We start from the raw sequence: 72,089 nt of genomic DNA on the forward strand, positions 1-72,089 counted from the left end.
CCGGCGGCTACGGCACCGTATGGCCGACGGAGAGTCCATGGGCGATGAAAAACGTGGATTTCAGTAGCTGATAGGTTCAGGCAATGTGAATTTGTCTTTAGTTTTTGAAATTAGTTTCAAGCTCACTTTGCTAGTAAAGGAAAACAAAAGAATGAAAATTACTAATTAACTTAGTGTCTCTCGTAATTTAGTTTTACTGTCCGTTAAAAATGAGCTTATTGTTATCAACTTCTTATTAGTAAATGCTATATCAGTTTTGCAATTTTAATTTAACCATAAATTGTTAAAGAATATGTATTTTTTTAAAAATGGGTTACAAAAATAAGTTTCTAACATCATTGTTACATTTTAATTTTAACAAAATGCTACTAAAATGATTTTTTTTTGTGACTACTACTAAAATGATTTGATTTTCCATCTCTCTTTACAAATTAATTTAAAGCTTATTGTTTGTGAAATACGATGGAAAATAGGTAACGTGAGGTTTTTTTTCTCTTATGAATCAATATTTTCTAAACGAAAAAAAAAAGTCAGTAATAACTTAATAAAATAAACAATTAATTAGTCTTAAATTAAAATAATAAAATATATTTTATAAAAGTCATAAAATTAACGATAATTAATTTTTTTATTATTTTAATTTTTTCATCTTAAAATATTTAAATTTTTTTATGTATAAAAAATTCATTATTTCTAAAATTGATTATATCATGATTTGGAAGTGGCGTATTAATTTTCGCCTGTTTCTGAGAGACGTAAAAATCGTAGCGGACACCATGACAAAGATGGTGATAAGATCACACTCTCTATATGTCGATTTTGTAGTGCCTTACAAGGAGTTTGAGTTGAGTATTCAACGAGACCGTCATACATCTTGTTAATCTTTTAGGATTTTTTTTCTTTTCTTTTCTGTTTGGTTTTTTTTTTTGTCACCAAATGACAAAAAAAAAAACAATGAGCTTCCTATTAAGTAAGAGATGATTTATATCTACTAATATAATATTACAAGCGGATGAAATATTGAAAACTCATTTTTTTTACCATATATGATTTAAAATACTGTGAATCAAACGACAGTAAAGTCTTTTAAATATTCTTTGAATTTAGCTGCTCTTAGTTTTTTATTATATTTTTATTTGTAATAAGAAGAAAATACATGATATAATTAATGAGTATATTTTTAACAAATGCTTTTAAAATGAATATATTAAAATATAATAAATATAACCGTTAATTTAACATTTATCAATGGATAATTACCAAAAACAAAAAAAATTGAATAAATAATATAATTTCATAAAATATAGACTAATTTATACTATTAAAAGAAAATAAAATAAAAAATAAATATATAATTATAATTTTCTATATGTGGTACGATGTTTTTTTAAAACATAATAAGCCATAATATTCTCATACATAAAAATGTAAAATTTAATATTACTCTTTTTTGGGTTTATTTCTATACAAAGAATAATAATAATAGAAAAGAATAATATGTGATACAATTAGAGAATTTAAGTAAAATACTAATTGATAACTTAAAAAAATAATGAAACTAAAGATAACTTAATAAATCAAACATAAAATAAAAAAATACAATATTATTTTTTATGAGAATTATATAAAATTAATAATTTGGTAATAATTTTTGTTTATTTGAATAAAATCAAAAATGAGTTCTATATGCTTTTGAAAATATGAGAGTTTTGATTATTATAGAATCCATGGTTTTATATATATATATATATATATATTCCAAAAATAGAAAAATTTAAATCTATGATCTCTAATTGAGTATGGAAAAATTATGCCATTTGAGTGATAGTTCGTTAGCGTCGAAAGAGTCTTGATTATTATAGAATTTTACAATTTATTATTTTATACGTCATATATATTATTATTTTATATTTGACATTTCAGAATTATAGTAATATAAAATTATGAAAAAAACAAATGGCACTAAATTGAGAACCTCCATAACCATAATTAATCTTAATTTTCAAAGGGTAAAAAATACGTTAAATTATTACCTTTTTTTTAATTTTGGTGTTTTCATCCATATTGGCCTCTACAAATTATTATATGGTTTATGTCTAAAGTCCAAAATTCATTTATTTATCTTTTTTGGTTGGAAACCAAACAGGCTTTTAATTTGATTAGTTTTTGTCCACACACTTATAGGCCCACCTAGCATAAATGATGTTTGACCTGTAAAATTACATAATTGTCCATGCGGTAAACTTTTTGAAGTTACCGTACTTATCTAAAAGCCAGTTACATAATGCAACATTGATTCACTACATTCACAAAATTCTTCTTGCCACTTGTCCTCAAATTATTGGCTGATCAAATATTGGGCATTCTTAGCCACTACTATCCATGCTACCACAGAACTCACCATATATATATAGGTAAAGTTGAGATATGCTTCTTATTTTATTTGGAAATAATTTGGATAATTAGGAGAGTTTGTTTGCACATTTTTGAAATTCTTTCAAGTTTTGAAAACTCATGTAACTATACTTATGACCTCTAACACAATGCCGGAGCCATATGGCATTTCTAAACTTTATAGTCCATTCCAAGTCTCTAAAATAGCGTTTATTTTCAGAAACAGGACAGAGATATGGACAATATATCTTTAAAAAGTATTTAGAAGTAGAGACAAAGACATTAAATATATTGTCTTTGAGACTGTTTTTTATAATTTTATGTTCACTTTTTTACGAAAGACAATAATAGACACGAAATTTAAAAGAGGGACACGGATTTTTTTTGAGTTTTTTTTCTTTTTGTTCATAGATATTTTTTATTATTTTACTGTTATCCCTTCTTATTTTTTCTAATTTGCGTTGTTCTCAGAAAACCTACTTTCTTCTCCATGTTCTTTCTCTATTTTTATGTTCTTTTTTTTTCAAGTACTATTTTCTTTTTATAGAATTTTTTGTTGGGTTGGATAATTAATTCCTTCTTATTATTTTTACTTCAATATCATTTTAACATTGTATTATATTATTTGATTTGTAATAAAAATAATAACAAAAATAATTAGTTTTAGAATTTTAAAAGATAAATATTATCAAAGGTAAAATTAATCTTTTAAAATACTAAAAAAATTATAAGTTGTAATTGATTTTATATAATTTAAAAAAAATCAACTTTCTGAAAAGAAAAATCAATTTTTAGATAAAAAATTTGATTTTCTAAATAAAAATAGATTTTTATGTATAATAGCTAATTTTTTTTTATGTAAAAATGAATTCTTTTTTAAAATTAATTTTTTATTTAAAATTAATTTAACTTATTAACCTAAACAAAATTTTTTATTAATTGAATTCAGATTTATTTTTTTGTTAATATTAACCATATATATTCCTACATATTAATAATAAATTTAAAAATTATATAATTATATTTATAAATTTTATTTTAATATAAATATTATTATATAATTTTTTATTAAAATTTTTTGCTCCTTCAAATATTTTTTTTCAAGTTCTACTCTCATTTTCTATTAAATTAGTTTGTACTTGATGCAGAAAATTTGGAATCACATGGCTATTTTAGTCATTTTATATAATATTTTAGTCTTGTCCATGTGTATTCAAACATAATACTAAACATTACATTAGTGTCTTGTACATCGTATCCAAACATAATATACAAACAATAATTTTTAATGTTTTCGTCTTATTGTCTCTGTCTCAGTGTCATGTTCTGTTCTGTCTTTAAAAACAAACGCTACCCAACATATTTTTTGATAATCCTCTCAAGGTGTCCAAATGCCATTCACATTCCTCTTTGTTTGAACTATACATTGCATTGATAAGATACATCTTGTCCTCTATTGATTTAAATCGGATCAGAAAATTGAAAGCCATGTGATGTATACAATAAACGTAATGAGCTGTTAGAGGATACCAACTACTATTGAATACATTAAGGGCAACACTTATGACTTGAGATTTATTAGATATGATAAAAAGGCCCCGTTAGGGAGTCATGTGCTATCTCAAAATTATGAGAGAAAATGATCATGACTCGGTAGACTTAAACTCTATGAATGCAAACGCTATAGGTAGAATATTGACATATTGTTATTACCATCTTGAACGACAGCAATGAGTAGCACATCCTCGTATTTGCCATACAAATGTGGTTGAGATTTTCAACGGAGGACAAGACCTCTTTGAAAGTGCATTGTGGCATCGTGTAATGATAGTGATATATCAAATTCTGTCATGAAAAATGAAGAACCTAAATTTAATGGGCCTTGGAGTGACATAGTTAAAGGCACGGATGGGTCCAGAAATATTATCACCGGGGGGAGGGGAGGCAATAACATATATAATATTAAAAAATTATGCAAAAATTATATAATGTAAAATGTATTACAAAAATATACCAATAGGGAATATATTTTAAAATACAAAAAATATGTATATACTTTTTATTAATGAAGTGGACGATTCTTCGTATCATAAAATTCATCGATAATAGAATCTGTGTCAAATTTTTCAGCAATTTTCTTTTCAATGTAATTAAAAGACAATTAGCAAGAAATTTATATTTCATTTTGTTTTTAAGTTATTCTTCACAATATTCATAGCTGAAAAAGATCTCTCAGTTGTAGTAGTTGAAACAGAGAGAATTAATACCAAATGAATAAAAAAGGATGCTTACAAGAAGAAAATAAAATCCACTTTATGGGATTTGAAATTTTATTTAATTAAAAAATATTAATAATAATATCTTTTCAGATTTTTTTAATATTGTTACTTACTTTTTAGATATTAAAAATTATTAATATTTAAGTTAGATTAGACTTTTATTTATATTAAACTAAATACTAAATAAATTTTTAAAAAATTAAATTGTACTTAATAACTTATTACTATTAATCTTTTTTTTAAAAAGTTGGGGACTAAGGCCTCCACTCGCCCCCGTATGGCTGTCCCTGGTTAAAGGTGTCAAAATATGTAACTGGTTAAAGGATATTGCATGAAAAAGGGGTCAGAATGTGTGTGGGGGATGGGTGTAAAACAAGATTTTGAGAGGATACATGAGTGGGAGAATTATGCATCAAAAACAAATTTTCTAGACTTTATGCAATTTCATCAAACAAAACCGAAATAATAGCAAATTGTGGATTCTGAAACAGTTTATCTTGGTGTTGAAATTTACAATAGTAAAGACATCTTTTTGAGTGGAAATGTAAACACTATGAAAAATTGTATTACTTGTTACAAAATATTTTCTTAATTTCAGGTATTTAAGATGAAGCAATATGGTGTTTTTCGAAAGATGAAAACTTTTCAATCAAGTCCCTTATTAATGTGGCAATGGAGAAAAATCTGGGAGTAGCTGAATTGAAACACATCTTTAATCATGGTTTGGAGTACAATCCTTGGAAGATGAAGATTAGTAAATTTGAACACTATATATAAATCATAACGAGTCTGGCGGTATGTTAGGTGTGCAGGCTATTGAGAAAGAAATCACCTATTTATCTATTGCAATTATGTGGATTTGATGGGGACAAAAGCTATGCAAATGGGTGAACTAAATTAAAATAGATTGGCTGACCTTAAAGCCTTTTTTGATGGATAGTGCAATCAAAAGGTGGTTAAACTTGTAAGGAAGAAATATTTGAGAATAAAGAAGTCAATAGAGAAAAGGTTCAGGAAGAAATATTATGTCATTGGTTTGAATGGGATAATCTTAATAATGTTGGCTGTTATAGAAAGACAGAAAGTATAGGGAGAGGTTTGAAGAGAAGACTTTTCATGAAAAAAAAAGATAGAAAAATACAATGGTGACTTTGTGTGGACACTAAAAGATATCAGTAAATAGCAGCGGTTTTTTGATGGATTTGAACCACTGCAAAACGACATACCGGCGGTTTTAGAAATGTTACAGTTTAGGGTATAGAGATTTGATTTTGTGGCGATTCTAATGAACTGCTGGTATAACCGTAGCAAATCAGATAATTGATTTTGCGGCAGTTCTGGTCAGTGGATTTTAAAAAAAATTGCGGCAGTTTTGAATCCGCCGCAAATTTATGTATGTTTTTTTAAAAAAATTGTGACGGTTTTGAACCACCACAATTTCATACATGAGCTTAAAAAAAAATCTTATTAACTACTCAAATGGTTTATACCATCGGAGTATATTCAGGAAAAACAATTGACGGTAGTAGAATGATATCTTTTAAATATAAATTATTATCCTCTCATATTTTTTCTGTGAATTTTCAAATGCAGGTAATAGAGTGACAACAGAGATTGAAAGAGTGAAAATGGACATCTAATTTATACTTGAAGAAGCAAAAATAACAATGAAAGAGTTGATCATTGTTATCAGGAAGAACCAAATTTTGGTACTGTTCTTATGTGGATAGCCGACTCCAAGGTATAAACTCATTTTCCTGATGCTTGGACTCGCTTTTCCTTGGATAAGAGAGATAATACGTCGGTTTTCTCCAAAAACGGCGACGGTGGGCACCTGCAAAGGAACTCCAACGCTTAAGTTAGTAAGAATAAAAGATAAATATCAAATTATTCAGAATGAATACTGTACCTCTTCCATGTCAAGAGTAGATATATTTATAGAATTGTTGTGCTACAAGCGGTTACTTAGTGGGTCCAATATTGTAGAGCGGTTGAGAATGTGAGCCTAATTATGTGATAATTGCTCTTTAGTGATGTTTGACTTCTTAAGATAAGCACGTTAGGAAAGCAAAGCACGTACTCCACGTACTCCTAAGTAGCACGTGTTTATTTATTTAGTTCTAAGAAGATTCCAATTTATAGTTTTACCTGAGCCAGGTTATAGCCAACGGAACATAGCCCCTAAATTTGACATGTGAAAGTTTTCAATTAAACAGGTTGAGCTTCCTACCTATAAATTGGAATTGTGATTATAGCAGCCCCCAAACTCAACTTGTTGGATTGAAAAAGAAAGAAAAAAATTGGTAGTAAAAAAGTTAGATTGAAAGATTGTAAATAATCGAACAGATGAAATAGATAAACAAATAAATAAATAAAGATGGATAAAAAAGATTAGAAAGTGATATAGTTATATCTATCTATAAATCGGCTATGCAATGAGTGATAACCCCCAAACTTAGTCAGTTAGTCAATATTTATTCAAAACAATTGAATGGTAAGAGTTGTTCGATCAATATAATTGTGTGGGGATACTTTTCTGCTTGAGAACAATTTTTCATGGATGGCATATAATATTTGATTGACACGAACTGAAAAGTTCGAAAATATGTATTCGTTAACCGAATCGATTGTATGATCCGAGGATGTAATGATCAATTGTCTTGAAAATTTTTCCAACCCACAACAACTTATTGACGAATTTCTTGCCCAAAGCAATTAATTATTGAATATTGAATGAATAATAAAGATTTGTAACATAAATAAAATGGATTAAAAGTAAACATGCATAAATTATTGTAAAATAGAAAAATAAAAGGGATGAGCCAATCACCCATGTATCAAGTAATTGAGTTTGTTTTTTGATTGGTAAAGTCATTTTTTTTTGTTGGATTGATTAATAGCCAATTTTGTTTTTGGATTGATTAATTGATTTTGATACATGAAATGATAAAATACATACATAATACGTAACAATTCGAATATATAATGTAGTAAAGCAAATTAGATCATGCATATACATGATTTGACCGAAATAGAATTGTCAATCCTGACTTATAGGTTCATAAGTTATAAATTTCTGAGTTGCTAGAAAAGGAGATGAAGTTTGCTCATGAGCTATGATCGAGGTCTAAAAAAAAAATAACAAATAGAAAAGAAATGTGGGACAACATTACAGTCAGCCCTTTTTTTGTAGATTTAGATTAGATAAGTCATAATTCATGACGCTATGAATGATAATGACAATTTCATCTACTAGAAATGTGGCTAAGTTTAATGACAAAGTAATATATCAGTAGTAGTAAAATTTTGTTGAATCAATCATATAACATTTTTTGCTTAATTCATCAATAGGAATAAAAAAATAGTTATGTATTATGCTACTTTGCTAAAACTTAATGAGAAAGTGTCGTTATCATTGTAAGTTGCTTAAATTTTTTATTGTCGGCAACATAAGAGGAAAAAAAGAGGAATTCGGCATAATAATAAATATTATGATTAGAGCAAAGCAATATAAAATAAGGAATAAAGCGAATACTCATTCACGAGTAATACGTGAATTTAAAATGAACATAAAAAAGATTCACTATCACTAAAAGGATAGAATAAATGATAAGTTTGCAAAAAAATATTCAAAAATATTGTAAAAAATTGTTAAATTTGGTTAAAAAACTCGAATATAATTCCAGTTTTATGAACTTTGGTGGAGCAGAAATTAGTTTACCCCTTTCTTGTTTCCTTCGTTGGCCCTATCAAAAGATCGGCCATTTTCTTTACCTCCACTTAGAGAGTGATGTTCATTACCACAAGTTCATCATGAGTAGTGGGAGAACATCATCAGTCATGGACCTGCAAAATAATAACAAAAGGTTGTCGTGGGTTATTTAATTTCGGCCCCACGGTGGGCGCCAAATGTTCTTGTGTGGATAGTCGACTCCAAGGTATAACTCGTTTTTCTGATGCTCGGACTCGCTTTTCCTTGGACAAGAGAGATGATACGTCAGTTTTCTCCAAGAACGGCGGCGGTGGACAGCTGCAAAGGTACTCCAACGCTTAAGTTAGTAAGAGTAAAAGATAAATATCAAATTACTCAAAATGAATAGTGTACCTCTTCCATGTCAGAAGTAGATGTATTTATAGAATTATTGTGTTACAGGCGGTTACTTAGTGATCTAATATTGTGGAGCGATTGAGGATGTGAGCCTAATTATATGATAACTGCTCTTTAGTGATGTTTGACTTCTTAAGATAAACACGCTAAGAGAGCAAAGCACGTATTCCACGTACTCCTAAGTAGCACGTGTTTATTTATTTTAGTTCTAAGAAGATTTTAATTTATAGTTTTACCTGTGCCACGTTATAGCCAACGAAACAGGTACAATGAACAATAAACAAATATATCAGAAATAGAAATCTCAATTTTAAAAGAAACAAATTGGTAAATTTGATAAAGGATTATGGGATGCTAGAATTTCATCATGTAACTGAACAAATTTTAGATATATCATTGCAAAAGGTAATGAAAATAGAAAAAGTACTTGATGTAACAATTAATAGTTTGTGCGTGAATTTTGGGAGTGAAAGTAACGTCACTTATATTGGAATATACTAATGAGTTATAAAGAGATGAAATTGCCGTAGCTAAAAGTATTTGCTGCTTTCAAGTGAGAGTCATTGTCAACTTAGGTGTAAGAAGATTTCTTTGGCTATATATTGAGCATTAATGTTTGGTTTCAATGTCACAAAAAGATAAGGATAAAGGTGATTTTTGAAAGAAATTTTCAATGGGTTGAAGATTATGTATTAATTAGTGTTATATTTTGAAGATCATTGTAACACTTTATCTTTTTTGTATATTAGAGGTTTATGGGGATGTTTATGTAACTTCGGTGGCAATACCATAGGGATTATGCTCCAGTTTGGATAAACAGCTTAATTAAATTTTTTTAAAAATAGTTTAAATAATAAATGACTATATTAAAAATAACTTAAATAAGTTATTTTGTGTTTGGAGTTTTAATTCTAAAAGTGTTTATTTTATAGAAATGTGATAAAAAATAGTATTATGAGAGAAGTCATTTATTTTAACTTCTTTATATGCTCCTAAATAATTTTTTAGAAAGCTGCAATTTGATTTTTAAAATTGCACCAGACATTAATTCTACTACTTTTTATAAATTAAAAACTTAAAAAAATTGCTTTTGAAATTTCCCAAACAGGTCCTATGTAATCATCCATAAGTCACTCTTAAAACTTTTATCTCCATTTGGGTCGAGACTGTAACTTAACGATTAAAAAAAATACTAATTTGAGGTACAGGTGTAATTTTGTAGATTAATTTAAGTGTTAGCTCAAGCATTTTAGTAATTATTTTATTTCTAATAAGATGACAAATTAAGGATATTCAATGAGAAAATTTTATATTGAATACTTTTCGAGTATTTAAAAAAAATTATCTATGTATTAATAGTACAAAATTGATAGATTAAAGATTACAAAAATAATTTTAAATTTTTTATTAAATTGAAGAAAAATAAGAATTATAAAAATTGAATACAGGACTTCAAAATTAAATGAGTTACTTAAAACTAAACCATTGAATAGTATACAAGCACAATGTTACTTTGTGTAACAATCACTATATACAATATTAATGACTCATTAAAAAAAAAAAACATAAACCGTTGATAAATATAAAAATTAGCTCAATAATTATAGATACATTTCGGCATGTGCTTCAACATGACAATTATATGGTTATGATATTCAAGAAAAATAATTATTTGTTATTAGACTTCCATTCTATGATTTATTTACATGAAGTCTTCTTATATGCATGATATTGTTCAAAACACAAAATATCACAAGTCTATATTTTTGGATTAAATGATAACTAAGAGGTCATATCTTAATACTTGAAATTTAACTTATATTGTTTCCAACAAAATTTGTTCAAAGGAAAATATTTCACAATTAAACAGTTGACATATGTGCTTGCAAGTAGTAATAAATTTATATTCAATTTTGTTTCTATATATGTGTAATAATTTAAATTTAAAGTGTTAACAACATGTACTTCGCATTCATTCTATTTGATTTGTTGATACTACAAAAAAATGACTTTTAGCTATTATAATTTAGTGCTATATGGACTACAAAATTTTATCATTGTCGCCCATTTTATTAGAAAAAAAAATTCTATGCATATGTAATTGTCTTATAAATGTCTTGGAAGAATAACTTTAAACAATATTTTTTTAAGAAATTCTAAAAATTATTACACACAATTCCTTTTGAATACTCAAATAAGATGCAAATGCTCCATGCTACTTATAAGAAAGTATATTTCACTCTTGAATTCTTACAAAATGATAGAAAATTTATAAATATCATTAAAAAGTAAGTCCATAGACTTCAATATCATATGTCAAGAAGTTGTTTATTATTTTACTGACTTTTAACAATATCTCAATATCAAAACACATATAGAATAGTTGTTGGTATGAACTTCCAGCTAATATTTTATATCGATGACATTTTTATATATAATATATTGATATATGTTACCATAATTAGGGATGATAAAAATACCTGTAAAAGCAAGTAGCTAGAGGGATTATTTGCGACGGAGTTAAATGGGGACTTGCAAAATCCCATGGAAATGGAGACCCATCCTCATGAATAAATAGAGATAAAGATAGAGGTGGATATACCCGTCCCACAAGGGCCACAAAATCCATGCCAAAAAAAAAAGAAAATTACTACAATATTTTCAATTATATATAAAAATTACAAGCTGTCATGTTGGATATTTAACGTTTGTATTGAATTATGTTAAATTGTGTTTAAAATTTTTGATTGTGTTACTTTATGTGTTATATATTTTGTGTTATCTTATGTGTTATGTTAAATTTGTTTAAAAAAATTTAAAGAAAATACCCATAAATATCTACATCAATAGCACTATAGCAGCATGCCAGAGATATAATGTCTGGTGTAATTAATGTAATTTTTTTTTTTCTGGACTATTTCAGTAGATCATAAGCTTTGTATAAATTAATGAACATAGGCCTTCAAATTACTATGCTTACATTTTCAATTCATAGGTGAATTTCAAGGGAGGCAAAATAATAAAATGGTAGCAATTCATAGGTGAATTTCAAGGGAGGCAAAACAATAAAATGGTAGCAGAATTATGTTATATATACACGGCCATCTAAATACAAATAATGCTTTTATATCAAATTCATAAATTCATAAACAAATTTCATAAACAAATCCACAGTAATTTATAAATTTATAAATGCTTCCTACCTGCATAACAAGTACCAGTAAAACAAACTTCAAAATCCTTCCTGCCTACTCTCAAAATTCATAAACAAATTTTAAAAACAAACACCAGTAAAACAAATTTCATAAACAAATTCACAGTAATTTTTAACAGCATCAAAGAAGCTGTCCACAACCAAAATCACAGATTCACAGTTCCTTACTAAAAAAACAAAAAAAAATAAAAATCTTTACTTACTGGCTCAGAGCCGTCGAGAGGCAAGGGAGGAGAGAGTAGCGCCGCCGGGATCCGTCGGAACACAGAACCGCCGAGACAGCGTAGAGGCAACACGAGATAGCGTCGCCTGGACTTCAGTTTGGTGAGGACAGGCGAGTTGAAACAGCAACCGGCGACGTGACTGACCGATGATGAGAGGCAACTCAGAGAGAAGTGGAACTGGAGCGCGCCGCCACGAACCGCGACGGTGTGATGCTGCCTGCGCAGGAAGCTCAGGGAACACCTGAACACAGCGAGGCCGAGGAGTGAGGATAGACGAGGGAGCTGAGTTGTTGAAGGATGAAGACGGGGTCAGGGTCCGTCGGTCTGAGGTCTCACTGTCTCAGGGAGTCAGGGCAGGGAAGGGAGTAAGGGACGAAGGGTTAGGCCGTTAGGGGCTAGGGCCGGCTGTTTGTGGGAAGGAGGGGAAGGAAAACCTAATTTTTCTATTTATATATCACTTGCAAATTTACGAAATTACCCTTAAAAAAAATAATATGTCAGCCTGCTGGGCCCCACCTTGGCCCGCGGTTTTGGCGGGTTTTTAAAATTTGGCGGGTTCAAAATCTCGTCCCGACACGCCGATTTTTGGCGGTTTTGGCAGTTTGACCTGGCGGGTTCGGCCCGTTTTACCACCCCTATCTACATGTATCCGTCATTTTCACAAAAACAATTAAATAGGAACCTATAACAGAGATGAGATCAGAAGAAACATTTTCATAAACATGAATGGAAGGAAGGAGAGGGGTATCCGTCTTACAGATATCCATTGCCATCCTTAGCCATGATAATAAAGAAGGTTCAAGCAAATTTTATCGCATGTTAGATCATACTTACTCAAATCAGTTTTAACATAAAAGTTAGATGACTTGAAAGTTTTACTCATGAATTATGATGAAATACTTGCAAATTTAACTATCAATGTTGTTTAAAGAGAAGTCTTTAGAACGATAAAATCCTAATGTAAGTATTATAATGTAATCACAAACTATGTATTATTATTGATGAGTAATTATTCTTCTTAATTTAGTGACATAAAACCTAAAAGACAAAAAAAAGAAGAAAAGACAAAAGAATAAGAGGAAAAAATAACTCCCAAAAAAGGTCCATCTCCAACAAACGCAACTGAAAAGGTGCTAGAAAAATTCACTGACCAACTCTACAACTCTCAAGGATCCATGTTTAGCTAGCTAATATGGTGGCTTATTTGCCTCCTTTTGAATCAAGTAGAACCTAGCACACTAACTCTACTGCAGTTTCAGTTCAAATACCCTTTTGATTAAATTCAAATTCGCATAAAATCAGTTATTTTTTAGTTATTCACCAAACTTTATTAGAATTTTTTTCACATACAACTTAAGTAATTTGTTTATCCCTTGCCAAAATCAAATTACACATTATTAAAATTTGTTTCAATTACTTGAAGTTTTCTTAAAATTTCTACATAACCAATTTTGAAGATGGTGTCAGATAAAGCAAGTAAAATAATTATTCATTATTTTTAATATTTTTAATATTAAAATTATCAAATTAATCATTAGATTTAATTAATTTCATAAACTTTTATTATAATAACTACTATGTGTATTTTTATTTAAAATATTCAATTTTTTTCATACATTTTCATATATTATCGCAGGTAGGACACAAGTATATATAGTAGTTAGAATATTAATTGCACTGTTCACTCTCCAAACACATACAATTTGGGAACTTTTTTTTATATTATATTATTATGTGTGAAATTCTTTATAATAAACTAAATTATGTGTTAAATATTGCTATGATTTTTTATAAAACACCACTGACGTTTTGTATTTTTACAGTTAAAATAATATTTTTTAACAAAACGTTAATAATATTTTGTGTTTTAATAATTAAAATAATATTTTTTATTATAAAATGCCAATAACATTTTATTCTTTTATAATTATTTTTTTTATTATAAAACATCAATAACATTGTGTACTACTACAATTATATAAAATATTAAAATATCAAATATTTTTGTATTTCATATTAAAATTATTCATATATAAAAATTTTATTTGGTACAATACATAGCTGCCTACTTTTTATAAAAGTCCTCGTTAGAGATACCAAATCTTATAGTATATGTCATTTGTGGATCACATTGATAAATGTATGAATAATTGGAAAAATATAATTAATTTCAAACTCAACCACTCAAGTTCATGATAATATACATGTATTTTAATGAGTTGTTATATACATAAGGATTAATATAAAATTTAAATTCCTTTAAATAAATAAATGAACTTACCATTCGATTAATAATTATATACTTTGAAAATCCTAACGCATGTCACGTGTTGAATTAAATTATAGGGGTGTTTGTTAAAAAGTACTTTTAGAGTTGTTACATATATTATAAATAAAACATGCTAATACAAAACATAAAATAGATTTTAATTTTTCAAGTTTTTTATATATATATTAGAAAAAATAAAAACCTTTTTCTTTTATACTCTTAAAACAATTTTTTTTAAAGTACTCTTTAGTTAAATCCTTAAATTATTATTATTATTATTGAGTTTCACTAGTTTCCAATTAGTTTGTTTAGTAGAAGGAAGGTATTTATTTATTTTATTTTTCTTTCTCAATATTGGACAGGTTAATTAAACCAATAATTTGGCAAATTAATTGAACCAATAATAAATTTTATGGTTAACTATTTTAATTTTTTTTAAGAAAAAATTATATTTTATAAATAATGATATTCTTTTTATTATAATATTTGATTCAACTTTGACCAAACTTGAACAAACTTCTAAATCTTTGAATCACTAATTTTTACTGACTTAATAATTGATCAGATTTTCAAAAGTTTGGTTTATTTAAGGATGAACCAAGATATATGGAATAAGAGTTTGAACCTGTGCCTCCAACCACCCACATATCAGGATTCAATACTTCTCTGATCTTTAGCCATGGCATGCAATAGCAGTGAAAATATTGGCAAACCAATCAGATGTAAAGGTTAAATTTATGTTTGTGAAATATTTCTATGCAGACTACTTATTATGATCAATCTAAATACCTAATTTAACGTGTTCTTGTTTGTTATTTTTGGAACAGCTGCAATATGCAGAAAAGCAGGTGAACCTCTTGTTATAGAGGAAATTGAGGTTGACCCACCAAAAGATTGGGAGGTTCGGATCAAGATTCTACTCACTTCTCTGTGTCACACTGATGTAACCATCTGGAAAATAGACCACGTAAGCATATCTATTTTCATAAGATTTTCGTTAAATCACTAAATAATTTCCAATGAGTATCCCATACATATCTGTAATTTTCCTTACCAGGTCAGTGCAGCAAAATTTCCAAGAATTTTCGGTCATGAAGCCGTAGGGTAACGTCTGATAAATTGAAATCGCAAGTCGCTTTAAAATTTTGATACCCTTATTTTTTTTACTGTGAGTGTATCAAAATTAAATTTTAATTATATTATACCGCTTTTTGTAACGGATACTTAAAGAGTTGTGGAGAGCGTGGGGGAGCACGTGAAAGAAGTGAAAGAAGGAGACAGAGTAGTCCCTGTGTTCCTGGCGAACTGCGAGGAATGCAGGGACTGCAAAAGTTCTAAGAGCAACGAGTGCTCCAAATTCAGGAAGGAGTTTTTCAGTGTAATGCCGAGAGATGGAACGAGCAGATTCAGGGATATGAATGGAGAAACGGTGCACCATACCTTGTGTGTTTCGAGCTTCTCAGAGTACACAGTTGTGGATGTGGCTCATTTGGTCAACATTAGCCATTATCACCTTCCTCCTCACGAGGCTTGCTTGCTCAGTTGTGGTGTTTCAACAGGTTACCATTTAAAACTCAATTAGAGACATTAATTTTTCATTTGTTATTGAGTTTTTTTGTTATCCTAAGTATATAAAAAATTTACCAACAAATTATAGCTCAAATGACATAGTTCTTTTATACTTAGTTAGAGATTATGAATTCAAATTTCATCTTTGTCGGGTTAAAGTGTTTTCATATGTCTGATTTTTAATTTAGTACTTGACATTATGTTTAAATGGTGATGCTTAACTTACTAAATAAAATAAAAAATTAATATTTAATTTAAAAATATAAAAATAAATACATTTTAAATATTTAAAATTTATTATAAAAAATAATTTAAAAAATTAGATACTGAAATATAAATATTATAGAAAATTAATAATAATAATAATAAATAAATAAATAGATAAGGTAATGGGAGGTCACAGAGGTTTGGCGTTGAAGGGGATGACGATGGATCATCATGATGATCACTGATTTATCAAGAGAGAAAAAGAGACACACATAACATAAAAGAAGAAATTTCAATACTCTTTTACTATATTAGTTTATTCCATCTCCATGACTCCATGTCAATGCAATAATATCTGTTTCGGTAACAAAATCAGATTTTTTGTTTTTTTCTGAAAGCAAACTATTAAATAGAATAAATTAAACTTATCTCTTACTTTAGACTTTGAAAAATATATACGATACTTGTATCTTTTTAATATATTTTAAAGTATGATTTTTTTTTAAACAGTGTATATTTATTGATTTTTTTTTCTTCATATTCACTTTTAATATTGTCTGATTAATCTTATTTAATGGGATAAGATTTTATTTCTGTTGTTGTAAATTCATTGTCACATCTAAGAGTAAAAAATATATAAAAAATATAAAAATGAAATTTTGTTGCAGGGTTGGGAGCGGCATGGAAAGTGGCCGACGTGGAAGAAGGGTCGACAGTGGCTATTTTTGGGCTAGGAGCTGTAGGCCTTGCGGTAAGTTACCAGAAACAACGTTAGTTTAGTTGTTTAAACCAATTTGAGTTGCTCTATTTGTAGTTATCAGAATTGAATCATGATTCGATCATACGACTGAATTATTAAATTACTGATTCAATTGATAGATTATAAATTAAATTAATTGACTCAATCATAATTAAATATAAATATAAAAAACAAAAAAAAAGCCTTCATTTAAATTTAGTTTAATTAAATTATGTATAAATTATAATATGATCCATACTTTATATATATGTAATATATAAAGTGTTTATAATAACTATAAACATATATAAAGTATATAACAAATAAAAATGGATCAAATGCGTTTATATCATGTATATCATTATAAGCGCCATATACATTAAAGTATTATTTGGTTTGGTGGCAAAATGATATGGTAAGAGTCTTTTTAGAAGACTAATTATTTTATTGTCGGTACCCCTAAGGTGATCCACTAGTTGGGAGTCTATTGGTGGAGACGTAGGTCTAGTGTTTGGCTACATCTGGTTTGATATGAACCGTTTGGTTTTTAGCGAGTTTAACTATTGTTAATCGGATTAATTACAAAAACGATTCGGTCAAATCAAATCGGTTGGATCACTAATTTATCAGTTTTTCAGTCAAATAGGTCGATTTAGTCCGGTTTTAATAACTATAGTTCTAGTTATTAGTTTACTAATTTGTTTATTAGGATTTAAATCTTATTTTATACATGTAGTAACTTACTAATTAGAAACAAATTCTTAAATGAATAGAGAAATAGTGAAATACCATAAATAATAAAAAAATATTTACATATCTAAAAAAAACATCAATTTTCAAATTAATTATTTATATAAAATATATATTAAAATAAATTAAATAATATATATAATTATATTTAAATATATAATGACTGATTTGACAATTAATTTTTAGTATGTATATAATATGTTTGCAGAGAAAAATATCCTTTTAAGAGATTTTTTTTTGGTTTTTTTTTTCTGATGCATAGATGATAATAAAAGTACAAGACCAAAAATTAATTTTCATATAAACTATCAAAATTTTTTAATATGAGATCAATTTTAATGACTTAAACTTTTGGCATCCCTTTATATAGAGAGCCTTTCATAATATTTCTTCTTGCCAAGAATAATTATATATTAATATTTTTATACTACGTTATTTCTCCAAGTTAAAAAAATAAAAGAAGATAAGATTTATCATTTTCTATCTGTTAGTCTAATTTCTTTTGGTCTCTAAACTTTAACTCGCGGCTTTTGAATGGCAACAGGTTGCTGTAGGAGCAAAACAACGAGGAGCAACAAAGATCATAGGCGTGGATATTAATCATGAAAAATTTGAAATAGGTTTGGGATATATCTCATGTGTACTAGCTAGCTAGGCTGGTCTTTAATTTTGTTTAAACTTTAAATAATACACATTATTTTGATTAATCTCGGGGACCATACCGTTACTGTGTGTTGTTTATACAGGAAAAAGATTTGGAATTACTGATTTTGTGAATCCCTCCACTTGTGGAGACAAGTCAGTGAGCGAGGTACTATGATGTTAGATGAGTAAATATTTTTTTTAGTTTTTGCACTTTTTGAAAATTGACAAATCGTCTCTTAATCTTTAAAAAATGGAGGCCACTCCAATAAAAATGCTTAAAACATCATTTTTTAAAGATATTTTTTTATTAATTAAAATTTAATACATATAATTGATTAAATTATGTTATTTTTGTCAAAATTATATGAGACAAATTAATTTGACCAAAAAATTGATAAACCAAACCTTAAATCGATCTAAATTAATATTATTTTTTATAAAAAATAACTACAATAACCTTATTATAAAAAATGATTAAAATATTTTTATTATATATATTTTTTAATTTTAAAAATCCTAAATTCTAACCCTATAACAAAACAGAGAAAAAAAAATGGTTAAAATTTAGGGATCTCAATATTATATATATATATATATATATATATATATATATATATATAAAATAAGAATCTTTTAGTCATTTTTTATAATATGAATATTATAATTATTTTTTATAAAAAAATATTAATTTAGACTGATTCAAGGTGTAATTTATCGATTTTTTGCCAAATCAATTTATTTAATCTAATTTTAATAAAAATAACATAATTTAATGAATTATATGTATTAAATTTTAATTATTTAAAAATATCTTTAAAAAAAGATGTTTTAAGCGTCTTTATCAAAGTGACTCCCTTAAACAATAATAAATCGATCCCTGTCTATTTCTTTTGAACCCTATCTATTTCTTTCGTTAGACACATCGATTCTTATGTGGTCAATAGACAGAGATTTGATGTATCTAACGAAAGAAATAGAGAGGAGCTAATTTGTTTAACGAAAGGGTTGATGCGTCTAATGAAAAAAATAAAAAGGGATCCATTTATATTTTTTAAATGTTAGGAAGCGACTTATCAATTTTCAAAAAGAATAGAAATCGAAAAAAATATTCACTTATGTTACTATAAAAGAATCTTTAAGTGTATACTAATAATCACCATATATTTCGTAGCAATTTGAACTATGCATACAAAAATTGTTGAACTTTGTATGCTGTGTCTTACATTTTTTGTTAGGTGATTAACGAAATGACAGATGGAGGTGCTGATTACTGCTTCGAGTGCATAGGGTTGGCTTCACTGATGGCAGAGGCTTTTAACAGTAGTCGGAATGTATATACGTTTATCTGATCTTGGAGTATTCATTGAGAAGAGAAAGAGAGGGACTTTTAGAATTTTTTTTAATTATATTTGTGTATGATGTCAGGGTTGGGGGAAAACCGTGATATTAGGGGTGGAAATGCATGGTTCGCAAGTGACATTGAATCCTTATCTGTTGTCGAGAGGCAGAACAATCACAGGATCAATGTTTGGAGGTCTCAAACCCAAATCTGATATCCCCCTCCTTGCTAATAAGTACTTGGACAAAGTAAGTGCAGCGCAATAATATTTTTCGTACCGCTACATCATTAATAAATATTATTATTTTTTACAAGAATTTGTATATATAAAATATATAATTTATATTTATATTTATTAGAATTTATACATACAAATTAATATAATTTATATCTATATTTATTAAAATTATTACATATAAATCAGTAAAATTTATTTATCGAAGACAATTTGATATTTATATTAACTAATTACTGACTGAAATTATTAAAATTTGTTCGCTCTAAAATTTTCTTAATATATCAATACTAAAAGATCAGATGGGTATATTAGCAAAATGTTTTTTATGGTGGCATATTCTGTTATTATAGGAATTTAGCTTGGAGGGATTCATAACGCACGAGGTGCCCTTCAAGGACATTAACAAAGCTTTTGACTATCTCCACCAAGGAAAGAGCCTCCGCTGCATTATAAAGATGGATCCTTAACTACTACTTCTACTGCTACATTTCATTGTAATTCTATTTCATATCCGTAAAAAATTATTGTATTCTCTTAAAAGTATTTATCGGAATAACAATATGATGCATGATTGACATATTTGATAACAATATCCTATGCAATTGGTTTCTTGTGCAATGTTTTAGTGCGATTGGTTTAAGGAATTTTAATTTATTTTTGAAAATTATTTATTGAAATCTATTACTTTTATATTTGTTTGAATTTTTAAAAAATTTAATTACTGTATTTGTTCTTATAATTTTATTAAATTTATAATTAAATTTTTATATTTTTTTAATTAGGTCTTTACATTGCTTTTAATCTTATAATTAAGTTTTTTTATGTCAAAAATATTAATATTTATCATAATATTTCTCCTAAAAAATATGTAGTCAAAGATTTAGTTAGATTTTTAATTATGAATACATTTAATTTGCAGATAAATATTTAATTATCTCTAATATTTTTTACTAAGGATCACATTACAAAATTAAAACTTAAAAGTAGTGTAAGGACTAGTCACCAAAAAAAAGTAGTGTAAGGACTCGATTAAAAGAAAAAAAAAGTATATGAACCTAATTATAAACTTAGTAAAATTATAAAGATCAATAAAATAATTAAATTTTTTTAAAATTTAAATTTTAGGAATAATCTTTTTCTATATATAGTATTAATTTTTTCTATTAAAAAGTGAGTATTTGATATTTTCATGTTAAGCGAATAAAAGTTAGTATATACAATTATTATATATTCTAACTATTATATATTTTGTTAAAGAATTGATCACCCCTTCTTTTATTGATATTGGGATTATTTTATAACCAAAGATTGTATAATAAAATAAAAGGTAAAGTATATTTTTTGTCTCTGAAATTTAATAAAAGTTTTAAAAATATTTTTAAGTTTTATTTTGTTTTAATTTTGTTCCAAAAGTTTTTGATTTGCATCAAATATACCTTCAACGGCTAAATTTTAAAAAAATTTAAGACCAATCTAATAATAATGCATAAAAATTATACTTGATTTGCTTGTGTTGATGATTGTTCTTATGAAATTATTGTTGAATTAGTCTTAAATTTTTTGAAAAATTAGTCGTCGGGATATATTTGATGCAAATTGAAAATTTATGGGACAAAATTGAAACAAAATAAAACTTAGAGATAGTTTTAAAATTTTTGTCAAATTTTAAGAACAAAAAATATACTTTACCCTAAAATAAATGTATTTTAATTTATTTTTTGAGATGTGAAAAACAATTTCTAACTATTTATTGTACTAAAAAAAGAAATTTTATATAATATTTGAGTATAATATTCTTAGACATAATATTCATGATAATATAGTCTTTTAAAATATATTTTTTAACTTTGAAATAATACATTATTTCAAGCACGGTCTATTATTACTCTTTACTGCTTAAGGATTAAATCTGAGCTATTCACTAACTAAAAAGTACATTTTATGACTTTAGTAAATGATGTATTCATACAAAAGTTTTATTATAAAATACGGCATTGTATTTGAATACTAACAAATGTGACTAATTAAAACTTACTGCCTGTTGTGATAAAATCAAATGAGGTGGATGACCATCATTTAATATAAGTGGTTCACATTCTCAAAAGAGATGAGTTTAATGAGAATTGAAAATGTTATCTTTTGTGTGCCTATAAATACATGTACTGAGGTAAAAGAAATACACACACAAAAGCAATAAGACACCTGTCTCTCTCACTTTCTCTAATTATATTTCTTTATTTTAATTGTTACCTCTTTCTTGTTTATTTATTTAGTTATTTCATAGCATGTTATCAGTACGAAGTTCTAACGAAATTATTAAGAAGACTTCAGGTAACAAATTTTTATTATGTCGAATCTCTTTCATCTTAAATATAATGCTTTTGATGTATTTAGAAATAATTATTTTCCATGGATATTAGATGCTGAAATCTATCTTGATTCAATGGATCTTGAAGATACCATTGAGGCTGAAAATAATATATCCCAAAAGGATAAAGATAAAGACATATTTTTTCTTCGTCGTCATCTTGAAGTATGATTGAAAAATGAATATCCCACACATTAAAAGATCCTGCAGATCTGTAGAAAGACCTTGAAAAAGGTATAATCATGAAAAAATGGTGATACCTCCTCAAGCCCGATATGTTAGAGAAAACTTTATCGACCTTCCATGCATCGAATGTGCTCCTGCAGTAGCAATCAAGAAAAAGGATTTAAATTTTTTTCTGAGCTAATTTCTTACTTTCTTGTTGCTGAACGCAACAATGAGTTGCTTTTAAGAAATCATGAAGCGCACCCAGCTGGCGCCGCCCCATTTCCTGAAGCAAATGCTGCAAATTATAACCTCAGAAGAGGTAAATTGCAAGATTTTGATAACAAGAAAAATTATGGAAGGAAAAGAAATTATGTTCACAAGAAAAGATTTCACCAGAAGTGAGATAAAGAAAGAAACAATGGGCAAAGTATATCAATTGAGGATAAATGCTTTCGTTGTGGTGGAAAGGACCATTGGTCACGTACCTGTCGTACCCCAAGGCACCTAGTTGATTTTTATCAAGCATCATTGAAAAGGGATGACAAAGAAAAGGAAATAAATTTTGTTTCAAATAATGAAAATTCTACCACTCATTATGATATATCTAATTTCTTTAAGGATTTTGAAGGAAATATTGGCTATTTGATCAATGATGGAATAGTTTAATATGTGTTTGCTAAGTATTCATATGAATAATTTTACTGTGCATGTACTTCTACTCATTTTATTATTATTATCATTTATTTTTTTTGAAGAAAAATGGCAAGGACATATTCTGAAGATATTTGCCTTGCAGATAGTGCAAGTTCGCACACTATTCTTAAAAGTGATATATATTTTACCCATCTTGTGCCAAAAGAAGAGTATGTTAATACTATTATTGGCTCGGACAATGTGATAGAAGACTCCGGAAGAGCTATAATTTTGTTTCCTGGAGGAACAAAATTTGTAATAAATAATGCACTATTATCTACCAAGTCTCTGAGGAACTTGTTGAGTTTCAAAGATATTCGCCGAAATGGATATCATATTGAAACAATGAATGAGGGAGATCATGAGTATTTATGTATCAGAACTCATGATTTAAATAAAAAAGTTATATTAGAAAAGTTGCCCTCACTTTCATCTGGGTTATATTATACCAAGATTAGTGCAATTGAATCATATGCCACTGTAAACCAGAAGTTTACTAGCCCAAATGAATTCATAACTTGGCACGACCGATTGGGTCATCCGAGAACAACCATGATGAGGAGAATTATTAAAAACTCTCATGGACATTCACTAAAGAACCAGAAGATTCTTAAAACTAGTGAATTTTGTTGTGCTGCATGTTCTCAAGGAAAGTTAATTTTAAGGCCATCATCAGTAAAGATTGGATTTGAGTCCCCTGAATTCTTAGAAATGATTCAAGGTGATATATGTGGACCTATTCATCCACCGTGTAGAACTTTTAGATATTTTATGGTCCTAATAGACGCATTTTCGAGATGGTCACATGTGTGCTTATTATCTTCTCGCAACCTGGCGTTTGCGAGATTACTGGCGCAAATTATTCGATTAAAAGCACAATTTCCAGAAAATCCAATCAAAGCAATTCGTCTTGATAATGTTGGTGAATTTACTTCCTAAGCTTTTGATGCTTATTGTATGGCTAATGGAATAAGTGTTGAACATCTAGTAGCTTATGTTCACACACAAAATGGGTTAGCAGAATCACTTATTAAACACCTCCAATTGATTGCTAGACCCTTGATTATGAGAACAAATCTCCCAACCTCGGTTTGGGGGCATGCTATTTTATATGCCGCAGCACTTATTCGTTTGAGGCCAACGAGTTACCATCAATTCTCTCCTATGCAATTAGCTTTTGGCCAGCAGACAAATGTTTCCCATTTAAGAATATTTGGGTGTGCGATATATGTTCCCATTGCACCACCTAATCGCACCAAAATGGGACCCCAAAGAAAATTGGGGATATATGTTGGATATGATTCTCCCTCTATAGTGAGGTATCTTGAGATACAATCGGGAGATGTATTTAAAGCCCGTTTTGCGGATTGTCATTTTGATGAATCAAAATTTCCAACATTAGAGGGAGAGAATAAGCTTCCTGAAATGGAACTTAATTGGAATGCATCATCGTTGATGCATTTAGATCCTCGATCAGGGCAATGTGAACTAGAAGTTCAAAAGATTATACATTTGCAGAGAATAACAAATGAATTGCCTGATGCATTTTCTGATACAAAGAGGATAACTAAATCTTATATATCAGCGAAAAATGCCCCAATTCAAATTGATGTCCCAGTAGGACAAGTAGCCACTGAAGCAAATTCACGCCAGAAGCATGGCAAGGCGGAAAATGCTCCAATTCGAATTGATATCCCAGTAGGACAAATAGCCACTGAAGCAAATACACGCCAGAAGCGTGGCAGGCCTGTCGGTTCCAAAGACAAAAATCTTCGAAAGAGAAAAGAGGTAAAAACTATTCCTGTTAAAAAAGACATAGTAGAGACACCTGCAGTTGTCCAAAATTCTGATATAGTTATAACGCCAGAAGACGTTCAGGTACCTGAAAATTGTGAAAATGACGAGATCTCGATAAATTATGTCTTTACAGGAGAGAAATGGGACCGAAATAAGACAATTGTCAATGGAATATTTGCATATAATGTGGCATTAAATATCCTGCATGAAAGTAAGGATCTTAAGCCAAGATCAGTCGAAGAATGTCGACAAAGAAATGATTGGCCAAAATGGGAAGAAGCCATGAAGGCTGAATTAGACTCACTTGCAAAACGTGAAGTCTTTGGACCTGTAGTCCGTACACCAGAAGATATAAAATCTGTTGGATACCGGTGGGTATTTATGAGAAAACGAAATGAGAAAAATGAAGTTGTGCGCTATAAAGCCCGACTTGTGGCACAATTTTTTTCACAAATGCCCGGTATAGATTATGAAGAAACGTATTCCCCTGTAGTGGATGCGATAACATTGCGTTATTTGGTTAGTTTATCTGCATATCATAAACTGCATATGCATTTAATGGATGTGGTAATAGCCTATTTGTACGGCTCATTAGATCGTGATATCTATATGAAAGTCCCTGAAGGATTAAAGATATCTAAACCATCCAGTAAATATTCACAAGGGTTATACTCAGTTAAATTGTAAAGATCTTTATATGGTTTAAAGCAATCTGGACGAATGTGGTATAATCGTCCTACTGAGTATCTGGCCAAAAACGGATTCAAGAATGATGATATCTGTCTATGTGTTTTCATAAAGAAAATCGCATCTGGATTCATTATAATTGCTGTGTATGTTGATGATTTAAATATCATTGGGACTCCTGAAGAGATTCCAACAATTATAAAAACTCTAAAAGAAGAGTTTGAGATGAAAGATCTTGGAATGACTAAATTTTGTCTCGGCCTGCAGATCGAGCATACAAAAAATGGGATCTTTATTCATCAAACAACATACACAGATAAGATTCTGAAAAGATTTTATATGGATAAGTCACATCCATTAAGTACCCCAATGATCGTAAGATCTTTGGATGTGGAGAAAGGATCAATTCCGTCCTAAAGAAGAGAATGAAGATATCCTTGGTCCTGAAGTACCATATCTTAGTACTATTCGCGCACTAATGTATCTTGCTAATAACACACGACCTGATATATCATTTGCTGTGAATTTACTAGCAAGATATAGTTCCTCTCCAACCAGAAGACATTGGAGTGGAATCAAACAGATCTTTCGATATCTTCATGGAACTGTTGATATGGGATTGTTTTATCCCTATGGATCTAAGTCACAATTAGTTGGCTATGCAGATGCTGGATATTTGTCTGATCCACATAAAGGGAGATCTCAAACAGGATACCTATTCACAAATGGTGGTACAGCTATATCATGGAGGTCCACGAAACAGACGATTGCAGCAACATCCTCTAATCATGCTGAAATACTAGCGATACATGAAGCTAGTCGCGAGTGTTTTTGGCTGAGGAGTGTGATCCAATATATTCTATCATCATGTGGACTGATTGATCAGAAGATAGCTCCAACTGTCCTGTTTGAAGATAATACAGCATGCATTGCTCAACTTAAAGGCGGATATATCAAAGGTGATAGAACAAAGCATATTTCTCCCAAATTCTTCTTCACTCATGATCTTCAAAATCAAGGGACAATTGATGTCCAACAGATCCGCTCAAGTGACAATCTGGCAGATTTGTTCACAAAGTCACTCCCAAAATCCTCCTTTGAAAGATTGGTACATGAGATTGGGATGCGCCAATTTCATGACATTAAATGATGTCGGCAAGAGGGGGAGACTGTACTCTTTTTTCCTTAGTCATGTTTTTTTCCACTGGATTTTTCTTGACAAGGTTTTTAATGAGGCAGTCCCAATCACAAAGGATATTGTACTCTTTTTCCTTCACTAAAGTTTTTTTCCCATTGGGTTTTCTTTAGTAAGGTTTTAACGAGGCAATAATCCTAAATGGTCATCCAAGGGGAGTGTTGTAATAAGATCAAATGAGGTGGATGACCCTCATTTAATATGGGTGGCTCACATTCTCAAGAGAGATGAGTTTAATGAGAGTTGAAAATATTATCTCTTGTGTGCCTATAAATACATGTACTGAGACAAAAGGAATACACACACAAAAGCAATAAAACACCTGTCTCTCTCACTTTCTCTAATTATATTTCTTTATTTTAATTGTTACCTCTTCCTTGTTTATTTATTTAGTTATTTCATAACACATAACACGGCCATCAATAATTGCTTTTTGTGACGTTGGCCATCTATAATTTACTCCTAAAAGTTGTATATAAAACACACCTCTGTCATTTTATATTCAACACATTTCTATCATTTTATAATATACCATCAGTTATATTTGGGTGTCTTCATTAAAAAAAAACTATTTTATACTTCTAGAATTTGAACACAAAATATAACTCTTTTTGTATATCAAAAGTGGATTATTAGTTGAAAAAAATTCGAGTAAACAAAATTTATTATTTTTATTTATTAGTTAATTTTATAAATTTAATAACTTAATAATATACTTTTAGGATATATTTTTAAATATTAATAACTAACTATATTTATAATTTTAAAAATCGAATTAAACTGACCAATTTAATCAGGTTAATCAAGAACCGATCATTCGATTAGTCCGAATGACAATGAAAATGATAGTTATTAAATTCAGACCGAATTGGTCGGTTCGATAAAAAATTTAATAAACAGAATTCTTAACCGATCCAAAATAACGTTCAAACTGTACAAGTAAATAAATCGGTCAAAATCGACTTGAACTGCAAACTAAACCGGACCACCCGTACCAATTTCAAAAAATTGACGTCACTAGAGTTGCAACCACCGAATTAATACTCAAATTGGCTCCTGAAATTTGACCCCAACTCAATTTAGCCTTCAAGGTTTCAATTGACTCTAATTGTATCCTGAAATTTTGCCCCGCGTCTCAATTTGGCCCTTCCGTCGTTTTCCGTCACCGAAAAGCTGACTTGACAATTTTGGTAGACACCTGGCACCCTAGCAGTTAGATGACGTAGTAAAATATTTGAAGGCATCAATTTAACCCCTAAAAATTTTAAATAAAACCTAGAAGTTCCAATTTTTCCAAATCGAAGAATGTCTCCAAGAGGTGAGAAGAATGTTGAGAAGCAGCAGTCAAAGCTCAGGTAGCTCTATTCAAATTAGAACATTAAGAAGGAAAGTTAAAGACACGGTATAATTCCCATTTACTCAAACTTCTTCAAATATTTTTACCAAAAGAGCACATTCTTCCATTTAACAAATTGATATGCAAAGAGTTGAAGTCAACTAATGTTAATGAAGCACATACTAGGATAAACACAAGCTTCTTGCAGAAAATTTAAGGGAAAGATTCTTGAGAAATAAAATAGACTCTACTTTAATCATTAAGTCAATCCTTCCCTCGCAGATTCTAACTAGTAATCACACCTTTAAAGTTCATGTATAAAAGTAAGATTTTTTTATCAAAATTATATTCTTCTTATGATCATTACATAATGCAGTACTCCCTTTCTACTATATCAGCACTCTTGTAAACAATAGTACAAAAAAGAATAAAGAAACACATGAAAGCAAAATTACCATGTGTGTTCATTGATGCAGACAATGTTCAGCACAGGAAATACTTTATTTTTACAAGAAATTACCCAATCAACAATTAAATTAAAATGGGATATGAAGAGAAAAATTGTTATTTTAAAATAGAATATGAAGAATCAAAAACTGCTCAAACGGACAAAGAATTGAACGATTTAGTTGATCACAGCCACACACATGCAAAAAAAATTAAACCCTAACATACAAAAATTCTATCATCATCAACAACCATAATCAACCACATTCTCCCAAAGTTTCACTGATGAAGTAGAGTGAAAAAAAAAATAAAAAACAACCCACAACCAACATGTTGAGAAAAACAGAGCACGGTAGTTGAGAGTATCGATTTTGTTACTAACCTGTTTTTTAAAAGATGACTCCTAAGTAATTAATCTTCACAATGGGATAGAAACAAGTAAGAAAAGCTTCAAAGCTCCATTACTGCGACATCCATGGTGCTTCTCTGACGGGAAGAAAAACAAGGGGAAGAGGAAGAAGAGAAAGGGTCAACTGGGTTTCACCTTTGAAGTGGTTAATGTTTGGATTTTCATTTAATCCATTTCTAAGGTGAACAATGTCGTTTCTAAAGATTTCGGCGCCAACAGTAAAATAGCGTCGTTTTGAGACTGTCAGGTGTCATTTAAAATAGTTAGGTTAGCTCTTCGGTGACAAAAAAATGATGGAAGGGCCAAATTGAGGCGCAGGACAAAATTTCAGAGTACAATTAGAGTCAATTGAAACCTTGAGGACTAAATTGAATCGGAGGACAAATTTTAGGGGCCAATTTGAGTATTAACTCTGCAACCACCAGGCTAAGATGTTCTTTAGTTAGTATATTGATGACCATAAAGATTTCCTTTTTATAAATATATTATAACTTATTAGACATATCCTAATTAATAACTTTATCTTATTAACTCTTTTTAGTCATGCAAAATTTAAAATCTCTTTATCCTTTTGTCTTTTTATTCTAATGAGTAGTTTATATTTAATTTAATTGAATTTTTTATTTTATATTTACTCACTTAAATTAATTAATTTTTAATTTTATATAATTATTAAAAAAACATTAAATATTGTTACATATGTCTAAATTAAAATGATAAACAAAATTTTTTTATTAATCATATCATATTTTTATTATTGATAATTATATAATATTTATTAATATTAACTTTTTTTTCAACATATATTTTATTAATATAATTAATTAATAAATTATTAAAATATTAAAATAAGTTAATTTAATATAAAAAAATTCATTATAAAAATAAATTAAATTTTTATATAATTATTTAATTATTACTGGATCAATCGGTTCAACCTGTAACCCAACGGTTGAATTAGTGACATGATAATCCAGTAGTTTGATCGGATTAATTATCGGTTAGATTCTGACAATTATGATGAAAATCACTTGGCAAAAAAATCGGTCTAAGAATCGGATGAACCAATAGTTAACAGTCAGAATTGACCGGGTTTTTTTTTTAGGTTATTGGTTCGGTGGTATACCCTCAAAACGACGTCGTTTTGAATTAATAAAAAAAAAAAACGAAATGCCCAGTACCCATCCCACACCCCTCTTTCTCTCCGAAGAAGAGGTAAATACCAAATCGGTACCCGAAAGATTTTGACGCAAACAAAATGATACCTAATCTTTGTTATTGACAAAATGATCCGCAAAAGATTTTAAAATTTGACAGAAGTGACCAACCTTCAATTGAGTTACCTGGAGTTATTTAAGGATGACGTGTCAGTTAACAATTTTCATAATTACAAAATTTACCACTTTTAATTTTTATAATATTAAAAACACCCCAATTTCGATTTTTTAAAACCCTAATCCCCTTTCTTCTGACCCTCGTCTCTTCCTCTTCCTTAGCATCCTCCTCAAATTTTCTTCTTCTTCCCTAATAAACTCCTCTTCATTTTTGTTCATCACTGCCTCTACTTTTCTCCTCCATCTTCCTCCGACCAACCTTCGACTCTGGCTTACTACAATAGCACCACCCTTTTCCTTCCTCATTCTTCTCTCTCTTCTAACCAAAGATGCTTATGTGAGACTCAACCCTTTTTTCTCAAGACTCAACCTCTTTTTCATTTCTCTTTTTTTTTCTTGACCCAATGGTTGTGATGCTACTATAGTTGTTGAGCTCATGATGGGTGGTTATAGAAACGACAGCAGCAGTGGCTTCGCCACTTCCAAGGCTGAAGAGAACGCCGTCCAAGAAGTGGCATCTCTCTCAGACTCAGCCCCAACACTTAAACACTTCTTCATCTTCTTTTTCTTCTTCTTATTTTTTGTCAGTCAAGACAGTTTCACATATGTTTAGTAAGAGATTGTTAGCAAAAATAGTAGCGGCAAAACTAACAAAATTCCATCAATTCTTCACTCAGAATGTTCGCATTTTTATTATCATTATCATAAAAAAAATTGATGCCTTGATAGCGTGATTCAACTCACTTTCAATCTCTTGATCCGCCCCAAAAGAAATAAGATTTTCATTGTAAACTTGCTTTCACTCCCAATTTTCATAAGCATCTTACCTAAAATATTTGATGTATCCTTTTTAGCTGTCTTACTTGAGGTCTTTTCAGTAAAAAAAAAAGAGAAGAAAAAAAGATATTAGAATTTTTTGAAAATGATGATGATTGAGAAGAAGAGATGAGAGTTTCAGAGAAAGGGGATTAGGATTTTTTAAAAATTAAAATTGGGATATTTTTAAAATTATAAAAATTAAAATTAGTAAATTTTGTAATTATAAAAATTGTTAACTGACACGTCACCTTCAAACCTTAACTCCGGCTAATTTAATTGAAGGTTGGTCACTTTTGTCAAATTTTAAAATCTTTCAGGAATCATTTTGTCAATAACAAAGATCAGGTACCATTTTATCAGCATCAGAATCTTTCGGGTACCGATTTGGTATTTACCTCCTCCGAAGAATGAAGATCGAAGAACCCTAGTCGGCTAGTCCTCGAACCTCCTTCGAAATTTGATCGCAGCCTGCAGGCACCAACCCTTTTCAAAGTCATCGCCGAACTCTTCTTCTCCAGTAGAGGGTGCTGTCGCCACCGGCGGAGATAGACCGTAGGTGCCGCGTCACGTGTGGAAGCTCTCCTCGTCCCTCTTCTCATCGTTCCTCCTCTCCTCACCGTCGCAGGAAGGTCTGCGTCAGCTCGTGGCGTCGCAGTCGCGAAGGCTTGGTCGGTCGTCGTCTCTTGTAGCGCGCGCTCTCTCTCTCTGCCTTTGTCCGAGCTCAACATCCCTCTTCTTCGAGCTCTCTCTCGCTCTCTGTCCAAGCTCACTTCGATTCTTCCGTCGCCGTCAGTTCCCATTCTTCCGTCATCATTACTTCCCTTCCTCCCTCGCTGTCGGTAAGCACTGATGCTTAAAATTTTTTTTACTTGTTTTGTACTTTTGTTAATAATACTGAGTTGCTGACTTTATTAATAATACTGGATTTACTGATTGTTTGATTCTAAATTGCTGAATTAATAATAGTTAATACTGATTTTGTTAATTTTTGTTTATTCTGAGTTGTTAATTTTCTGAAATAATAGTTGAATTGAATGATTCTATTAAACTTTTATTGATATTTGAGTGATACACAACGATTGAGATTGTTGCTTCTTAACTTTGTTGAATTTGTGATTCACTGAGATGAAATTTTATTTGTATTTTTTTTTTCGAAGCACAACAAATCTTTCATTTTAGGGCTCCAACATTTTGACTTTGTAAACAACGATAATGGAATATTACGTGTTGGAAGTTAGCTTTTGCTCTTTCATATTTGTTAAAGGCTAATATTTATATTATCCTTCTAACTATTTATTCCATTTTTGAATTGCCACGTAAAGATAGAAGATATGTTTTATTTAATTGAATGTGAGTGTGTTTTGATGAAGATATTTATGCTTGTGATAGAATAGAAGTGTTTTCATTTCTGCAATCTCACTTTTTTTGATTGGATTGTCTAACACCTTAAGTCTCAGATATAGTTGTTCAATTCTAGACTCTAACTTCCTTAAGCTTTTTTGTTACTAGAACAATGAAGAGAGTTTTTCAATGAAGAGTGTATTTATATCACTATATGTAACTATCGAAAAAAATCAGGGATTAATTGTTGTTTTTGTTCTGCTTCAATTATTGTTGATTGTTGTTAACTTTTTTAATTAATTTTGTAATATTGTTCTGATTATGAGTTAATTTCTTAGTTGTTGGTTTGTTGATTAAAAACTAATTAAAAAAATTTTATTTTGAAGATGCATTGTGTATTTTGAAGTTTTATATTAAATTTTTAATATTTTTATTTTATATATAATTAAATCGGTTCAATCATAATTCGATTTTGATTAGACTATTGAATCATTAAACTAGTCACTCAACTGATTTATTAACCAATTTTGTTCTAGCAATTTATTGGCCAAAAATAACTTCTAGCATTTTTCAATTAATAAAAATGAGTTTCATTAATTTATTTCCAAATACACTTAATTATTTTATGAGTTTTGATATTAGTAAATTCTTTTAGAATTTCACACAAAAATTTCAAAAGACTAATGACCTTTGGCCAATAATTGATTAACAGAAACAAAATAATCAAATATACATATACAAATCATTATATTTTACACATGATATAAGTATTGAGTATATGTTTTATTTTTTTTTAATTTAACCAGCTAAGAATGGAGAAGACTCTTAAGCTAACAACAAAATTTATTATGAAAATCAAGTTCTCTAAAATAAGAAAGTTATTAAAATAAAAACAAACAATAATTTAATCACTCTCAAATTAAAATAATAAAAAATTTAAAATAATTATTCTAATGAAGAATTAATGATTATCATCATGTGAAAATATATTATTTTGACCATTAAATAATAAATTATAAAATTTATTTTTATTTAAAATAAAAATATTACTTTTATTTAAAGTGTTACAAAATAAATAAATTATTTTTTAAATAAGAATCATCGTAAAAAATGTTTTTGGCAATAGTTGCCTTTTAAGTGCGACAAACAACAACTAACATTTTGTTTGGATAAAATTGGGTGGGAGCTTCTGAGTTCTGACCCAGACACAAGACTCGATGAAGATGAGTTGTTTGAACGGGACAACCATCTCACTCTCATGCCTCAAACTCGCTTTCCCTTCTTACTCTTCTTCCTTCCAGAACCTTCCATTTCGCCGTACCATCAAGCCTCTCTCCGCCGCCCTCCAAACATCTCCCGCCACTTCACCATCAACCACCAAGGCCGAGGACCAAGGTGCGAGGTCTCACTGGAAGGCCGCAATAGACTTCAAGTGGATAAAGGATAACAAGGAAGCCGTTGCTGCCAACATTCGCAACCGTAACTCCGATGCTGATTTGGAACTCGTCCTTCAACTCTATGACCACTTCTTTAATCTTCAGAAGGTCACTCTTATTTCTTCATTCTCCATTATAATAATTTCCCCAAATTCATGTGTTCTGAAATGCCTGTTATTTCCAAGATTTACCATGCTTAATCATGTTATAGTGTCATCTAATTAGATTAATGCAAATAAATAGGAAGGGGAAGAAAAAAGGACTTTATGTTCCCAATTGCTCAGCTAATTGGTTTCCAGAAAGCAGGAAGTTGAGAGAGTGCGCGGAGAAAGAAATGCGGTAGCAAACAAGATGAAAGGGAAAATGGAACAATCTCAGCGTCAAAGACTAATTGAGGAAGGTGCTCTTGGCACCCAACTACCTTTGCTCTGCCTTTTAGGTCAATTCCTTAAGACACTCGCATTTTGCATGCAGGAAAGAATTTGAAGGAAGGACTCATTGCTTTGGAAGAAGACCTGCTCAAGCTTAACGACAAACTTCAACTCGAAGCGCAGCGTATACCAAACATGACTCATCCAAATGTTCCAATAGGTGGAGAGGATAGTTCTATGACAAGGAAGCTGGTATTTGGTTACTACAGTTCCTAAAAACTTAGCTTGTTAGTGGATCAATTTTTCTCAAAATGTTAATGGATCATCTTACTTCGTAGGTTGGCAGCGCTCCAGAATTTAGTTTCCCTGTCAAGGATCATCTTGAACTAGGAAAGGAACTTTGCCTTTTCGATTTCGACACAGCTGCAGAGGTATGCCTTGGTTAACTTAAGGTATTTCGTTAGCTATTATGCAACAGGTGAAGGTGAAACCTTACATAGCAGACACGATTAGGTGTTGGAATCTATTTACTTAGACCTTAGTACACTTGTTTTTCTAGGAAATGCAGGCATGCCTTTGAGGCTACATATTATCTCATGGGAAAGTAACCAGAGGTCGTTCCATATATGATTTTAGAAGACCTCCTTAGTTTTTTCCATACTAGTTATTCTCTGTGATTGTTAGAAGACCTCATTTCAAGTGCTCCTCTATGATAGTTTATTTCTTATCTTCTATTGTAAACTTCGCATTGACATGGAAGTTTGGGTCTTGGAAAAACAAGAAACAAATATATTCTGACTTTAGTTGTATGTGAGATGCATCTAATATGCTGTTTCACAGGTCAGTGGGTCAAAGTTCTACTACTTGAAAAATGATGCAGTTTTGTTAGAGATGGCCCTTGTGAATTGGACACTTTCAGAAGTGATGAAGAGAGGCTTTACTCCATTAACAACGCCTGAACTTGTACGGTCCTCTGTTGTTGAAAAATGTGGCTTCCAACCTCGTGGAAACAATACAGAGGTTTGTTAGTGTCTATTTCACAGAAATCTGCTTCTTTCTTATCAGTTGCATTGTTTGAGTTCGTGAGAATGGACATAAGATAAACAGCTGATGACAAATGTGTCATGGCAATGACAACCAATTTGACAGAGTCAGACAGTTTATAGGCTCTCAGAAAACATGTTTATTTTAGTCATTTCATCTTTATTTTGTATTTTGTTAAGCATGGGACTTATAACTTGGTTGGCGTAATAATGATAATCACAATCAGGTCCAACCTTGTTATGCAGCAAAGACTTAAAATGACCATTGAGTTTTTCCCCCAAGAGTCTATTTTTCATGTTTATATTTTTCTGGTTGAGGTTCATAGCTTCTTTTGATGTTTCATTTTCATGCCAAAATTATACAGGTTTATTCCATAGAAGATAGTGACCAATGCCTCATCGGCACTGCAGAGATACCTGTTGGGGGTCTTCATATGGATTCTATACTTGCTGAAACTTTGTTACCCCTGAAATATGTAGCATTTTCTCATTGCTTCCGTACTGAGGCTGGTGCCGCTGGCAGTGCAACAAGGTAATTTTGATTGTAGAGCTGATTGGGTGTAGCGAGGCAATTTAAAGATTATTAGTAACTTTTTATTCTAAAATTTCTAGTTATAATTAAAACTGAGCAGGGGTCTTTATCGAGTTCACCAGTTCAGCAAGGTTGAAATGTTTATTTTCTGCCGCCCAGAAGAGAGTGAACATTATCATGAAGAGCTTATTAAAATTGAAGAAGACATGTTCTCATCCCTTGGGTTACATTTTAAGTAAGAGTTACCACTTATGCCGAAGTACATCCTTTTCAAATTTTAACCATGATTTGATTACTATATTTGGTATGATTCTGTGTTTCTGCAGAACTTTAGATATGGCTTCCGAAGATTTAGGTGCACCTGCTTACCGTAAATTTGATGTGGAGGCATGGATGCCTGGCTTAGAACGGTTTGGCGAGGTACTGCAAATACATTTTCTATCTGATAGGCTCATGCTGCGTAATCTTTTTAGCCTCTTTGGTCTAAGGTTACTGCTTTTCCGATTTTCATATTGGGAAATTATCTAAATAGCCGCAATGGTTGGTTGCACTAAGGGAACTGCTTTTTTTGGTGAAGAAAATGTTAATGATGTAGTGAAGCAGATATAGATTGTGTTTCTTTTGATGTAATCTGCTGAGCCTTCTTTTTTTACACCTCCTGTATGATATTATGACAGATTTCAAGTGCATCAAATTGCACAGACTATCAGAGTCGTAGGTTGGGAATCCGGTATCGCCCGTCGGAAGCACCGGTTGCAAGCCCAAAAAAGTCTAAAGGCAATCTGGCTCCACCACTGTTTGTTCACACGCTAAATGCAACAGCTTGTGCAGTGCCACGGATGATAATATGCTTGCTTGAGAATTACCAGCAAGAAGATGGATCCATCCTTATCCCTGAGCCTTTGAGGCCCTTCATGGGTGGGCGCAGTGTTATCTCTAGAAGATTGTGATACAAGGGATCGCAGCCTTTCCATCATTTGAAGGACTTTTGCTGTTGCGGCTTTAGATTGTGGTGGTAGATGAGTTCAATCAACTTTATCTATGGAAGTTGGCAAAAATTAAGTGGTTGGTTCCTGATACGTATGAAACTTAGTGATATATCTGTGAAATATAATTTTTTGTTTAGTGTAGGCACATATATTTCAACACTATTGCATACTAAAAAATTATCAATGACAACAATAGTCCTGATACATTGATCTAACCCCCTTTTTCTATTTAATTTAAAGAGTTCAGGGTTTTTTTTCTCTCTTTTTTAGGTCTTGAAGAGTTGAGGTTAAGAAGTGTTTTCAGAAGGTTGGATCATTTACATTATAGCCTTAAGCCTTTGGACAGAGGGATCCTGAAGAATTGGAAAGGAGCAGGCAAAAATCATGCATATATTAATAAGTAATATAGAAAGGAAGGAGTAGAAGAATACTCTCTGAAAATTAACTTACTATTAAACTTAAAAAATAAAAAAAATAAAAAATAAAATATCTTAAATACTCTCTGAAAATTAACTTACTATTAAACTTGAAAAAAAAATCTTAAATTATAAACTTAAATCTGAACTATTGATATAAAATATAATATACAACAAAATTTTATTTCATTAGGTGTGATCGGTAACATAGATCAATCAAACGGCATCATTAAATCTGATATAAAGTATAAATAGAGTTAAAGATCTGTTTAATTAACAAGGAGGATAGTATAAAATAATTTTGTACATATTGTGATAAGGATGACAAAGTGGATGTTCATTTATGATGGGCGGTCTAATATTTTCAATAATAAATGAATTAAATGAGAGTTTGAAAACATAAAATTTTTATATGTATAAATAGAAGACAAATTCTCAAGGAATATACACACACAAAAGCAATAAAATATTATTCTCTTTATATATAGTTTTTCTCTCTCTCTCTTTTCGTTGCTACATATAAATATATGAATCATCTTTATTGATCTAATTATATTAATGTTAGAGTCTTCTATCAACATTTCTTTATTTTATATTATATCTTATTTATTTATTTAGTTGTTTTACAACACGTTATCAGCACGAAACTCTAACGAAATTTTAGGAAGACTTCAGGTAACAAATTTTTATTATGTCGAATCTCTTTTATCTTGAATATAATGCTTTTGATATATTTGAAAATAATTATTTGTCATAGATACTAGATGCTAAAATCCATCTTGATTCAATGGATCTTGGAGATACCATTGAGGCTGTAAATAATACATTTCAGAAGGATAAAGCCAAAGCTATGATTTTTCTTCGTCGTCATCTTGACGTATGATTGAAAAATGAATATCCCACATCAAAAGATCCTGCAGATTTATGGAAAGACCTTGAAGAAAGGTACAATCATCAAAAGACGGTGATTCCTCCTCAATCCCGATATGTTAGGAAAAACTTTCTCGACCTTCCATGCCTCGAATGTGCTCCTGCAGTAGCAATCGAGAAAAAGGATTTAAAAATTTTTTTGAGCTAATTTCTTACCTTCTTGTTGCTGAGCGCAACAATGAGTCACTCTTAAAAAAATCATGAAACGCGCCCAACTGGTGCCGCCCCATTTCCTGAAGCAAATGCAGCAAATCATAACCCCAGAAGAAGTAAATGGCAAGGCTTTGGTAGCAAGAAAAATTATGGAAGGAAAAGAAATTATGTTCACAAGAAAGAATCTCACCAGAAGTGGGATAAAGAAAGAAATAATGAGCAAAGTATATCAATTGAGGATAAATGCTTCCATTATGGTGGAAAGGACCATTGGTCACGTACCTGTCGTACCCCAAGGCACCTAGTTGATCTTTATCAAGCATTCTTGAAAATGGATGACAAAGGAAAGGAAACAAATTTTGTTTCAAATGATGAAAATTTTACCACTCATTATGATGTATCTAATTTCTTTCAGGATTTTGAAGGAAATATTGGCTATTTGATGAATGATGGAGTAGTTTGATATATGTATGTATTTGTTAAGTATTCATGTGAATAATTTTACTGTGCATGTACTTCTACTCATTTTATTATTATTATCATTTGTCTTTGAAGAAAAATGGCAAGGACATATTCTGAAGATATTTGCCTTGCGGATAGTGCAAGTTCGCACACTATTCTTAAAAGTGATATATATTTTATCCATCTTGTGCCAAAAGAAGAATTGTTAATACTATTATTGGCTCAGGCAATGCGATAGAAGGCTCCGGAAGAGCTATAATTTTGTTTCCCGGAGGAACAAAATTCATAATAAATAATGCACTGTTGTCTACCAAGTCTCGAAGAAACTTGTTGAGCTTTAAAGATATTCGCCGAAATGGATATCATATTGAGACTATGAATGAGGGAAGTCATGAGTACTTATGTATCACAACTCATGATTCAAATAAGAAAGTTATATTAGAAAAATTACCCTCACTTTCATATGGGTTATATTATACCAAGATTAGTGCAATTGAATCACATGCCATTGTAAATCAGAAGTTTACTAGCCCAAATTATTTCATAACTTGGCACGACCGATTGGGTCATCCGGGAATAACCATGATGAGGAGAATTATTGAAAACTCTCATGGACATTCACTAAAGAACCAGAAGATTCTTAAAACTAGTGAATTTTGTTGTGCTGCATGTTCTCAGGGAAAGTTAATATTAAGGCCATCACCAGTAAAGATTGGATTTGAGTCCCCTGAATTCCTATAAAGGATTCAAGGTGATATATGTGGGCCTATTCATCCACCATGTGGATCTTTTAGATATTTTATTGTCCTAATAGACGCATCTTCGAGATGGTCACATGTGTGCTTATTGTCTTCTCGCAACTTGGCGTTTGCGATATTACTGGCTCAAATTATTCAATTAAAAGCACAATTTCCAGAAAATCCAATCAAAGCAATTCGTCTTGATAATGCTGGTGAATTTACTTCACAAGCTTTTGATTCTTATTGTATGGCTAATTGAATAAGTGTTGAATCCAGTAGCTTATGTTCACACACAAAATGAGTTAGCAGAATCACTTATTAAATGCCTCCAATTAATTGCTAGACTCTTACTTATGAGAACAAATATCCCAACCTCGGTTTGGGGGCATACTGTTTTACATGTTACAGCACTTATTCGTTTGAGGCCAACGAGTTACCATCAGTTCTCTCCTATGCAATTAGCTTTTGGCCAGCAGCCAAATGTCTTTCATTTAAGAATATTTGGGTGTGCGATATATGTTCCCATTGCACCACCTAATCACACCAAAATGGGACCCTAAAGAAAATTGGAAATATATGTCGGATATGATTCTCCCTCTATAGTGAGGTATCTTGAGATACAAACTAGAGATGTATTTAAAGCCCGGTTTGTGGATTGTTATTTTGATGAATCAAAATTTCCAACATTATGGGGAGAGAATAAGCTTCCTAAAAAGGAACTTAATTGAAATGCATCATCGTTGATGCATTTAGATCCTCGATCAGGGCAATGTGAACTTGAAGTTCAAAAGATTATACATTTGTAAAGAATAGCAAATGAATTACCTGATGCATTTTTCGATACAAAAACGATAACCAAGTCCTATATACCAGCGGAAAATGCTCCAATTCGAATTGATGTCCCAGTTGGACAAATTGCCACCGAAGAAAATACACGCCAGAAGTGTGACAGGCCTGTCGGTTCCAAAGATAAAAATCCTTGAAAGAGAAAAGAGGTAAATAATATTCCTGTTGAAAAAGACATAGTAGAGACACCTGCAGTTGTCCAAAATTCTGATATAGTGTTAATGCCAGAAGACGTTCAGGTACCTGAAAATTGTGAAAATGACGAGATCTCGATAAATTATGTCTTTACAGGAAAGAAATGGGACCGAAATAAGACAATTGTCAATGAAATATTTGTATATAACGTGGCATTAAATATCATGCATGAAAGTAAGGATCTTGAGCCAAGATCAGTCGAAGAATGTCGACTAAGGAATGATTGGCCAAAATGGAAAGAAGCCATGAAGGCTGAGTTAGACTCACTTGCAAAACGTGAAGTCTTTGGACCTGTATTCTGTACACCAGAAGATGTAAAACCTGTTGGATACCGGTGGGTAGAAACGGATCCAGAAATGTTGTTATGGGGGGCCAATAATATATATAATAAAAAATATATGCAAATAAATTATAATGTAAGATGAATTATAAAAATATACAGATAGAGAATATATATTTAAAGTATAAAAAAATGTGTACTTTTTACTAACGAAGTGGTACACGTCGATTCTTCATATCATAAAATTCATCGATAATAGAATCTGTGTCAAATTTTTCAGCAATCTTTTTCTCAATGTAAATCAAAAGACAATTAGCAAGCAATTCATCTTCCATTTTTGTTTCTGAGTCTATTCTTCACAATATTCATAGCTGAAAAAGATCTCTCAGTTGTAGCAGTTGAAACAGGGAGAGTTAATACCAAGCGAATCAAACGATCAATCAAAGAATATGTTAAAGACTTTCCTGTCTTTGTTAATCCTTGACATAACTCCGAAATTGTGCACAAGTTAGTTAATTCAGCATGATTAGGAACATCAAGTTCATAATGTTGAGCTTGCATTCTAATGTGAAATTTCTCTTGGTCACTGAAGTCACCTGGATAAAACCGTTCTACTAATTCACATACTTTGTTGACACTGAAGAACTTATAATTATCTCTGGGATCTAAAGTTGAACTTAAAGTAAGCAATTCCACCATATTATCGTTGAATCTTCCATTAAGCTCTTGCAACTGTGTATCAATTACAGCTAGAAATAAATTAACGGTATTGATGCTCCACTGAAATTTGATCAACAATTTTGCGAGTTTGGCCTCTTCTAGGAATATGCAATGCATTCATATCAGGAACTTCAACTTCATGTTTCTCACAAAATAGTATAACTTCTTTTATGAAAGCCTCCCAACTTGATTCTCTCATTCTTTGGATTAAAGTCTTGGTAGTAGAAGCCAGAGTTAAAGCATTCAATATGTCTTGATTTTTTCGTTGCAAAGCTTGACAAAGATCATGACTAACTTCCAAAATATTTCTCATCAAATGCAAAACAAAGACAAATTCAAAGGATGTGATAGCATCATAAGCAGCACTAACATCACCACGAGTGGAGAAATTACCTTCTTCGGTGCTTTTTTCAAGAACTTCACAAGTAGCATCAAACATGCATAACAAGCTACGTACAGAATTCAAATGAGACCCCCCCATCTAGTATCTCCAGCTCTTTGCAAAGTACCAATTTGATTAAGTCCACTACCTGTCACAATTTGATCATTGGCAATTAAGTTTGCAATATTATTTGCTTGAGCAACCCTTAACTGATCATGACGTTTAGGAGAAACAGTCACAACATTCACAATTAGAGTAAGTTTTGAAAAGAATTGATGAACATAACAAACTTCTTTGGCTGCAGAAACAAGTGCTAATTGTAATCGATGAGCAAGACAATGAATGTAATAAGCAAAAGGACAATCTTTCAGAAATAGAGCTTGCAATCCATTCCATTCACCACGCATATTACTAGCTCCATCGTACCCTTGTCCCCTAAGATTTTGGACATCAAGATTATGACGAGAAAGAACTGATGAAATTTCTGTTTTCAATGTCAAAGAACATGTATCAGAAACATGTATAAGATCAAAAAATCTTTCTTGAACACAACCGTGCTTGTCTACAAATCTTAAAACCACAGACATTTGTTCTCGCTTTGACTCATCTCTTGCTTCATCAATAATTATACAAAATTTAGAATCACCAATTTCTTCTCGAATTGTTGCACGCACTTTTCTAGCAAAGATATGCAATATATCTTTCTGAACACCGGGAGATATATATTGAGCATTCCCAGGAGCATTTTCAAGGACAACATTATTATCATTCTGATTACAGGAAACTAAAAGCTTAATTAACTCAATAAAATTTCCCCTATTCAAAGATCCAGGACTTTCATCATCGCCTCTAAATGCACATGCTTGAAATGCAAGCCATCGAATAGCATTAATAGATGTCTTCAACCTTAAACGGTTATTTGCAATAGTTTCATCACTATGCCTATCAAGAACTTTGTCTATATGCTTAGATTGAGCCATTAAATCATCACAAGATTTCACACATAAATTATGAGGAGAATTAGGAATAGAACCCTCGTGACATACAAATGCACAATTTACCCGATTGTTTACTTTCTTCCAATTACTAAATCCTAACTCTGAAAATGCATTTTTTTCCATCATTGCGAGCACCATAATGTTTACCAAACAAGTAGCAAGGCAAACAATAAGCAGCATCTTTTTCTGGTGAATATTCTAACCAACTTGAAAATTTCTTAAACCAAGAAGATTGAAAATATCGACGATGATTGTTATTACCAGAAGCTGGATAGCTAATATTTGTTGGTTGGTATGGCCAGCTATTATGTATGCTCTACGAATCTTATCATGTTCATTGACATTATACCGCCAAATTGGACGTCGCTTTCCTGGATCCCTTTCTAGTAAAGAGATATCAACATCTCTTTCTAATCTTGGTACTTTGGTTTCATGTTGATGTGTATTTTGAGTAAGATTAGAGAGCTCACTTACTTGAACTTCTTGTGAAATAAAATTTGAGGGTTGACTTGTTTGAACTCCAACATTATCAGTAGCTTTTCTCTTAAAAATTGCATCAATTTTACTTTGCTTTTTCATCATAAAATGTTCTAATTTCTTTTTACCTGAAAAAAAAAACTCAAAAAATTATATACTTACATAAATAAACAAAATCTAAGTATTTTTTATTAATTAAATATCAATAATAATAATTTTTTTACTAAATTACTATCAATTATTCAATTTCATTAAAAAATAAAATAAAAAAAAGAGAAAATAAATCTCAAAATTAAAATGAATACCTTGTGTTTGATATGAATATATTATATATGATTGAAATATAAAAATAACACTATACACTAGATAGTTACCTTGGGAATGGGCGAATGGCAGTGGCACTGAGATAGTGATTTGGTGAGTGCAGCGTGACTTGCGAGGAAATAGCACAGGAGAATTAGGAAATAGAATAGAAAACGTGAACAAACAAAATTAATTTTAGGGATTTGAAAAATTTTAAAAGTTATTATGTTTTATTTGGGTTGGGACGTTGGGTTAAGCTTTCTATTACCTTTTTTTTTTAAAGCTGGGGGGGCCAGGCCTCTACTTGCCCCCCCATACATCCGTCCCTGCCGGTGGGTATTTGTGAGAAAACGAAATGAGAAAAATGAAGTTGTGCGCTACAAAGTCCGACTTGTGGCACAATTTTTTTCACAAAGGCCCGGTATAGATTATGAAGAAACGTATTCCCTATAGTGGATGCGATAACATTGCGTTATTTGGTCAGTTTATCTGCATATCATAAACTGCATATGCATTTAATGGATGTGGTAACAGCCTATTTGTACGGCTCATTAGATTGGGATATCTATATGAAAGTCCCTGAAGGACTAAAGATATCTAAACTATCCAGTAAATATTCGCAAGGGTTATACTCAGTTAAATTGCAAAGATCTTTATATGGTCTAAAGCAATTTAAACGAATGTGGTATAATGGTCTTACTGAGTATCTGGCCAAAAACGGATTTAAGAATGATGATATCTGCCCGTGTGTTTTCATAAAGAAATCTGCATCTGGATTCATTATAATTGCTGTGTACGTTGATGATATAAATATCATTAGGACTCCTGAAGAGATTCCAACAATTATAAAAACTCTAAAAGAAGAGTTTGAGATGAAAGATCTTGGAAGGACTAAATTTTATCTTGGCCTACAGATCAAGCATATAAAAAATGGGATCTTTATTCATCAAACAACATACACAGAAAAGATCTTGAAAAGATTTTATATGGATAAATCACATCCATTAAGTACCCCAATGATAGTAAGATCTTTGGATGTGGAGAAGGATCAATTCTGTCCTAAAGAAGAGAATGAAGATATCCTTGGTCCTGAAGTACCATATCTTAGTGCCATTGGAGCGCTAATGTATCTTGCTGATAATACGCGACCTGACATTTCATTCGTGGTGAATTTACTAGCAAGGTATAGTTCCTCTCCAACCAGAAGACATTGGAGTAGAATCAAACAAATCTTTCGATATCTTCATGGAACGGTTGATATGTGATTGTTTTATCCATATGAATCCAAGTCATAGTTAGTTGGCTATGCTGATGCTGGATACTTGTCTGATCTGCACAAAGGAAGATCTCAAATAGGATACCTGTTCACATATGGTGGAACAGCTATATCATGCAGGTCCACGAAATAGACGATTGCGGCAATATCCTCTAATCATGCCGAAATACTAGCGATACATGAAGCTAGTCGCGAGTGTTTTTGGCTGAGGAGTCTGATTTAATATATTCTGTCATTATGTGGACTGATTGATCATAAGATAGCTCCAATTTTCCTGTTTGAAGATAATACTGCATGCATTGCTCAACTTAAGAGTGGATACATCAAAGGTGATAGAACAAAGCATATTTCTCCCAAATTCTTCTTCACTCATGATCTTCAAAATTAATAGACAATTGATATCTAACAGATCCGCTCAAGTGATAATCTGGCATATTTATTCACAAAGTCACTCCCAAAATCCTCTTTGGAAAAATTGGTACATCAAATTGGGATGCACCGATTTCGAGACATTAAATGATGTTAGCAAGAGGGGGAGACTGTACTCTTTTTTCCTTGGTCAGATTTTTTTCTAGTGAATTTTTCTTGACAATGTTTTTAATGAGGTAGTCCCATCACTAAAGGATATTGTACTCTTTTTCCTTCACTAAGGTTTTTTTTCACTGAATATTTCTTTAGTAAGGCTTTAACGAGGCAATAATTCTAAATGGTCATCCAATGGGGAGTGTTGTGATAAGGATGACAATGTGGATGCTCATTTATGATGGACGGTCTAACATTCTCAATAGTGAATGAATTAAATGAGAATTTGAAAACATGACATTTTTACATGTATAAATAGAAGATAGAAGCAATAAAATATCATTCTCTCTTTATACATAGTTTCTCTCTCTCTTTTCGTTGTTACATATAAATATACGAATCATCTTTATTGAGCTAATTATATTAATGCTAAGATCTTTTATCAACACTTCTTTATTTTATATTATATCTTCTTTATTTATTTATTTAGTTGTTTTACAATAGTACATACACTAATCACATAATATTATATAAAAAAAATAACTGTAAAAATGATCATTCAAAAAAATGGCTATGATATTATATAAACTATTTAGGCTCAAATTAACTCAAACTCCGATTATAAAGCTATTCACAAATCGAATTTAAACCGACTTAATTTACTTCTATCCCTAGACACTGTTCCTCCACAAAAGGAACCATTAGACTTAGACGAAGCTACCGAATTTCTTTCGAACCAACGAATGAGGATCAAGCACAGAAAAAAAGGTGGATTCATTAGCAGCGTGGCACTTGCACCACCAACAGTTCGAAGGGTAAGAATTAAGGAACTACCTACCGAAAAGAGCAATAAACATATGACACGGGTAGAATAAAACATGTTTCATAATCACACAGAGAGTGCGGCATTATGCATAATGTAGATGTAGATTATGAATGAAGGATCTTTCTCATCGAAAATTATTTGTTTAACTTAACAAATCAATGAATAAATGAATGCCACCATCAATATATTCTAGAACATCCTAAATTTTGTATTCTAAATCTTCCATCTGGCTCTACTTTTTTTTTTCAAAATTTTCTTTCCCTTTCCAACTTTCCTCCTTAATGATAAGGATTATATACACTCTGCCACCACACGCCTAAAACATGGTTGAAGGACAATGTATCATGTATGTATCTATCTAGATCTACCTAACAACGTGAGAAGCATTTGCAGTTGGTGTTGGTGTTTGACATATACAATCAGGTAAAGGATTCGAATAAAATGCTTCTTCAGATCGAAACCTGTCCAACCCTTTTGTTCCTGAAATGGGCCCTTTCCTCTTCCTTAACAAGCCTTGCCTGTCCAACAAACAAAAGGTTATTCCCTTGATCAGCATGTCATAATCATAATCATAACTTGAGAGAGAAATGTATGTGAAACAGTGTCATGACTCATTTATCATTGGATCGATTGAATTCAATGTAAAACAAATACACCTAACATAACTTGCCGAAAAAACCAAATATCATGTGCTGAAAAAAAAAGACAATTCTCTAGATGCTAGACAACATACATGACAAGCTGATAATATTCCCACCTAACCCCAAGTTGGAGACTTCTTACCAATGAGTCTTTGAGATCTACTAGTTTTTGCCTTGGTCATAAACTGATGAACTCAATAGATGCTAAACTTAAGCAGATGGGATTAAATTCAAGTATTACCTATCGACAAGTGGGGAAACAGAAGAGTAGATTTTACAATGATAAGTACTAAAACAGAAAATCATAAAATCATACTGGAACTTATCTAACAACTGAAAGAACTATACATAAGATTACTTTAAGTATGTATGAATGCTTATACCTTTTTTGGTGAAGATCAATAATTTTATTTGATAGATTTATCCCCTCTGTCATTTTTCCATTAGCTAGTTTATCAAAGAGACGAACAAGGGCTTTCCTGTTTAAAAGCAGTGATCATAATCAGAAGAGAATTGTCATGGATGAACTAGATAGGGTAACATCAATTGCAAAAATGCAAAACATGATCTGCTAATGAAGAGACAACCTTACCTATCCGGAGAAATTGACCTTCCACGGCTGAGAAAACGACGATGACCTTCGACAGCCCTGGCCATGTTTCCGGGGTAAGAGTGTACAAAAACATCACTTTCGACCGATACAATATAGTCAAGAGCAGCCATTTGAGATGCATGGATGGAAAAGGGTTCAAGCTCCTCAACGGAAGCAAGCTTTTCCTGAAATCAGAGCATGATAATAATGTATTGTATTCCTCTTAATTAAAAAAAACTTATAATACACCAGATCCGGCTCGGTTATTGATAGAGTGAATAGATTCTGCCATTTCTTGAGATCTCTCTTCTGATTCAAAATCATGGAATCCTCTCATTGAAATCATGACAATAACTAAATGGTTTGAAACTAGAGCTGAATCAGAGGTAAAATGTCTCCAAAGGCAGAGGAGCATGGTTATACTATGGATTTGACCCTATAAACCTAACAAACAACTCAATATTGATAAATATATTAAAACTGTAAAACCGCTTTAGACTTGATATATCAAGAGAAAGATCAGTTCATACCTTGCTCATTAACAATGGATACCGCGATCGCAGTTCAGCCATATGCAACTCACCCCCATATATTTCTCCAGCAGCAATGTATATTGGAGTACTTGAAGGGTATCCTAGAGCAGTAAGAAAAATTCCAACTTCTTTTGGAGTTAAGGGGCAAAGTCCTTTTGACCTCTCTTCAATGGGATCAATGTGCTTCCTCTTCCAATATGCAGTGTGCTCTCTACAAGTTTCACACAAGATTATAATCTTCAAACAATCACGAATCATAGAAAGACATGAGATTTACATAATGTCATAAAATCATTCTGAGGAATCTATACCTGATAATCCTTAACTCTTCAGCTTCGGCGGTAGATAAATCATGTGTGCAACCACTAAATGCAAGCATATCCTTCTCATAGCGTAAATGTAACGCGATATAAGGACCAAATGATCTCATTCTCTCCACCAAAATCTACCAATAAGCCGAAAAATATTTTAAAGAAATGGATAGAGCACATAAAAGTCAACTGGAGTTTAGGATCTCCTTATATACCTTCCCCATTTGTTCAATTCGAGGAGAGAAACGAAGAGCTTCAAAACAAGTTCGGCAGCGAAGCTTCTGAATATCCGAAGGTAGTTTGTTATTTGCCAACCGAGAATCAGTTTTGGAAGCTCGAATAACCTAACGAGTTTGTCAATAACAGGTTGATTGCACAATATGTTAGGAATTAAGGTAAGTAAAATATTCACATGAAACTTTGAGTAGTAAGTATCAATAGATTTAAACCAAAACATACTTTGTAAAAATCCCACATGGAAGCAATCTCATTCTCATAGTAATCCATTGTAGACCAGCTTTTGAATTGGATCACCATTTTGGTGGCATGAACTAGATTTTTAGGTAGCTTCTTAATGATTTTTACATCATTAGCTAAAGAATTAATGAACCACTCTTCATCAAAGATATCAGAGAAATTGCTGCAAAACAAAAAGGGGACTATAAAATCTAATTATAACCAGAATCCAAAAAATAGAGAGAACTTTTAACTCAAACATAACAGAAGTTAATCAGCTACCTATTGTCCTGCCAAAATGATTTCTTGTCAAGTTCCGGAATTACAAGAGTGGCGTTTATGATGCGAGCTACAACTACCATATCACATATCTGCAGCGAAGGAAACAAACTTTTACCACTAAAATTTAAAAACTAGTCCAAAATCAATGTATATAGACTTTATCTACAATCAAATATCAAATATTTGTAAATGAAAGCTGACTCAAGAGATAGAAATCAGACCCCGGTACGCATTTGGTTGAGACCTCCATTTGTATGAACTAAAAGGTAACCTCTAGATTCGGGATAAGCTGGATGAACATTCAACCTGTCAAGGAGTTACCAAAGGAAATTATACTTGAAAATTTGCAACAGAAGTTTAGAATTCTTACTTGTATAATTAGGAGTAGGCTTAGTGCAGGGCAGAAAGCCATGATTTGGTGGAGGCTTCCACAGTTTCTCATAATCTGAATCCCATCTTGAATCATTCAACTGTAAAAAAAAAAAGAGTCAGAACACTGAAGTTGAAAATTTTGTTTGCCATGATTTATAATATTCACCAAGATACACAACACCTCAAAATAGCTGAGAATCACTAAACCTCAAAAAAACTCAAATTTAAAAGGTTGAATGAGTGAAAATTAACCACTTTAATTCGTTTCTAACACTGCATATTCTAATTCTTGTTATTAATTTGATCACATTCTCAGAATCCAAAGAAATCATAATAAATCAGCTAAAAACCTTGGAAGCAGCAAATGTAGCCTTGGATAAATACGGCGGCGCTTGCTCTCTCGTCCATCTTTGCGGATCATGAAACTGTCAAATTTTTTGAAATTGATAAAAAAAAAACGGACGAAATAAACTAAAAATAATATTTTGATCGCTAAGGATCAAACCAAATACTATACAAAACTTGCAAAATAATAAATTCCCTTGAAAATCCCACATAAACCAAATATAGACAAAGAAATGGCAATCTTCAAGTCAAGAACACACAGAAAAATTGAAAACCTTTCAATAATAATAATAATAATAATAATAATAATAATAATAATAATAACGGCAAGGTATGCTCATTCTAGCAGAGAAGAATTACGGTTAGAGAAAATGATGGGAATTGCGAGAAAAAATCTAAACAGAGGAATAAAAGAAGGAGAAGAAAACGAAACAAACCGCGGGAAACTTGTCAGTGAAGTAGTTACGATGAGAGTGAGAGGAAGACGAAGAAGAAGAAGAAGATGGAACTTGAACATGGACGAATAAGAGAGTGGTAACCGCTAAGAAGGATACGGTGGCAATCAGTAACCTCCTCAGGATGGCAAATGGAACCGCCACGCGCCTCGGCAGTTGTATCACCGTTAGTGGCGGTTGTGCAGAGTTTGCGGCTTTTCTGTGTTCATTTGAACGGCCATCGCTACAATAACACATTATTGCTTTTGTTGAAATTGATGCACTCGATTCTCAGCAATGAACAGAGAAAAACGAGAGAGACAACCTGGGATTCTCTCTCGGGGTTTTTGCTATTGCTAATGCATGCTCTGCACTCAAACGCCACGCACCAAGGTATAAAATAAGGTTTACTTTTTTTTTTTTATTTCTCTTTTAAAAAATATTTTGATTTAAAAACACATTCGATACGACATACGAGCAGCAGTTATTTCGTTAGATACCAATGCATAATTGGATCTATATGTAAATCTTTTCTTATGTCAAAATTATTTTCAAAAAAAATAAAAATAAATAAATGTGGTGCACTTTCCGTTCTATTTGGTCATCGTGGCATTCATTGCACAAGTAGGGCAAATTAATGAAATTATAGAATATAAAGTATATAAATTATATTATTTATTATGAATTTAAGGGTGATTATATTTATAGCAGCTTCAAAAACCCAATTTCTTTTGTTTTTTTTTTTTAAATCTAGATAACTAGATACAAAATAGAACTAGCTACATTAGTCCTGTTTAGTTATAACATGTATTTAAGTGAGAATTGAACTCATGATTCTTTCTCCATGCTTAGCTTATTGTGCTGGCAATTGACTAATTGAGTCACTTCATATTGTTACTGATACGTATACATATTGTTTTGTTTCTTTTTTAATAAAAAGAGCTCAACACACTAAAGTGGAGCATGTTAGAATAAAGAGTACAACAAAATACAAGATACTAAGTACAAATAAAAAGGTATAATCTATTATCATTTTTAGCATTGTCATCAACAACTAAACGGATTAACACTACACCATTTTTTGTAACTCAAAAACGACCTACACTACAAAAGAGGCCTATGATCACGATAAAAAATCGTGACCATAGCTAGTAAAAAAGGTGACCATAGATCTATGATTACGGTTTTGGACCTATGGTCACGGTTTTTTACCGTGGCCTATTCCGCCGTGGCCATAGGTTTATGGTCATGGTTTTTTTACCTATGATCACGGTACCAATTTTCAAATTTTGACACTTTAGGTCACAGTTTTTTACCGTGACTATAAGGCAATCTATGCTCACGCACAAAAACCGTGACCATAGCCTCTATGGTCACCCCTCCTTAAAACCGTGACCATAGCTTCTATGGTCACCGCTTCTCAAAACCGTGATCATAGCCTTATCTCTGGTCACAGTTTTGGCCGTGACCATAGTCATATCTATGGTCACCTCTCCTCAAAACCGTGACCATAGGTTATCTATGGTCACCGTATTTTAAAATGGTGACCATAGCCTGTTCTGTTTTATGAGCTTTAATTTTTTTAAAGCATAATCACATTCCAAAATGATGATAATCGCAAAATAAATCCAAGAACAAGAAATTTAAATCATAAAAATTTCATTATAAGATAGATATGTTTAATTTTTATTCTAAACAACACAAATAAAAATAGAGTGTAATTTATCCAATTACATGTAATACCTCAAAAAGTACAGAACACATCAAAATATTACATTTACATAACTAAGGTCATTGTAAGACCCATCCCATGTCATATTTGTATGGAACATATTTTCTTCATCACATCATGTCTTCCTGCTAGCAAAATAAATAAATATGTTAGAACAGAGCAAAAATGCTTTTGATGATGCAGTAGATATGCAGCAAACTAAGGCTATAAGATAAACTATGCTTATTTAGTTTCTTGCTTTTGGAACTTTGCAAGTTATATTTGTTGTAGTAACTCGTTGAGTTTTTTCATTGGTCAAAATAAATAAATAATAAAAAAGAACTAATTTCCATTATTAACACAGGAGGAAGATAAAATAAAGGAGTTTTAAACTTTTTTCTTATTTGATTTTGCATTTAGTTAGCAAGTAAGCTGCTAAAATAAGGTTGACTAATTCGTGTATTGAAACTAAGTTACTAGTAGTATAAGTGAACAAATTAAGAAAGGGAATAGAGAAATATAGAAATAGTTAAGAGGATAAGAATTAAGAGGATAAGAATTAAGACCATAACGAAATAAACATGATAGACTTTCCGTTTTTCATCATTAGACATTAAAGCCATTACTAGGTCATCAAATAAACACGAGAAAGGGAAAATCTTACCTTGTAGTTGTTCTTTACTTCAGAAACTGAAAAGTTATTTTCTTCTACTGCTTCAATGTCTGATTCACACAGCTGCATGCAATAAACATGAAGAACAAAGAGAGTTAACAGTAAATCCAATTTAAGCTGACGTATAGCATTTGATGGAGAAAACAAGCAGCGACAAACAACCTAAACCAACAATTTGTGGCTTCTAGTTGAACTGTTCAAAGTTGTTTACAAATTGATATTAAATAATACAATATCATTTTCTCAAATGTTGTTGCTTAATCAAATCAACAATTCCGACATGTGTGGAAACAAAAATAACGAATGAGTACAGATGCTTGCCTTCCTTCGCTTTGTATCCCTGCCTTCATCTTTTTGTATGTCCTCTATAGCTTTATCAACCTATCAAAGAATTGTACACACAAATAGTCAGTAAAATTTGAAAAGAGACAGGTTTGATTAAGTTCAATAACAAAAAAAATTGGAAAAGAAAGAATAACTCATTATACTGGCATCACAAATTAACTTTGCTCTCCGACATAATCTCTCTCAACATTCAGTATTCTGACGAAACAAAAAACGTGCCAAACTTCACCTCAATAAAGTTGATACAAAAATCTCATCATAAGCTTCAAAATTCAAATTGCAATATTAACAAACTTAACTCATTGTTCACTGGTTGCATCATATAATATATAAAAGAAAAATATCTATTTATATTTTTCTTGAAATTTTGGGAAGGAGAGGAGGGGATGTTCTTAAGATTGAAACTGATCCGGTCGTTACAAATTCAACATCATAAATCGGTATTATCGCTCATAACTCGGCACTAATCAGATCATTACTCAGAAAGATGACGTTATAGTTCGGCATTTTAAGCATTAAATCGGCGTTTCCATTATTCAAATCAGCCACTTACGTTACAACTCAACTTAACGGATTGATTCACAAAATGAAACGTCCGACCAAACGTTTCACCTTACTTATTACTCTTTAATACAGGCAATAAAGGAGGATCATAACAGACTCATACATTTTTCACCTACAAAAAGGTATGATCTCTCATCTAAAGGAGACATTGAATTCTCAATACTGACTTAAGCTTCGGAGTGCCTTTGCAGGTACACTCCCCCCTGTTTCTTGCTCAAAGCTCTACGCGATTGGACATACTCTTGGAGAAAAGCTCGGATTATCACAAGACCTGAAGGTCGGCACCGAAAGCAATAGCTCGGCGCTGACTCCCAGAGACTGAGCTCTCCCTCTAGGTATCCATACAAGAACAATTGGCGCCCACCGTGGGGCCGAGAATATAAACCTCTTTCCCAATATATCATCGGCCTCAAAGTTCCCGTCTTGAAGTCATGGCTGAACAACCCCCACCCTCGCCATCCGAATTGCTCCGGATGGTGACCGAGTTGCGGCAAGTCGTGGCTGAAGAGAACCAAAGAATGGCAAATCAAATCACCAACTTGAATAACGCTCGGACTGAAAACAATGACCGACAAGAACGGACAGAAGAAGCCGAGCAGCAGTCAGGACCAACACATGTCTCAGACACTGCTCGACAGGAAGAGGAGCGGCCCGAACATAATGAGAATACTCAGAAAAACATCGAAAATGACGATCAGGAAAGCTCCCCTGGACCATTCACGGCGGAAGTGATGAACTTCGTGCTGCCCCGAAGGTTTACTCTGCCAACCACCCTAACTCCATACGATGGGTTGGGTGATCCGAAGAAATACATCAAAAAATTCACCTCCATAATGATAGTAAACGGTGCATCCGATAAAGTTTTGTGTCGTTGTTTTCCATCCTATTTAGACGGTCCTGCACTTGATTGGTTTTGTTCTTTGCCTGCAGGTTCCATTTCTCGATTCCGAGATATATCAAAACCCTTTGAGGAGCACTTTGCTGGATCCGCCATCTACCTCCACGACTCCGATTACCTGAACACAGTCAAGCAGGGCCAGCACGAAAGCCTCAAGGACTACATGACGCGCTTCACAAAGATAGCCATAAGCATACCCGACCTCCACCCCGAGGTCGAGCTACACGCCATAAAAAGCGGATTAAGACCAGGAAAGTTCCAGGAAACTATTGCTGTGGCCAAACCAAAAACAATGGCCGAATTCCGTGAAAAAGCTAAAGGACAGATTGACATTGAAGAACTTCGGCAAGCTCGAAAAACAGAAAAGCCTCACTATAAAGACGACGACAAGCCACGAGACAATAAGAAGAATTTCAAACCAATCCCACGATATGAGACCTACACCAAATTCAACACCAAACGCGATGACATCATCAAGGAGATCTTGAACTCAAAGTTAATCAAGCCGCCGCGAAAAGCTGGTAATTACCCTGATTCAAAAAGCACTGACCGATCAAAATACTGTTCTTTCCACCAGAAGCACGGACACAATACCGACGACTGCGTCATCGCTAAAGACCTGCTGGAACGATTAGCTCGGCAGGGTCATCTGGACAAATTCATCAGCGGCCAAATGCACCGGCGCGCACCCGCCCCGGGAGATCAGAGCTCGACTACACAACACAACCGAGACAGAGACCGACCGAACAATAACCACCCCGAGCAACCTATACGTTCGATTAACTGTATTTCCGGAGGTTTCGCAGGTGGAGGATCCACAAGCTCCGCAAGGAAAAGATCTTACCGAGCTATCCTTTCCGTCAACGCCGATCAAAGTCAACAACAGCCGCCACCCACATCGCCACAAATAACCTTCCAGACGGCCGATCATAACAACAGCATAACAAATCTGGATGATCCAGTCGTCATCTCCCTACAGCTTGGAGATCTCCTCATTAAAAAGGTGTTGCTCGACCCAGGCAGCAGCGCCGACGTTCTCTTTTACTCAACTTTCCAGAAAATGAAACTGAGCGATAACATCATCCAACCTTCCACTGGTGACTTGGTAGGTTTCTCAGGTGAGCGAGTCCCGGTTATGGGCTCTGTGTGGTTACAAACCACACTCGGTAAGTTCCCTTTATCGAAAACTTCAGATATTCAATATTTGGTTGTTGATTGCTTCAGTCCCTACAATATTATACTTGGCCGACCTTTCTTAAATAGGTTCGGCGCTATAGTATCTACAATTCATCTTTGTGTTAAGTTCCCCTTGCAGGACAACACAATTGCAACAATTCACAGCGACGCCCAAGAAGCCAGGGAGTGCTACAACAATAGCCTCAAAAGACCTCATCGTAACACTAACGCCCAGGTCCACAATATCAGCAACACAAACACCCAACACATGCTGGCCGACCTTGATCCTCGAGCAGGAACATTGGAAAGGCCAACCCCAACGGAAGACCTAGATAAAATCTATTTCACAGAAAGCATGGATAAGTTCACATACGTTGGATCAACGTTATCTTCAGAGGAAAAATCCACGTTCCAAACATTCTTACAACAAAATGCCGACCTGTTTGCATGGACCCCAGCTGATATGCCAGGCATCGACCCATCAATCATATCACACAAGCTAGCATTAGATCCATCTATCCGACCAGTAGCACAGAAAAAGCGAAATCTCGGACACGATCGAAAGCAAGCTTCTCTAGACGAAACCAAGAAGCTCATCAGCGCGGGCTTCATCCGAGAAATCAGATTCACAACATGGCTGGAAAACGTCGTCATGGTCAAAAAACTTAACGGTAAATGGCGCATGTGTGTTGATTTCACCGATCTCAACAAAGCATGCCCCAAAGATTCATACCCTTTACCCTCTATTGATTGTTTAGTTGATAATGCCTCTGGTTTTGAGAAACTCAGCTTTATGGATGCATATTCTGGTTATAACCAGATCCAAATGCATCCATCCGATCAAAACAAGACAGCTTTTATTACTGAATATGGAAATTTTTGTTATAAAGTCATGCCATTTGGCCTTAAGAATGCAGGTGCAACATATCAACGTCTAATGGACAAAGTCTTCGCCAAACAAATCGGCAAGAACATTGAGGTCTACGTTGATGATATGGTCGCCAAAACAAAGAGCGGCAAAAATCACCTCGACGACCTCACAGAAATCTTCGGACAACTAAGAAAATATAACATGCGGCTAAACCCTGAAAAGTGTGCATTCGGGGTTCAGAGCGGTAAATTCCTCGGCTTCATGCTCACTAGCCAAGGTATCGAAGCAAACCCTGAAAAATGCCGAGCTATTCTGGAAATGACGAGCCCGCGAACCATCAAAGAAGTCCAGCGGTTAACAGGGAGACTCGCTGCACTTTCTAGATTCTTACCTTGCCTAGCTTCTAAATCCTCATGTTTTTTCCAATCTTTAAAGACAAAAAAAGCTTTCCAATGGACTGATGAATGTGAACAAGCATTTACAACTTTAAAAGAAACTCTTTCAAAACCACCAATTTTACACACCCCCCTACAAGGAGAGCCATTATTCTTATATTTGTCAGTCACTAACTGGGCTATAAGTTCCGCTCTTGTTGCAGAAAGGGAGAAGAAACAGTTCCCAATCTACTTCACAAGCAAGACCTTACAGAATGCCGAGCTTCGATACCCGAGCATCGAGAAACTGGCACTATCTCTTGTCTTCTCGGCCAGAAGACTCCGGCCATACTTTCAGAGCCATGAAATCCATGTTAGAACAGACCAACCTTTGCGACAAGTACTGCAGAAGCCTGAACTGGCGGGCCGATTAGTTAAATGGTCGGTGGAGCTCTCAGAATTCGATATCAAATACGAAGGCCGAGCATCCATCAAATCACAATTTTTGGCCGACTTTATCGCCGAGTTTTCAATACCCAATGTAGCTGAGGATTACATCGAATGGTCTTTATACGTCGACGGCTCATCCAACCCACACGGGTGTGGGGCAGGTATTATACTTGATGATGGTCACGGTAATGTCATCGAACATTCCCTCAACTTTTCATTCAAAGCAAGCAACAATCAAAGTGAGTATGAAGCATTAATTGCCGGGCTTAGACTTGCAGCCGACCTTAACATCACCGAACTTAAGGTATATTGCGACTCCTTACTTGTCGTCCAACAGGTAAATCATCTATACCAGGTAAAAGACCCTCTGCTCTCAAAATATCTGGATATCGTACACAATCTATTTTCAAAATTCTCCAAATACGAAATACACCACATCCCAAGGGAGAGTAATGGCCGAGCCGACATTCTGTCTAAACTCGCCAGCACTCAACCAAATAGATCCTCACTTTTTCAATCAACACTGCTTAAGCCGAGCATTGAACTAAACCATGTCTTAAGTGTGACACAGGAAACAGACTGGAGATCCCCATACATACAGTATCTCCAAACAGGGATCTTGCCAGACGACGTCAAAAATAACCGACAATTCCGTCGACAGGCCTCCTTATTCACAATTTATAATAATTGCCTATATAAACGGGGATTCTCTCGTCCACTACTTATATGTCTTTGCAGAACAGAAGCAGAGCTTGCGCTTGCCGAGGCCCATGAAGGGATCTGTGGAACACACCTCGGAGCCCGAAGTCTGTATTCAAAAATCCTAAGAGCTGGATTATACTGGCCGACCATCAGACAAGATTGTCACACAAAAGTAAAAAGCTGTAACAATTGCCAGAAACACAGCCCGATAACACACCTCCCAGCCGAAGTCTTACATTGTTCCGAGGTTAGCTGGCCGTTCAACCAATGGGGGATTGATATCCTCGGACCTTTTCCCACAGCCACAGGACAGGTAAAATTCCTTGTAGTAGCAATTGATTACTTCTCCAAGTGGATAGAGGCACAACCTCTAGCCAAAATTACATCACAACAAATGCTTTCCTTTATTTGGAGATATATTATCTGTCGATTCGGCATTCCTCGGCACATTATCACTGATAATGGTCGCCAGTTTGCCGATCAAAAATTCACATCGTTTTTGCATAACTTAAAAATCAAACAGCACTTCTCATCGGTAGAACACCCACAAACAAATGGGTTAGCTGAAGCCGCCAATAAAGTAATATTGCACGCTCTCAGGAAAAAACTGGACGACGCAAAAGGCCTATGGGCCGAGCTTATCCCAGAAATCATATGGGGGTACAATACAACAATTCACTCCACAACAAAAGAAACACCTTTCCGCTTGGTTTACGGTTCAGACGCAATGATACCTGTGGAGATCTCCCAATCATCGTTACGCACACAATTGGCCGACCTAACTACACAAGATCAAGCTCGGCGAACCGAACTTGACCTCATCGAAGAAGTCCGGTCCTCCGCAGAAATCAAACATTTAGCAATGCAACAGCGCATTACACATAGATATAACCAAAGAAGTCAACCAAGATCGTTTCAAGTCCACGACCTCGTGCTCAGAAAAACAGAACAAGCAAGGAAACCACCACCACATGGCAAACTAGCAGCCAATTGGGAGGGTCCTTACAGAGTCATAGAAGTAATAAGCAATGGAGCCTATCGCCTACAAACATTAGAGGGTACAGATCTCCCTAACACCTGGAATGTATCTTCTCTAAAGTTATATTACAGTTAACACCAGGGACAGGCAAGTACTCTTTTTCCTACTACCAAGATTTTTCCCATAAGGGTTTTGTTTGGAGAGGTTTTAACGAGGCTAGCCTACCTGGGCTTTCAAATTCAAAGGTCTTAAATTAATAAATTTCCTTATTCAGTCAATATTATTTGCATTCTATACTTCTCAATTCGTCAAGAATTCATTATTCCAACATCCGGATAAAATAATCCGAAACAGAAAAATATCCGATTCAACTCGGAATCCGATCAATCTATCAGACAAATATCCGATTCAACTCGGATACCGATCATTATATCAGACAAATATCCGATTCAACTCGGATACCGATCATTATACCAGACAAATATCCGATCCAGCTCGGATTCCGATCATTATATCAGACAAATATCCGATCCAGCTCGGATTCCGATCATTATTTCAGACAAATATCCGATCCAGACAAATATCCGATCCAACTCGAACTCCAATCGTTATATCAGATAAATATCCGATCCAACTCGGATACCGATCATTATATCAGACAAACATCAAAATTCAGACCACGACCACCACATCATTATCAGACCTAAGTCAACAGCCAACCATACATACAAAATCCTACCTTCATCATAATCAGATACCAAATTAATGCAAACACCCTAAAGCCCACAAATCGGCATCCAAAATATACTTACTCAGCCATCCGGCCACATTTCCGTCAGTCACAACATTAGAAAAACACACACCAATATCATATCTTTGTCAAAACAGCCAGAAACGGCATAAAAGTCAAAGCTTGTTTTTTGAAACACACAGAGGCAAAACATAATTTACAAAACACCAAAAGCCAGAAAGAACAACAGAGTTTCCAAAAACTACATACTTTTCTTTATCAAACATTTTCAGCCTCCCCTTCAACATCACCATCATCTTCCACTATGTTTCCGTCTTGAACAATCATCCTCGGAACCTTCCGATAAATCAACAACACTTGTCTTCCTCTTCCTCGTAATAACCTTCCTTCTCCCAGGCTTCGGTTGATTAACTTCACCAACACCAACAGTTTTCTCTACTTTAGAAGTAGAACCCTCTCTGTCAACATTCTTACTCTTCACCCTCGCTCTTAGAGTAGACGCCGACACTCCTGGATACTTTCCACCTGAAATCATCAAAAACATATAGATCACAACTAATGTTCAAAACCCCTAACGTAAACAGTATAAACAAAACTCACCTAGATACTCTATCACAGACTGCCTATCTTCCTCCCACTTCAGCAAGTCAAACACCGACATTAATTCTTTTCGATCAATAACCTCCACTAAATATTCAATGATGCATTCATTCCTTGAACTAATGATCTCCGGCCCTAAAATATTCTGCGGCTCCGAACACCACCAAAGTAGAAACCTCTCCCCCAAATGCTCATCAACATAAAATGGAAACTGCCCCTCAGCACTGGTAACCTTCAAAAACAACTCCTTAAAATCCTTAAAGGACGACTTATATAGCTTAAAAATAGCAAACCTTGGGGAACTATTCAAATTCACCCACCCCCCTTTCCAGACACCTTTTGCTTGGAATAAAGAAAAGAACAACTCCACAGAAGGAGCTTCCTCCAGAAAATCCATCAAAATTTCAAAACCCCGCAAAAATGCCCATCCATTAGGGTGCAGTTGCGATGGTGCACAGTTAAGCTGCCTCAAAACCTGACACTCAAAATCACTGAAAGGCAATCTCACCTTCAATTCCTCCAACACACAGCTATACATGTAGAAAAATTCAAACCCTTCCAACCTATGAAAAACACGATCGCTAAGCATACAAGGACGCAGCTCAAACAAAACCCCCGAACCACCCCTCGCTATTTTTCTCTTATCTATCTCTTTCACAGATTCTTCATCCAAGAACAATGAACATCGTTTTCTCACATCATCACCCACCCAATCATATGACCAAACAACTTTTTCTTCCTTATCTTTCTCAAAACCCATTTCAAAACCAAAAACCAGAAGAGAAGTTACAAAGACGAAGAGAAGTTACAAAGACGAAGAGAAGAAAAACGTACCTCTTTTGCTCATTCTCTTTTCCTAAAATGCAACTAATACGCCAAAACCTTAGAACCCAATCCAAAACACCACTTGGACTCCAAAAAATAATTAACTTCCCACTAAAAACAGTTTTCGAAAACAACCCAATCAATCACATCAAAAGCCATCACAAACATTGGGAACACGCAAAGCCTGCAGCACGCATTAAATTTTTCTCTCTCCTCTATTTATGGCACTACTTACCCATTAAAAACTGTTTAACAAAGCAGATTGAACTGGGGGCTACAATGCATGATCACCTGCCGGATTCTCCAAAATACCGACTTATACACCAGCTCAAATGACCGATTTATACTTCATTAAAAGCTCAACCTGCTTCATTAAAACACTTTCTCAGGCCAAGCTTGAGGGCTATGATCCGGTCGTTACAAATTCAACATCATAAATCGGTATTATCGCTCATAACTCGGCACTAATCAGATCATTACTCAGAAAGATGACGTTATAGTTCGGCATTTTAAGCATTAAATCGGCGTTTCCATTATTCAAATCAGCCACTTACGTTACAACTCAACTTAACAGATTGATTCACAAAATGAAACGTCCGACCAAACGTTTCACCTTACTTATTACTCTTTAATACAGGCAATAAAGGAGGATCATAACAGACTCATACATTTTTCACCTACAAAAAGGTATGATCTCTCATCTAAAGGAGACATTGAATTCTCAATACTGACTTAAGCTTCGGAGTGCCTTTGCAGGTACACTCCCCCCTGTTTCTTGCTCAAAGCTCTACGCGATTGGACATACTCTTGGAGAAAAGCTCGGATTATCACAAGACCTGAAGGTCGGCACCGAAAGCAATAGCTCGGCGCTGACTCCCAAAGACTGAGCTCTCCCTCCAGGTATCCATACAAGAACAGAAACGATAACATTAAAAACTTGTTTCGCTGATTAGAATGAAGTATTAAATTAGCAAATTAGAAAACTTATATACTAAAACTATAAAAACCAGCCGCATTTAAAAAGAGAATGTAATGGGAGACAAGCATGAATGCATTATACATAATATTCCTCTAAAATAACTAGACATATTAATAGAAGCAGCAGCAGTAGTGCTACAATAGATTACAAGTATATGTCCCTAGCTAATAAATGAACAAATTACAAGCCTTAAAAGTTGAAAGTTAAAAGTCAAATTTGCATTCCATTTATGCTTGGGTTACAGGGTATTCCTATATGTATTAGTACACTTTCAATTAGAATCATAGGATACGATATATAGCTAAAGAGCAACCTAAAGGGACTCTTTGAATGCAGATCAATGCTCATTAGAATTGAAATTATGAGATCAAATTGAAAAAATTTAGCTAATTGTAAAAACTAAACTAATTAAATTGAAAAGAAAAGAAAGAAACTTGCTTGGAATACTCAATGGAGTGAATGAGTGCTGACACGAAGAGCTTTGAGGGCTATGTACACCAGTGGGGCTGATGCCCAGCTTCACGGGTTGGAGCAAGACGATGACGGACGGTGGCCTTCGAAGCTGGTGACCGACGACTGGGTTTTGCCTGTAACATACAACAAAAACCCTCAGGCTTCAGCAACCAATAACAAATAAATTAAGCTCAGCAACAAAAAAGCTCACCAAACAAATCATGAATAGAATAACAATAAGCTCAGGAAGCAAATAATAACCTCAGCAAAAAAAATCATGAACAGAAAATCAAAAATAACAACCAAATCATGAATAGAATAACAATAAGCTCAACAAACAATAAGCTCAGCAAGCAAATAATAACCTCGGCGAAAAAATCATGAAAAGAAAATCAGAAAAAAACAAATAAATCTATTCCAACAAACAATAACCTTAGAAAATCCAGCTAATCAGCAAATGAATTACTAACGAATTACAACTATTATCCAAATCAACTGCTAAACCCTAAACCAGCAAGCAGACGCCGAGGAAATGGCTGCAAAGTTTGTGAACAGTATTACTTACCGGCGGCGAGGAGGAAGGCGAGCAACGGCAATGACAGAGGAGGCGACACCGGCGAACACAAAGAAGGTGAGCTCGGCAACGACAACAACCCGGTGGGGGCTGCGGTGGTCGAACCCGTCGCTGCGGTGGCTACAGGACGTGACAGCTGCTCGATTCGTGGCTTCTATGGACTATGGTCCTCAGAGAAGAAGAGAGGAGCGATGGGTTTGTCTTTGTGAAGAAGATGGTTAACAGACGGGAATTGAAACGACGAGAGAGGGGAGGAAGGTACGTGGCTGGGCAGGAAAGAAGGCTTGCCCAGTTCTCTTATTTTTTTAACCCTACCTTAGGAACTTACGAGACAATGAGGGATTGGGGAAATTTGAGGGGAACTTACGAGGGAATGGAAAAATTTGGGGGGATGATGGAATTTTGGACGACGTCGTTCTGGGTAAAAAGAATGTGGATTTTTAAAAGGAGGGGAAATGACGTCGTTTTGGACAGAGTACTCTATGGTCACCCTTTTTTAAGAAACTATGACCATAGACCTTTTTAGGTCATCCCCCAAAATCGTGACCATAGATACCTTTAGGTCACTCTCAGAAACCGTGACCATAGACCCTTTTAGGTTATCCTTTCGAAAAACCGTGACCAAAGACCCTTTTAGGCCACTTACCAAAACCATGATCATAGACCACTTTAGGTTACCCCCCAAAACTGTGACCATAGACTCTTTTAGGCCACTCCCAAAACCGTGACCATAGACCACTTTAGGTCACCCTCCAAAACTGTGACCATAGACCCTTTTAGGTCACCTTTTTTTGAAAAACCGTGACTATATACCCTTTTTGGTCACTATAAAAAACCGTGACCATAGACTCATTTAGGTCACCCCCCAAAACCGTGACCATAGACCCTTTTAGGCCACCATTTTTTAAAAAACCGTGACCATAGGTACCCTTTTTTCTTAAAACTATGACCATAGCTTTTTTTTGTCACGGTTTTTTACTGTAAGCAAAAAAACCGTGGCCATAGACCCAAAATATTGTAGTGCTAGTCTTAATTTCTTCAACACCTGTCTCTGAACTCTGGAATACTATGCTATTCCGTTCCAACCAAATATTTCAAATAACCGCAAAGAAGCCTATCAGCCACTTCTTTTGCTCAGACTTACAACCTGGTACTTCAATCCAACTTTCAAAAAAAATCTTTAACAGTCCCTGGTATGGTTCAAGCTCTATCAGCACACGTCAACCAAGTGCACCACACCTACCACGTAAACTCGCAGCCAAAAAATAAATGATGCACAAATTCTATATCCTTCCAAGCTCTATTAGCACACGTCAACCAAGTATACCACACCTGCCACGTAAACTCAGCCAAAAAATAAATGATACACAATTCTATATCCTTTTTAAACAAAACACATATATTATCATTATGATTAATAATCTCGAGTCTATTCAGTCTCTCTTTCGTGTTGACCCTGCCTACTAAAACGAACCATGCAAAAAGCTCAACTCTTGGAGGAACCAAGCCTCTCCATATGGTACTAGTGAAGTTGTAACTTGTGATGTCCTCCGGGAGACTCTCTTTTTGCAACACCTGCATAAATGAGTTAGTGAAAAGAATACTTTTTTGTCAAATTTTTATACAACTGTATCCTCTCTACCAACTGATAATTTTACAATCCTAACCGGTCATGAAGTTGGTTGAACAACTCTAACTCCCATTGGAATAGTTCTCTCTTTCATTCAAAGTTTCATACCCACTCTAACCCATCTCAGAACCCACGGTCCCCTATTACAGATCCTTATTGGTTTGAAACAGAGAAAAATCTTCAAAAATTATCTTTCAAAGAGCCACTTTATAACCAACCATCCTCCCAAAAATGAATACGTCTACCATTTTTCACCTCCATAGACAAACCACTAACATCATATCTCTCACCTCTTGCTCCTTAATATTATGCTGCCCCCTCTTAACGGTAAAGATTGTTTTGACAACATTAAAGTTGGGTTCAAATAATTACAAGAACATACAACCTTCTTCACAAGGAAAAGCCCTTTGAGAAACGCCACCACCACTTGAACAGAAGCAACGCATTTCTGAGTAATGTAACCCCCACCCCCCAAACGTACACATAATGCACATATTCTTTCTACACCCCCTTGTTTTTACTAGCATTTTGTCTAATCGAAAAATGATTCAAACTATATATTATGTTTTTATAAGGTAGTTTAGTTGTTCATGATGAGCTATTCTTAATTTTTTTTCTTTTTTTTGAAATAAAAATCTCTACACAATAAGATGAAACAAGTGAGAACAAAGAATAAACAACAACAAAATTATAATCTATAGATATTTTTGACATTGCCATCAACAATCATAAGAGTCAATACCTTACCATTCTTGGTAGTTGTTCACCATTCTATTGATGATATTTTCTACACGCAAGTGCTTATTCTTGGAAATCCTATCATTACTTTCAAGCTAAATATTTCAAATAACAGCAAAAAAACTAAGCAACCACCGTTTGCATTCTTTTTCTCTCGAGAAGCTTTAATCTAACTCTCAAAGTACTGCTTAATATTACCTGGGACCGTCCACAGTTTATTTGGCACAAACAACCAAGCATACCACACATGCCAAGAATATTCACAACTAATAAACAAGTAAAATATGTATTCTACCTCTTTTTTACAAAGTACACAAAGAATATTTTCCTGAATAACACCTAGTTGACACAATCTTTCTTTAGTGTTTATCCTTCCTACTAATACAAACCAAGCAAATAATTCAACTATTGGAGGAACATTGCTTCTCCATATAGTACTAGTGAAACTATAACTGGTAATATTTTACGGACCATTTCTGCCTGCATAACCTAAACTATAAATTTTTTTTTATCTCTTTGCATCTTTTTCCATTATTAAATTAATTATGTATTACTTTTATTTTTTTCTATAAAATTGCAAGAAAAAATGACTCATAATTAACCATGCCAAAAATTCTTCCATTTTTATGATAACTACAAAAAAAGTAGTTATAACTTTTTTAACAATTTGTGATAGTATGAAAGATGTTTATTTATACTAGATTAAGGCACAGTCAAAGAAAGATTGAGAGTAAATAGAGTATATATTTTTTTTGCATTCATATGGTTTACATACAAAAATTAAGAATGAAGCGATTCTTAAGAGAAAAAAATATACTTTAGAAAGGATGAAGAGAAAAAAAATAGTCTTAACTTATATGGTTTAGTACTCACTACCTTACTATACTGTACTCTGACTTGCAATTGGGACTCAACTTTTAACAAACATAAATAGAGAATTCATTATATGCATACATTATAAATAAAAAATTTAATTTATTTATAAAGAGATAAAAAAAATTAATAAAAGTAGACAAATAGCTGAAAAAAGAGAATGGAGTAAGAAAGAAAATGAAATGATTGGAAGTTATGCGAAATAGGAATAAGAAAGCATAAACCGCAGTAGCCAGGAGGGGTTTATGTTTAGACCTTTTTCTTCATAAACCGTGGTGACCAATCACGGTTTATGGCTAGCAATTTTTCTTCATAATCCGTGGTGAGCAGCCACGGTTTACTCAAACTTTTTCAAGTGAAAACCGTCCAAGGCTCCCACGGTTTATGAACAAATCCGAAACTGTTGTTAGCTCCCATGGTTTACATAGTAAACAAAACAGGATACTCACATAAGAAAATTTCATTTATTGCAATCAGGTAAAGGTTTCTCTCATTTAATTTATTTAAGTACATTGCCCTTTTTATTACCTACTCGTATGATGGAAAGCTTTCGACTAGGGTTGTTTATGGATCGGATCGCATCCGCAGATCCGCGGTAAATATCCGCATCCGATTCGAAAATTGCGGATACAATCCGATCCGCACCCTTTACGGATCGGATCGTAGATATCTGATATTTGTTCTACATCTGCATATTCGATCCGCAGATCTGAAGATCTGTACGGTCATAATTAAAAATAAATAAATATATATGTTTAATATTATATTTACTTGTTTGTATGTTTTAGTTAGTAATTATTATTCATATATTGTATTATTTTATTTTTGTTATTTAAAAAAAATTGATTAAAAATATTTTAAGAATAAATAAGTTTAAAAATGTGAAAGAAATATTTTTATTGAATTTTTTACATAGAAATATGATTAAAAAGAGAATATTCAATTATGCAAATATATCCGATATCCGATCCGATCCGACACTAAAAAATACAGATATCATATCTGGTCCGATCCGATAAAAATTGTGCAAATCGAATCAAATTTTCAGTCATATCTGATCCAATCCGATCCGTATACACCCTTACTTTCGACTAATAAAAAGGAAAAGAACAAAAACTCTAAAAGAGGAACCATCCAAGCTGTTAAGCTTGACAGCGTCCTTCAAATGTTTCGTTCGCAAAAAAGACAAATATTCAAGTATCCATTTAGATCTACGTACATGCTACTTGCTAGCTAATATAAATAGAACGAAAAAACCCTGCTAATATATATGTTTTAATAAATTGAACTAAATAGACTAAGTAATAAGAAAATTTTCACTTATCAAAACATAAAACACTTTATTTACATTAATTTTTTAACTTAAGAAAGAGATAAGTATTCTGTTTCTGTAATATTTGTTAAATATTACTATATTAGTACTCGAGAAAGGGGAAAGGTCCACCAAATCCCAGTGATGATCCAATCCCTTGTCATGATTTTGAGCCAAATCGTTAGAATGAAGTAAGATTTGGTTTGATGGATATTTTTTTAGGAATAAAATGATAAGTAAATTTTTGATAATTTATCTTTTAGATTGATTAGTCTCTACAAAAAATATTAATAAAATTTTGTAGAATAATAGATATAAATGTATTATTTTTAAGGATTAATTTTTACATACAAGCATTTTCACTATACAAATTATACAAGTTCTAAAAATTTTTAATCCCTAAAACGCGTCTTTTATGGCATGTATATTTCACGCGCCTCCTTAACAGATTTTTCAATCAATCAACACGCAAATATATAACTTCCTTTTTCGACAGGATTTCGTTTCCTTTTTTGAATTCCTTCTGCGTTTTCTTGTCTTCTCTCTTCGATCTCTTTCGTGCGTTTCTCTCTCCATTCTCCTTCACCGTTTACGTAAGTTTCTCTCTTTGTTCTCTTTCTTCATTTTTCTCGTTTTTCATTGTTTCCGAAATTAAGTTTTGAAATCGTTTTGAAGATAATAGATGATTCAACTTCAGATTATCAGCTAAACCAGAGCGAAGTGGATTTTGAATTTGAATCCAATAAAGTTCTTGAGGTGTGGTTTAATTCCAATTAATAATTGAATTTGAATTTGAATCCAGTTAGTAGTTTATAATTGTGTAGTTGAATAATGCGTGAACCTTGTCTGTGAAATTTGCTGTTTATTATTCCTTGTTTGAATTGAATCTAATGTACTAGTTCTGATGAATTTTTTGCATTTTATATCAGATGTTCGGGTATAAATCAGGAATATTTGGATGTATTTTAGGAAAGTTTTAGTGTATTTATAGTTTATGACTTTTCATCTCACTGAAGGTGAATTGTCTTAATTTTTTAGTTGAATTGTTTTAGTTTCTGTTTAATGATGATTCATGAATTGTTATTTTTTATGATGGTTTTATAGTTCTATTTGCATTATATAGTTTATACTTGTTTTAATATAGTGTATTTTTGGTGTATTTTACAGCCCCTCTATGATATTGATGAGCAGTTTGTTTTCCACATATAAGCATTTTTCTCATATAAGTCTTTACGAGTCTTCTCCTCCTTTTATTGTTTTGAATCCAATCAAGTGGCTGAGGTGTGGTTCAATTCAGAAGAAAAAATGTAGCATTAGAGGAAACATTTTTCTCTACAAAAATGCTATTTGTACACTAAAATCAGCTACTAAGATCAGCCACCAATGTATTTGTGTATAAATACATGTGTGGTTTAATTTATTTTCAATATATATTTGTATTTCAGTATGTATTTTATACTGGTGGCTGACTTTGGTGGCTAATTTTAGTATACACGTAGCATAATTCATTTTTGTATTTGCACCAAATTTAGGTGTAAAACGAAGATATTTGGGTGTAATACGAAGATATTTGGGTGTATTTTAAGAAATTTTGGGTGTAGTTTTATTCTGATAAGTTCTGCATAATTTAAAACTCTTTCTCTTCCTCCTCCTCGTCTTCTGCTGCTTCTTTTTTTCCATCATCATCACCATCTTCTTCTTCTTTATTTCTTATTCATCTTTTCCTTTTTGTTTTACCTTCTCAAGTTTCTTATTGTTTTACTCTCTTAACAAGAATAAAAACAAAAAATCAAATAAAAAAAGAAGAAACACATAATGCTCCAAAATTACTTGAAAAATGATGAACTTACATTATTAACTAAAAGAAAGAAAGAAACAAGAAAAATAAGAAGAAAAAAATACAGCATTAGAGGAAACATTTTTCTGTACAAAAATGCTATTTGTACACTAAAATCAACCACTAAAATCAGCCACCAATGTATTTGTATATAAATACATGTGTGATTTAATTTATTTTCAATGTATATTTGTATTCCAGTATGTATTTTATACTGATGGCTGACTTTGGTGGCAGATTTTAGTGTACACGTAGCATAACTCATTTCTGTATTTGCAGCAAATTTGGGTGTAAAACGAAGATATTTGGGTGTAACACGAAGGTATTTGGGTGTATTTTTATTCTGATAAGTTCTGCATAATTCAGAACTCTTCTTCTTCCTCCTCATCTTCTACTGGTTCTTTTTTTTCCATCATTATCACCATCGTCTTCTTCTTCTTTTTCTTATTCATCTTTTTCTTTTTGTTTTACCTTCTCAAGTTTCTTCTTATTCAAACAAAGAAGAAGAAGAAACACATAATGCTACAAAATTATTTGGAAGATGATGAATTTACATTCATTTAAATAAAAGAAAGAAAGAAATAAGGAAAAGAAGAAGAAGAAAAAAATGCAGCACTAGAGAAAATATTTTTTGTACAAAAATACTATTTGTACAATAAAATCAGCCACTAAAATCAACCACCAATGTATTTGTGTATGAATATATGTGTGTTTTAATTTATTTTCAATGTATTATTTGTATTCCAGTATGTATTTTATACTGGTGGCTGACTTTGATGGTTGATTTTAGTGTACATGTAACATAACCCATTTCTGTATTTGCAGCAAATTTGAGTGTAAAACGAAGATATTTGGGTATATTTTTATTCTGATAAGTTCTGCATAATTCAAAACTCTTCATCTTCCTCCTCCTCATCTTCTGCTGCTCTTCTTCATCTTTTTATTTTATATTCTCATAATTCTTTTTTGGAGGAAAAAATCAAACAAAGAAGAAAAAAATACATAATGTTGTAAAATCAAAAGAAGACGGAGGAGAAACACGATGATGAAGATGAAACACGCAAAGAAAAAAGAGGAAAAATACAAAGAAAAAGGAGAAGAAGAAGGAAGAAGAGGTGGAGGAGAAAAAACGCGAAAAAAAAATGACAGTTATGATTTTCATCGAGGAAGAAGAAGAAGAGTCGTTCTTAATGGTGAGTGAGCGCTTTGGAAACGTGATGCGCGTGTTAACACATTTTTATGGATGAGTGTAACTTCTGTTGGGTTTGACTTAACTTGTAAGACTTGTAAACTAAAAAGATTTGTATGTGTAGCATGACTGTTTTCATGGGATTACTATGTCATGTTCTTAACTATTAAGTATTAGATTTATCTAATTATTATTCATAATGCTTATTTTTATTTGTTTTTTTTTTAAAACAAATGAAGCTCGACACGAGAATGGAGCATAAAACAGACATATACAAAAGCAAATTTAAACACAAGGTTAATAATCCTATGTCATCTCCGGCATTGCTATCAACAACCAGTATGATCAATACCAGTCCACTCTTTGTAGCTCAAAAATGTCATGTTCTGTATGACATCAAGAGTTACCTCTTTATTGTTGAAAATCCTGTTATTGCGTTCCAACCAGACATTCCAATTAACTGCAAAGAACCCAGTCAGCCACCTTTTCTATTCCTCTTTTCTATTAGGTGTTCCATTCTAACTCTCAAACAAGCCTTTAATGCTTCCTGGGACAACCCAATCTCTATGAAAATATCTCAACCAGACGCACCATACCTGCTACGTAAACTCACAGAACACAAACAAATGATGAACTATTCGATCTCCTTTTTACACAAGACACAAATACTATCATGCTGGCGAGTTATGCCTAATCTACTCAACCTTTCTTTAGTATTCACTCTACCGACTAAAACAAACCAACCAAACAGTTCAATTCTAGGCGGAACCAACTCTTTTCAGATCGAACTTGTGAAGCTATAACTCGTAATCTCCTCCGAAAGAGTCTCCGATTGCAACACCTGCAAAAAAGAGTTAGTAGAAAAAATACCTTTATTATCAAATTTTCAAACAAGATTATCTTCTCTATTAGCTGATAGCTTCACTGGTCTTAACATATCATGAAGTTTGTGAACTAGTTCCAGCTCCCATTGAAACAATTCCTTCCTTCAAGAAAAATTCCAAATCCACTCTAACCCATCTTAAAACCTACAATCTCCTATCACAGATCTTTGCTGATTTGAAACAGAAAAAAATCTTAAAAAACATCTTTTCAGAAGACCATCTTAAACCCAGTTATCTTTCCAAAATAATGTCCTTCGTCTATCACCAAC

The 72,089-nt window shown here is 32.7% G+C and overlaps 4 protein-coding genes across 7 annotated transcripts; 2 read left to right on the forward strand and 2 right to left on the reverse strand.

Moving 5' to 3' along the window:
• Window positions 1–15,078: 15,078 nt before the first annotated feature.
• Window positions 15,079–20,593, forward strand: LOC130945045 (alcohol dehydrogenase-like 2). Of its 2 annotated transcripts, none has more exons than XM_057873699.1 (10): window positions 15,079–15,216; window positions 15,316–15,455; window positions 15,546–15,592; window positions 15,719–16,047; window positions 16,933–17,015; window positions 18,298–18,373; window positions 18,500–18,564; window positions 19,634–19,729; window positions 19,824–19,985; window positions 20,326–20,593. In XM_057873699.1, the coding sequence occupies exons 1-10, from the start codon at window positions 15,168–15,170 to the stop codon at window positions 20,440–20,442; spliced, it is 1,164 nt and encodes a 387-aa protein (XP_057729682.1). In that variant the 5' UTR covers window positions 15,079–15,167; the 3' UTR covers window positions 20,443–20,593. The 2 variants fall into 2 exon arrangements, with proteins under 2 accessions (XP_057729682.1, XP_057729683.1); XM_057873700.1 differs by having other exon boundaries at window positions 15,086–15,210.
• A 13,140-nt stretch (window positions 20,594–33,733) lies between these two features.
• Window positions 33,734–37,815, forward strand: LOC130946725 (serine--tRNA ligase, chloroplastic/mitochondrial-like). 3 transcript variants are annotated; one of them, XR_009072349.1, is made up of 10 exons: window positions 33,734–34,113; window positions 34,312–34,405; window positions 34,480–34,628; window positions 34,715–34,807; window positions 35,217–35,396; window positions 35,785–35,951; window positions 36,052–36,186; window positions 36,278–36,371; window positions 36,629–37,016; window positions 37,211–37,815. XR_009072349.1 is itself a non-coding variant. In XM_057875566.1 (9 exons), exons 1-9 carry the CDS (start codon window positions 33,787–33,789, stop codon window positions 36,899–36,901), a joined length of 1,512 nt encoding a protein of 503 aa, XP_057731549.1. In that variant the 5' UTR covers window positions 33,734–33,786; the 3' UTR covers window positions 36,902–37,168. The 3 variants fall into 3 exon arrangements, 2 of the variants coding, with proteins under 2 accessions (XP_057731549.1, XP_057731550.1); XM_057875566.1 differs by lacking the exon at window positions 37,211–37,815 and having other exon boundaries at window positions 36,629–37,168; XM_057875567.1 differs by lacking the exon at window positions 37,211–37,815 and having other exon boundaries at window positions 33,876–34,113; window positions 34,249–34,405; window positions 36,629–37,167.
• A 4,329-nt stretch (window positions 37,816–42,144) lies between these two features.
• Window positions 42,145–43,185, reverse strand: LOC130945466 (uncharacterized). Its single transcript, XM_057874177.1, has one exon. The coding sequence runs from the start codon at window positions 43,183–43,185 to the stop codon at window positions 42,145–42,147; it is 1,041 nt and encodes a 346-aa protein (XP_057730160.1).
• A 3,408-nt stretch (window positions 43,186–46,593) lies between these two features.
• On the reverse strand, window positions 46,594–50,777 carry LOC130946788 (O-fucosyltransferase 7-like). Its single transcript, XM_057875632.1, has 12 exons — window positions 50,436–50,777; window positions 50,004–50,078; window positions 49,652–49,751; window positions 49,503–49,570; window positions 49,282–49,370; window positions 49,003–49,183; window positions 48,759–48,887; window positions 48,544–48,677; window positions 48,230–48,443; window positions 47,700–47,884; window positions 47,491–47,586; window positions 46,594–46,984 (listed from the first exon to the last, which is right to left on the reverse strand). Exons 1-12 carry the CDS (start codon window positions 50,688–50,690, stop codon window positions 46,831–46,833), a joined length of 1,680 nt encoding a protein of 559 aa, XP_057731615.1. The 5' UTR covers window positions 50,691–50,777; the 3' UTR covers window positions 46,594–46,830.
• Between the last annotated feature and the right edge of the window lie 21,312 nt (window positions 50,778–72,089).

This window comes from Arachis stenosperma, chromosome 8, assembly GCF_014773155.1.
Source record: "Arachis stenosperma cultivar V10309 chromosome 8, arast.V10309.gnm1.PFL2, whole genome shotgun sequence".
Classification (NCBI taxonomy): domain Eukaryota; kingdom Viridiplantae; phylum Streptophyta; class Magnoliopsida; order Fabales; family Fabaceae; genus Arachis; species Arachis stenosperma.

Excerpts from the sequence above, each read along its gene's own strand:
- LOC130945045 (XM_057873699.1), top strand. The coding sequence starts at position 15,168 with ATGGCATGCAATAGCAGTGAAAATATTGGCAAACCAATCAGATGTAAA. Across the intron at positions 17,016-18,297 it reads TAGGAGCTGTAGGCCTTGCG|GTTGCTGTAGGAGCAAAACA; the intron begins GTAAGTTACCAG and ends GAATGGCAACAG. Across the intron at positions 19,730-19,823 it reads CTTTTAACAGTAGTCGGAAT|GGTTGGGGGAAAACCGTGAT; the intron begins GTATATACGTTT and ends GTATGATGTCAG.
- LOC130946725 (XM_057875566.1), top strand. The coding sequence starts at position 33,787 with ATGAAGATGAGTTGTTTGAACGGGACAACCATCTCACTCTCATGCCTC. Across the intron at positions 35,397-35,784 it reads CTCGTGGAAACAATACAGAG|GTTTATTCCATAGAAGATAG; the intron begins GTTTGTTAGTGT and ends AAAATTATACAG. Across the intron at positions 35,952-36,051 it reads GCCGCTGGCAGTGCAACAAG|GGGTCTTTATCGAGTTCACC; the intron begins GTAATTTTGATT and ends AAAACTGAGCAG.
- LOC130945466 (XM_057874177.1), bottom strand. The coding sequence starts at position 43,185 with ATGGAAAAAAATGCATTTTCAGAGTTAGGATTTAGTAATTGGAAGAAA.
- LOC130946788 (XM_057875632.1), bottom strand. The coding sequence starts at position 50,690 with ATGTGTTATTGTAGCGATGGCCGTTCAAATGAACACAGAAAAGCCGCA. Across the intron at positions 47,885-48,229 it reads ATCCATTGTTAATGAGCAAG|GAAAAGCTTGCTTCCGTTGA; the intron begins GTATGAACTGAT and ends CTCTGATTTCAG. Across the intron at positions 47,587-47,699 it reads AGGTCAATTTCTCCGGATAG|GAAAGCCCTTGTTCGTCTCT; the intron begins GTAAGGTTGTCT and ends GCTTTTAAACAG.